At 38.5% G+C, this 72,089-nt stretch overlaps 1 protein-coding gene across 1 annotated transcript; it reads left to right on the top strand.

The window, feature by feature from the left end:
- Window positions 1-15,945: 15,945 nt before the first annotated feature.
- On the top strand, window positions 15,946-60,870 carry LOC108897341 (VPS10 domain-containing receptor SorCS1). The gene is made up of 27 exons (XM_018696918.2): window positions 15,946-16,951; window positions 31,114-31,181; window positions 32,623-32,722; window positions 32,957-33,115; window positions 34,539-34,612; window positions 38,814-38,878; window positions 39,435-39,553; window positions 39,894-39,983; window positions 40,854-41,033; window positions 42,760-42,906; window positions 44,322-44,424; window positions 44,746-44,822; window positions 45,434-45,525; window positions 45,684-45,791; window positions 46,109-46,226; window positions 46,380-46,513; window positions 47,580-47,693; window positions 47,985-48,156; window positions 48,420-48,606; window positions 49,434-49,567; window positions 49,668-49,791; window positions 50,544-50,656; window positions 51,570-51,704; window positions 55,108-55,207; window positions 55,662-55,770; window positions 56,874-57,028; window positions 58,949-60,870. Exons 1-27 carry the CDS (start codon window positions 16,259-16,261, stop codon window positions 59,005-59,007), a joined length of 3,729 nt encoding a protein of 1,242 aa, XP_018552434.1. The 5' UTR covers window positions 15,946-16,258; the 3' UTR covers window positions 59,008-60,870.
- The last annotated feature ends 11,219 nt before the right edge of the window (window positions 60,871-72,089 follow it).

Here is a 72,089-nt window from a genome sequence, read left to right as displayed (position 1 = left end):
ATGTGTCTGATTTTGAAACACTAGGCTACTACTGGTTTTGTAAAGTAGTGAATGGTTTGCAGCTAAAGTATGTTTTTGACATCCTGCTTGTTACGAAACAACTCTCGGTTCTTTTAAATTAAAGCTTAAAACTTTTGTGTTTGCCACTGCCATTAATAAAATTATATTCATTTATATCTTGCACTGCACTGTAATTTTTGCATGGCACTATGGATAGTAATATTAATCAGTCTACCATCCAGAGGATGATCCCATGACTTAAGCTCTAGAGCCATCATGAGGTTGATGTTTGTGGTTCAGAGTGAGATATCTCAACAACTAATTTGTTGATTGGTGTTACATTTGCAACAGATACTGAAGGTTTGCAGTGTATGTAGTTCTAATGACCCAAATTTTCCTCTTGCACCACCATGAGGACAAAGTTTGTTACCTATCCTTTGAAATATCCCACCATAGCCTGAATAGACAACAACAAAATATCCATGTTGCCCAGATAATATTTTCCCCACTGACTGTGGTGATCGTCAGATTTTTGATGAGATTGACATTTTGCTTTTTAATGAAATATCTTGCCAGCTATTGCTGTGAAATTTGGTGCACACAGTCCTGTGCCCCCAAGGGTGAACTGTAATTACTTTGATCCCTTAACTTTTCACCAGGAGCCATCATTGGGCCAAACTTGAATTTTGTCCAATACTACTCTTTATGACCAAACACCTGTAAAACTATTGACATTCCCATCAGCCTCAGCTGTGCTTTGTGTTCCATGCTAATTAGAAAATGTTAGCATGCTAACATGCTAAACTCACTAAAAGAAAATGGCAACATTATAAATGCTAAACTTCACCATGCTGCCATTGTAATGTGAGCAGTTAGATCATACTTTTATATTAACCCTGAATTCTTGATATTTGTTGTAATAGATACATCTCTATCATCTAATGTGTCCAATGCCTCACTGCAACGAAAACCTCCTTCAGGAAAATAACAATAAAGTTGAAAAAACAGAAGTTTTAAGACCCAGACCTCTGGTGATTTTTTTTTCTTTGATTTCTTTCAGTTGATCGGCAATGTGAGCTGTTTTTAATTGACATTTCAAAGCCTGCTTTTACAGACTGGGCTTTCATTGGTGTTGTGTGCTGCTCTGTCTGTAGTGTAGTCTTTCACTGACTCATAATGCTCGCTCCAGAAAGGTGCTGCAGAAATGAATTAAACCTTATATTTACCTCTCCTTTTGTATGTGGTCTCCCACTGCACTATCCTTTGTTTTGTACTCTGTGGAAAAAGGAAAGGTGTAAGAAAAGATTCTACAGAAACCTGAGGGGATCTTTACCCATAATTCACTATAATGATTGTAGTAGATGGAAATGAAAGCCCTTTTGGTTCATAAAATATAGCCCAGGGTTGGGTGCCATACCTGGTGCTCTTCGTCGTCATTGTCATTATCAAAGAAGAACATGGTTAAATGAAAGAATTAAGGTCATGACTTCAGTATCTTGGCTCTGATTCATGTTAGCTTGCTGTCCTGGGATTTGAACTGTGGCTCTTTGAAGACCAACTTCAATCATTTTAATGAGTTCATCATATTGCTGCTGACTGAGATGTCCCTGATGTCACTGCAGGGTCTACGCTAAATATATTCCATTGTTGTAACCATTGATTTTTTTTTTCCTCTGATACATTTGTTTTTAATGAGGTGGGTCCCCTCCTTGCTTCTCAGAGGCAATCAAAAAATGACACATACTGCAGGATCCCCATGGTGCTCAAACACCACTGAACTCTGTCGCTTAAAGGCTGGGAAAATCCCTAAAAATAGGCCAAAAGTAGAACTGTGCACTTTTCATAATGTACTCTGGTATTACCAAAATATTGCCCTGTTACTCATGGAAATAATTAATTTATGTGGAGTTTTGTTACAGGCTGCACACACTCAGCACAGTCTAAAGGCTACACATTGCGTTAACATATTACTGATTTGTTTTGTTAAATATGTTAACATATTGTAACATATTTAAGGAAGAACTATGGAAGTCATACAGTGGTTAGGTGGTTAGGCTGTATGGTGGGCGTACAGAGCAGAACACTTTGACACCAGAGACAGGGGTTTGCATCTGTAATGTGTTGTTCGACCACATCAGGAATCAAAACTTGTTATAACTGTTCCAAACAGTCATAACAGAGAAGGGCAAGACGCAGTATAGTTTGAATAAGGGAAGAACTGCACGCATTTTCAGGTACTCTCTCCTGGAAGGCATTGATAGTGTGGCACTCAATTGTTAACCTGAAAAAAGACAGAAATAGTTCTGTCAAGACTGAAAAAAAGGAGCAAGAGATAGAAAGTCAAAACCTGGCTCCTTTCTCACTTCCATACAGCTAGCCAGTCGCAGCATGAAGTGGATGTGAAGGTTGGATTGTTGGTTTTGGAAGGTTACAGAAATGGTCAGACACAACTTATGTTCGAAAGGTGTGTGTGTCTGACAAGCAATTCTGATGGAGGGTACTGGCAATGTAATATAAATATAAATATATATATATATATATAGCTCTTATATAGCTCTGTGAGGCCTGTACTGTACTGCACTGTAATGCTAACACGATAATGCTTAGCATACTAACATTTGTTAGCAATAAACACAAAGTGGAGGCTGATGTAGATGTCATTACATATTTGGTCTTTAACTAAAGTATTAGACAAATCCATATTTTGACCTGGTGATGGTGCTAGATGTAAAATCAATAAAAGGGGGTTACTACAATTCAATTCCTTAAAGGGACCTGAATATGTATACTACTCCATTCAACAGTTGTTAAGACATGGCACCAAAAACCAGAATTGTTAACCAATTGGTGGCAACCCATCTAGTTGTTGTAGTAAAAACTTAAAGTACATTTAGCTCAAAATGCATTTGTGTTGCTGTGTATCAAGATAATTTCTAGCTAAGAATATAAATTAGATAATGCTTGACAAGAAAAATGGAGGATGAATCACAATTATGTTTGAATGGAGATGATTATGAAGGTGATGCATCCATGCAGAACTCACACACAAATAGAAACTCACCTTGACTTTGTAATTTTGGTCTGAATTAGAACCATTGTTAGCCCTGTTATTGTCCGTCATAACTTATAGTGTGTGACAGCTGCTGTGACTAATATCTTTGGGAAAATTAATGGCTTACCCATTTTTCTTTATCGGAACCACCATGGGCCTGGAATCAATCAAATGAATCAATTTTGACTGCATCACAATACAATTAAACTATCATTAGGGCTCTAATTTAGAAAAATAAATATATATATATAATATAATATTCACAGATGTACATACTTTCAAAGTGACAGTGACTTTGTTTGTCTTTTTTTCTTCACAAAAGATTTATTTGAAATCACTGTAGAACAACCCAGACAGTGTTTCTTTTTTGTTGCTTAAGCATACCCATGTGAACGTCATAATTTATTTATAATGTCTGAAAAGTGTGCCACAGAGAAGGCTCGGCTTCCTACGTCAGGCTTCAAAAAACTGGATGGTGCTCATAAAAGTTTCAGCTCCTTTCAGAATGGAGAGTTCAGTCATGTTGTCTTTAATTATTTCATTTCACATTAAAAGTTTGAAAACATTCTCTCCAAATCCAAAAATGGGAATATTTCTTGGGGCATTCTGAGGGTATCCCTTTTGGACCTTCCATCTCCATTCATAAAACATACAAGAAAGGTTGGCAAGTCCCCAATAACCTTATCTGACTGGTTTTTCTTTAAGATTCAACTCTTATTTGTATCAGATTTAAGCTAAGTTATAATATGCTAACTTTTCAAACCCCACTCACAGAATATATTTACTGCAAATGGGAAAAAGACCAGTGTTTTCGTTGAAGGGGTAAATGGCTACTTCAAGATCAGACTCTGCTTCAGTTTGTGCAACCCCCTTCAGGAACTTGCAGCTAACAGGTCTCTGAAGATTCCCGTCAGGGTTGCAGATGAGATTAAAGCCCTTTGATTTAACAACCAAATGGTAACGGATACATCTTTGTGACATTATTGTTTAGAGTTACATTTAAAGATCTATTTTTATGTCACATTGGCCTCTATGTAGTTTCAGTGTTCACATATGTATGGACCATGAGATTTGCGGAAACGTAATAATTCTGAAATTCATCATTAGGAAGAGCTTGCCCCAAAATTTGTCGCTTTGATGCCAGCAATATTTCCAATGCTGTCACATCAAAAATGTTCTGAGCAGCCGCTGAACTCTGATAGTGTCCCATGTGAGATGCTTGTACCTCATTTGTGGCATGTTTCTTATTTCAGTCTTTCACAACAAAGTATAAGGAGTGAAGTTGGATAATGATGAGGTCATGCAGTTAAATTAAGTATCAGTGTCATCACCTCAACACTGAATACTGATGCTTCCATAAATAGAGAGCCTATTGACGTCACAGTTCGACTCCTCACACAGATTAATTTGAACCTACATAAGGTTTGCGAATACATTCCTGATGGCCTTGACAACTCTCTCTTCTCTCACACCTCCGATAAAACTCGACTGAGGAGTCTGCAAGCCTTTGTGTGTGCTTTTCACAGAAGCAAATCTCAGAGGAACAGCGGTACTTGTGCTATGACAGTCGAGCCTGGGACGTCGAAGTCTCGCACTTTTCTTCTCTTCTTTATCTTTCTCTTTTTTTTTTCTTTCCTTGGCTACTGAGAATAGGCTGAGTCTTCCCAATTAGCAGTTTTCTGAAGAGGTGTTGTGACAGCCAGGGAATACAATTTACAGTTGTTAAAGCTTATCTGAAGTTGCTGTCTGTGTCTAACAACGATAATATTAAGCTTGATAATAATCCAGAAAACTATAAGAAGTGAAGTATTGTGATGATTGATTGGATATGTTTGGATCAAAGGTGGTCTAATCCTTACAGCGCATCTGTCCAAGCCGCTTAAACACCCCTCCTGAAATTGCTGTCTGCTGCCAGATAATGTAGTCCAGTCACAAATCACACCTGCCTATTGTAAGCTGGTGGGAGACCTGCACAGCTTAGCAGAAAGCAGGAGGAAAGTTTACAATGGGGAGACTGAGAAAAGAAACATGAGATTGGTGCTGTTGTTTCCTAGAAGTGCTGTGGCTCCATTTATTATCAACTCACAGGAGACAGAGAGAAATGTGTGGATGAGAAATGGAATAAAGTTATTTCATAGATCTCACAAACTTGTCTTATGAGGTGTCCTCACAGAAAGTATGTTCATCATTTTTGTTTTTATTTTACTGGCTCTCTCCACCTTGATACATTGTGTTTTATTATGGGTGCAGTCTTGAGGTTAATCCTTGCACCGAACCAGTGTCTGTGAGAGTTAGTGGTATACTACAGGTGTCTTGCCTTTTCTTTTGTTTAGGAAATAAATGATGAAGGAATGCTTTATATTTAGCTATATGAGAGTGGTGTGGACCTTCTCATCTAACTCCTCCTCCACCTTCTGTCTTACTGAGGAATAGGAGGCATCATGAAGAAGTAGCCTTGGATAGCACTAACAAACTAAGTTAGCTTCCATCTAAGATTTCATTAACAAGTGAATAATATTTGCATAAAAGTCAATCTCAATTGCCTCATGGTATCTGCCATTTAGCACAGCCCAGCTCTGCATGCCATGATATTCTCACACCTACCACACTGCATCACTTCCTGGTCACACGCCTCATAATCAGCTATAAAACCCATCACATCACTGTATAACCAGATTATGGACAAAAAAACCAATGAGGTGGCACCACGGTCACATCTTGGAGAGATAATATGTTCAGCTTCAAAAGCCTCACAGGCTATTCTAACCTAAAGCTCGGTTTTAAATATCTACAAGGTCGTGCTCCCTCCCTGCTTAATGAATTTGTTTCAAGACACCAGCACTCCAGTAGTGTCAGCATATGGACCTCAATAGACGGTAACTGTCGCATTGAAATGTGCAAAACTGCCTTCCCTGGTAAAGCAATAAAACTTTGGAACTGTTTACCCACTGAGTTGAAAACACAACACAGTTTTAATATTTTCAGTAGAGGTGTTAAATCACGGCACATTGTTCTCACACCTAAAATCCATTTATAGATACACCTGTATTTTATTGTATTGTATTTTTGTACCTGTGTTATATTTTTATTTCCCTTTTTCTTTTTCTACTTAAAGCTTTAAAAGCCAGTCTGTAAACAGGTGTTGTAAATTAGCTTTTGCTACAAAGACTAAATACAATGCATCTGGTGCTTTTGCATAATTGTATGTTACTGGTTTCGATGCTACTGTTATGTCCATGTCAAATAAAATAAACTAAACTAAGCGTTAGAGAAGGGATGTGGTGATGTGGGACTGCTCTCAGACAGACAAGGTTCTGCTCCACCTCCTTTAATAAAACATGTCCGACTTTATTTTCTACTGACAAGCCTCAGAGCTTTTCAAATTGTTCATCGCTTCACTTTTGGTAGCCACAGAATCAATAAAGCAGAGTTGGCTAAGTAAGCTATGTCATGTTAAGTCGTATTATCACATGATCCTGTATAAGGTGTGACAGACTGTTATCCCACATCATTTGTTTTCTCAAAATCTCCTGGAAAAGAGAAAAAGAAAGGGGAACATCTGTGAGAATTAGCGGTATGCTACATAACTGAAAGCTGTACTCATAACTCACACAAGGTATGATGGGGCCAGGAACAAAGTGAGCAATATTCGTATTTTTTCAGTGTTCACCACAGGAAAACTATTTCTTCCATTCACACTATGTCTGAATTATGAGGGTGACCTCATCTTACCTCCTGGGCTATGGTGTGAGGCAGCCACTATCACATATTGCCAGTGGCATCGGAAGTGAAAAGACTCAAATGTATTGATTTCTAATGGTGGCTTTAATCTTAAATGACAGCTCTCTCTGAGTGCCATTATGGGAAAGCTGCCTCAGTGAGCTCCATTGATTAATTTTGTCTTTTGAAATGGTAGCTGTGGGTCCAGTAAGTATATTTCTTTTATACTGATAGAGAGAGTCAATATGTGGCCTACTACACTATTGTTCTCAGTTTTCTCAGTCAACTTTTTTTCCCACTCATAGCTCAGTGTGTCTTGGAAATGGCATAGCCGGATGAAATGGGCCTGTCAATAGAGCTAACACTGACATGTTTTCAATAGAGGCATGCCTTTTCTTCCTCTGTGGAATAGATTTATTTTATTTTCTCTCCATTCAAATGACAGTCACCTGTATGCTGCTGGTTATCTCCCGCAGATCTTTGATGCCAAAGTATTGTGGGTATGAGCACACATAGTCGCAGCTAGATTTTGCTAAAGCATGCTGCAGTGCAGACCAGCTCATGGTACCACTGAGAACTGGGGATAGCAGCGAAGGGACTGACCTATATGAAAAGTGCATTTTAGACCTTCAAGCCACTAAATTAAAACCTTCATAAGTGGAGATTGACAGCACACTTACCTTCTGTGCTTGGGGATTCTTGGGGAGGTGCTGCCAAATGCTGTACCTGCGTCCCTGAGCTGCAGTGCAGGGTCAGTGCTGGAGGTGACCACCTCAGCTGGGTGTAAAATGGCCAGTAAATCACAGGCAATACAGGACAGGACGGTGCTTGTGGGGTGGGGGTGGGGGGGTGTAGAGCATGTGTACAATATTTTACATTTCAGTGTTGTTTATCCCCAGAGCCCTATCTACACAATGCATGCATGATCAGCCAGGAGATTATGTGCCTTTCTGTAGCGGGGTACTCTTTGTGCACCGGCGAATGTTTATGTTTGCATCTATGCCAGTATTTGCATGTGCATGCAGATGCCTTTGTGTGTGTGTGTGCAGGTCACCCTGAAGTTGCCAGACCAGATGTGCAGGAGTCTGGATTGTGTGGAGTGATGAGTGGCTCCCTCGCTGACTCTGCAGACTTGGAACAATGCACACAGGTCTCTCCAACTAATGAGCTCTCTATATAGAGAGCACACAGAGAGCCTCCTCTCTGCCTACAGTTTCAATCAGGGCCTCCATATCTGGGGAGCAGAGCTTTTTATGCTCATGCTGGCGCCAGACCAAGGAACTTGATACAAAATGCAAATCAGCATCGAGTACCTGAGGTGGTTCCAGTTTGTTTGTGTCACAAGGTGGAGAGTGACAGGTTCTTTGGATCAGAATAGAGTAGGCTCAGGAATGCAGAGGCAGCGAGGCTATTTTTGCTTTAGACTTTCTATACTATACAAATTCATAAGCTTCGCTTCGGATTATGTTACAACCGCTTTTTCTATCTGCAACTGCCACCAATAACATATAAAAATACATTTTCAGTAAATTCAGAGGTATGTTGTGTGGGTACTGTATCACATTTACGCATCGCAGCACAGGGACAAAGATGAATCATCTGTTTTAACGTTGCAAGCTCGTCGTATTGGAAAGCTGTGCTCCCAGATGGGCTGTTAAAACCGACTCAAACAAATATAGGTTACAGGGGCTTAGAGAGTGACACAGCCCCCCTTGAGGCAAGTGTCCAGGCTTCTTACTGAGAAATGACTCTACATTATTCATTTCACCTCTAATGTCTTTGTTTTGTAACAGTGCAGAACAGGACAAGACCACTACCTTAACCCTGAGATGCCTAACTATCAATGGAGTGCTGCCAAAAACATTAAATAAAAGCTCACTCAGTGCATTAGAAAATAAAAATCTAAAAATAGATTTATTTTTTAATTTTTTTTTTGTCAGCTGGAAACAAAAAAAGTGCAACATCATCATTATTAGAAGCACCCACAAAGAGGGGGAAGTCTTTTTATCATCACTGTTGAGCAGCAGAATGAATCAGAGCATATGCTGAAATCTAGTCTTTCTAGTGCTAAATATGGCTCTAATGAATCAGGGCACTGTGAGCCTTTAACCCAGGGTAAATATTTTTACCTGCCTTGTGGTTTCTAACCTCAGGGGAGACAATGGATAACACCATACCACATGTTTTTGGACTGCTGGCTACATTAAGACCTATCTTAGGTTGGTAATGATGAATTTTTTGCACAAGTGGCAGTTTGGAATGCAAATCTACTCTTATGCTACCAATCATAGCCTGGTAGCAATATCATAAAATATTCATTTTCACAGGAACCCTATTCTGTGGTGGTGCAAAATCCTCTGCCTCTGATGGAGAAGTACAAAGATAGACTCACATACCCTACAGTGTTCCTCTGCCATATCGTGTACCTGTCAGGGAAATTACAAAGACTCGTGAGCTCACGTCAGATTTCAAACGCCTAACCTTTCTGTCTTAGGTTTGTGTTTCTCTGGCAGCGCTAAATATATGAGATGCCCTCTAGTATCTTACAAGCTTGCTGTTTTGATCTATGAGGTTGTGATTTAAGCTTTGGTTAATAATTGATGTCTGGAAGGATGTCTCTCTCCAGCTCCTTCATACGACTCAAAAATGACATTCCTGAAAATAAGAGGGGTCTTCTGCAGGATGAAATATTTCACTTTGTGAATTACTGATGCACTGTGTGGGAGTTCCCACCCCCTCCTGGCTCCCTTGTTATTGTGCAAAGTTCAGTGTTTTTAAGTTTGCCATGGCCTTTAGAGTGGTAAGGAAAGGCTATGCTGACCTCATTAGTGGTTACTGGCTAGCACATGAAGCTAGTGATCTGTGTTCTGAAGTTTCTATCTATATGCTAAACAACAAAAATGACCTTCTCTTTTTCTCATATGTGTCTTTCCATGACTAATTAAGTTAGGGAAAAGGGGACTAGAAGACAACTGCTTTGCAAGGAGAAACACGAGAAGAGCATGATGCTGCCAAACTTAATGCTGTTACCAAAGGATGCCCAGTTTATAAGAATAATAGGACATTTTTGGAGAAGTACACTTCACAGTTTTCTTGCTGAGAGTTAAATGAGATTATGGATACAACTCTCAGGTCTGTACTGTAAATATGTAGCTACTACCAGCAGACCGTTAGCTTAGCTTAGCATAAGAGGAAACGCTAGCTCAGCTCTGTCCAAAGCAAACAAAACTGTCCACCAGTACCACTAAAGCTGATTATTTGACACGTTATTCGTTCAATTCATGCAAAACTTAAGCATAAAAAGATATACTTGACAGGCAGGATAGCTGTTTATGTTAACATAACCATCTCTTGGCTGGTGTTAATCCTCTCATCTAACTCTCTACAAGAAAGCAAATAATCATCGACTATGTGTTGTCATATTTTGTTGTTTAATTTTGGGTGATTTTTGGTAATTTGTTTTTATTGTTATAAGCCTGCCTCTCATTAAAAATTATGATGTATTCAGCACCACACTACAGTGAACAACATATATATTGGATAGACAGATATATAGATAGATAGAACTAATGGATTTCCATTTGATGATTAGGCCACATCAAACTCATTTTTACTGTAGTAGCCTAATTAGTATTAATTCTATTCATTTTTAATCAGTGTGACCACAGAATACTGGCTTTTATGACTCTTGTCGTTTGCAAACTGAGGAAACAGTTTGAGAGGAGACATCTATAATTGATAATTACAAGTCTCTGCGTCATGGCTGTGGATCTGCAGCTGGTGGCTCATGATGAGGTATTATAACTCCTACTGTGTGGGAAACTGTTTGACTTGTCCAGCTGAAAGATACTACATTTGGGTTTATCCTCTGTATCACTCACTTTCCAAATGTTTACCCTGTTCATTTATTTTATATATATGTGTAGTTTCAAACATGTCTCTCTCCAGTTGCAAACTGCTGTAATAATCTCTAAAGTGAGTGGGTCAGAAAGAAAAAAAGACAACATTTTAATGAGTAAATCTTCCGCAGGGTGTCCAGACTACTGTCACTACCACAGAGTCTTTTAGATGGACTTCTAGAAGTTTTAATTCCAAGCTACTTCAGGAAAATTTCAGGCCCAGCATTTCAATATATCTCTCAAATATTAAAATTTACTGCCCAGGTGTCTTGAACCACTGGCTCAGGTTTATTTTTCTCCCTCCATTTTCAGGGCTTCGTCTTATCACCTGAAGACATCACTCGGGAATCAAATTTGTTAATCTAATAAAGGGATGAATCACCTCACCACCATTTCCTGAGGTGTCCATTTTTATAAAGAACAATAAGACATGGGGCCATTATCTGCAAACTTGTGTGGATTTGTTACCCTAAAATGAACTTTACCTCAGGTCTAAAGCTTACCTCTCACAAATTACTTCTTCCTAGCTTTTATCTGGGGCACAAAATAAAAATTACATTTGTTAATCTGCACCAATGTTTCATCTAACTCTAATGTACAGTTCCACAAAGAACATCATTTTAAGAATATTTTTCATTGCTAAAAACACTGATACATTTACCATTGAAACAAGCCATTAGGCTGGGCAGAACAGTGGGATTTTAGTTTAATTAATTAAATTAAATTTAATAAGATACACTGCTTTATTGTAATGGAATGGTTGTAATGGTTTTGGCTGTAGCAGTTTTATTTGTTTTAGTCAAGCCTGGTGGTCACAGGAGGTATTAACAGCTTTGAACACATTGTTTTCCAGAAAAAGCAAAAGTAATGGGATTTAGTTGTTAAATATATTCATGTTGAGACATGCAAAATTAAATTAGAAAAGTATTTTTTTCATTTAGTGGGGACTAAAAAATGTTTAATTTACTCTAGAGCACTAGTTCATTGTGCATAACAAGCTTTTAATTATGCTCTCTACATGTTGGTCACACTGAACCTTGCTTATCTAACACCATCTTGGCAGTGAAACACAAAGACAACAACCACCGTGACGTATACAATACTGTGCAACATAGTGAGTGTACATCTACAGAATGGTTTTGCCTTAAATATACAGTAGCTCTAAGTGGGTCTGAGTGAGCCGCTTGGTTATGCTGGCAGACATGAATGTAAACACATTTTCAACACTGCGAATAATGAATACAAAACAATCTGCTGTATTTGCTCCTTGGTGCTAAGTGGCTATTAGGGCCTGCATTACTGCTAACATTTGATGGTTATTCAAACTAGAATTTGTACTCCATGTTGGATACATAATGTAAAAAGTTTTACTGTGATAGAAATAGTTATGTACAAGAAAGTACAATGCAATGTTAAACAAGATAGGGAACTGTATAATCTGTAACATATGATTAACAGTTGAGAGTGCTCATTGTAAGCTACTGTAGTCTTATTAGTTCACTGTTTGTCATTAATGTGGTTGAGCTAAGGTCATGCAACATCAATGCATTTTGGCTTCTTGGCAGCAGTGAAATAAAGAAAAAATTTATGCCCTGTAGCACAAAACATTAATTTCTTAATATTTCCTCAAAAAGTGTGAATAATGTGCTCTTTAAAGTGTGGATTAATGGAACTTTGTGATCATATTAAGCTGCTGTTGTTGTCCTGAATGGCACTGAGGCAAATTCTGAACTCTGAAGGTTAAGCAAAAGAAATTAGGAAGAATGAAGATTAACATAATGGCAAAGAGTGCTTCAATGAGAAAAAACCACCTAGCTGATTACTAAATCTGTGCTGAATAAATTATGTTTTTGAAGCAAACCTCATATGCTAGAGCTGAAGGTCAGTGAATTAGAGACACATCTACCTTATAATAAAATAAGAACAATATAAATCACAGTACAGAATGACAGCAGTGGAGACTATATATACATGTGGTATATTTCTGCTAATTAGATATTAATGTGCTTCTGTACAGATGTGTTTATAACATTTCATACCTCTCTGTGAGTAGCAAAATAGCATCTCACCACTTCACTGACAACACAGCAGACTGCAAACCTTATATCACATTTTTGAAGAGTAAAGGATTCGTGGTATCAAATGGATACACCCTACAGCATTTCACCAGGGTCAGAGCACTTAACCTGCAGCCTGTATTGCATTTCACCATATCTCTCAATAATGTAATTGAAATCATTATTTGAAAAGGCGATCTTCTCTCCTGGTGCCCCAGAGGTGTGTTCAGCACTAATTGAAGTGGATGTCTCAGGTGTCCATCATTAAATTGAACCACGCTATTGCTACCTCAACACCTTCTGACTTGGCACGAGTGGTTCTGTAACATATCTGCATGGAGCCAAATTGCAAAATCTGCACAGAAGTTTCACGCTTTTTCTCATGTTTCTATTTTTAAGGAGAGGATTAGGTGCACATAATTAGCACGGTGAAAAAAGACCATCTGTTTTCTATGGCAACTGTGTGTGGCTTTTGTCATATGCACATATTACAGCTTATTCTCAATGTGAAGCTGCACTGAAGGCAGATGTTAGCCTTTTTGGTTGGAGCAGAGCGGTGACACAATGTACTATGCATGACTGATGTCCAGAGTGTCTCTGGTCCTTTTATGCAGACCAGAGTAATCAGGACAGTTGTGAAAATGTGCCAGACATCAATGTGGAAAAGGTCTAATTTCAAGAAAGGGCCATGCTGTGCTCTTTTCTTCCTGCACAGAATTCTATTTAATTAAAAACACAGAATAATACAACAACATGGATCGCCGTCACCAAGTTCCTTTGTGTGCTTTTCACACTGTCTGCTCACAAGGTCCCATCATAGAGGTATGAGCTCAGGGAGCATGATTCAGTTTGTATTCAGTCTGTGTGGCAGGCAGCAAAGCAGCAATCTTGTCTGTTGAAAGACAATGATTCCATTCAGCTGCCATGTTGTGCACACAAATGTGCTATACGGTATCAGTCCTGAAATCTGTCACCTTGCAAAGTGAAATTTAAAGTCTGTGAACAAGTCGGAAAGATCCTCTCAGGATGTTTGATTTTTAAAGCGCACTTTACACCTCCAAAAGTCTGCTTGTACTTTCAACTGGCTTTTGCTTATCCCCCCCCCCCTTTTTAAATCTAACATGATTTCTAAAGTTTTCCTTTTTTTGAAATCAATTCATTTAGGAAAGACACAAATTAACATGAATGAAGAAAATTTATTTTAATGAAGACATTGGCTGTGACAGTCAATTAAGGAGATGCATGGGTAATAGAGCCCTATGAATCGCAGCCAATCTGAGATCCCAGAGGGTGTCTTACATAGGGCCTCTACACTGGTGACAGTAAAGGGGCGAAGCTGCATAGACTGCAGTGACAGCAGAGAGAGACAACACATGTAACATGGTTTAAATGTTCTTTAGCTGAGATGATCTTGGATGATAAGACAGACTGTGCGCACAACCAGGTGAAATCATTGTTTGTGCATCTCAGTGTGATGACGAGATATGGCTGACTGACAGTTGTCTTCTTCTTGAACCTGCACCAAAAGCTTAATATGTTGATTTTACATATGACGACCTTTACTTAACTTCATCCTCCCACTGTGGCTTCAAAGAGAAACCTACATTATCAACAAAAACAGAAGTTCCATCTAGAGTTTTAATGATTTGTTAAAATGTTAACAGCAACTACTTTGATAGCCAATTAATTGCTTTTCAAATGTGACATTTTTCTGCTGTTTTCTAATCTGTATTGTTGTAAATTGAATATCTTTGGGTTCTGGCTGCTTTTCAGATAAAGCAAGTAATTTGAAAATGTCACCGCAGTCCCTGGTAAACTGTGATGGGCTTTAATCGAGAAAATAATCAGTAGATTTAACAGTAATGAAAATAATAGTTAGTTGTGTCTTTGGGAATTTTTTAAATCACAGACAGGCAAAACAAAGCAAAGTACCAAACTAGCCATACACAACCACAGCCACATGTGCACAACCATCCATGTCTAAACTAAGCAGACAGGTCAGGCAAAAATCCATTATAATCACTCCACAATGTCATTCCAGATATATCCCTGACAAAGTCACAGCCAGTAAAAAATACATGTAAAAAGTTGAATAGGTGCCACACACAGGCACTTTAAGAGGTCCGCTGCATTGTAAGAGTTGGACTGTGCTTTAGGTTTGCATTACAGTCAAGACTTGAGCTTTTTAGCCAATGTTCTCCATGATTGAAATTCTCAGTCAGCCATCAATCTGCATTATAGACTGGTTTCCCCTTGTCTGGTGGGGGCTAACTGAAACAGATTGAGACAGCTCTTGCTCACTGCATCACTAATGGCTGCCAATGAAAGACGTCTCTGTGCAGTTGACCCGTATGTGGAACAGGATCACGTCGCAGCTCCGAGTGATGGGGAGAACACAGCTCAATATAGGCAGTCTCTTCAGCATCAGTCACCAGTCAACAGCATCCTCATCCTATTGACTAAATGTTGCCCAGAAATAGAATCTAATCACAGGGTTTGGACAGACTCTAGTTCTCCTAATGGTTTACCATTAGCTGACTGGAACAAAGCCCAAAGTATAGAGAAATATAACAACATATTCCAGGGTATCTGCACTGCGTGGCAATAATGGGTTCTCGATTATTGCCATGGCACCTGCATACTGCTCTGTGCCTATATACAACAGCAACCAGAGGAGGTTGAGAGAGAGAACGATTGCTCGCTCACCTCAGGTTTGAATCTTTCTCATTATTTTCTGTCAGACAACCCACCATTAACCTGAGAAAAGGGCAGAGGGAAAAAAAGAAGCAAAAATTTGAGGAATATGCATTTTCTCCATTCATCTGTGCAGAATGGATAATACAGGAGTGCAGATTAAGTGAAACAATTTCCAGGCCATTTTGCAGAAGGGCCACAACAGAGTCATTACCTGCATGGCATAATTGACAGTGAACACAGGCAATCCTGTTAATTGATTACCTAGGCCTGCGCTAATGGAAAATGCAAAAGCTCATTGTATCTTCCATAAAGCCCCTGTCAAGAACATTTCCACACAAAGACTACCAGAGGCTGCCCCAATAATGTCTCTAGATTTTTCCCCCAGGGACCCCAACACCTGAAGACCTTTCAGGCTGTTTTAATCCAATATTTAATCACCTATAGGATGATGATCAGGTTAAATATTTCAAAGTGACATAGCATCTGGCACAGGGCTGCTCAAAAACAGAATAAAGTACTCTTTATATAACTTAATTAAGTGTACGGCCATATGCTGTGTGTTTTTTTTTTCACTCAGGTTGAGATGAAGATGTGGGGGTATGGGCCCCTCTCCCCTCTCGTGCAGGATTCAGCCTCCAGCTCCTCCTCTGATGCATCGTTTGCATCAGTACTTTGGAGCACTTGTCCGCGCGCGCTACTGCTGCTGCTGCTGCTGCTGCACCCTCCCCACAGCACATTCACGGACTCCACTTCACCAGGTGATGACAGGCAGACGCTCAAGAGTGAAAATGATATGTTTTTAACGCGCCCGAAGTGGGGGGAATTAACGTAGAATGGAGACGCGCCTCGGTCACTGCCTTTTTGTCATTTTCTCTGAGTGGATTTGGCTCTTCTCCCTAACTTCCAGTCTGGGCGGAACAAAAGGAGCGGAGGTAAGGTGCATTCCTCCGTGCCGGCTGTCGCTGATTACAGCGTTTCCTCGGGAACTCTCGGCGTTGGATTTGACTAATTCCGGCGAGACACCCGCTGAAGAATTTGTTGGCTTTTTCGAGGGGTCACCGGGCGCCGAGCCCACCGCCGGCGGGGAAGAAAAGCCCAACGTTGCGGAATTTACCGCGAGCGAAGAAACTTCGTCCAAAGTGCAGCCACGGTTGCGGGGAAATAAAACAAGTTGCCTCCAGGAGGACGCGTCAAACGGTCAACAAAAACTTTCCCACTCGAAAGAGTTCCCTGCCCCCTTACCCACAAACGTGAGGGAAAACGGCACCGGCGACGCAAAGAATAACAGCTTTTATGGAGGAAATGGGGCGCAGGTTGATGTGACGGTAAATGAGGACGAGGATGTGGCCAGTTGGAGACGAGCACGAAGGAGCGCAGAGACTTGGTCCCGATTCAGACCCGAGGGTGGGGACGAGGCTTCGTTTTCGGACCAGGAGGAGTTTCAGCTCATAAGTTCGACATTTGCACTCAGCGGGGACACGGCTCACAACCAGGCCATGGTGCACTGGTCCGGACAGAACAGCAGCGTGAGTAGTTAATGTTGCTCCAGATTTTTACGCACGGCGCTCTTTTGACGCAGTGTGGTCAGTGTCTGCTCACTCGTCTTGTGCGGTAATTTGAGAGATTTAAAGCTTTAGTTTTGACTGTGAACGACCCGAGCAGACCAGGTGTGATTATAGATTTGAACCTGCTGAGAGGCTGCAGAGTTTGAGGAGAATCAGTCTTGGGTGCGTGTTTCTTGCCCTGCCTCTCCTCCTCTCTCTCTCTCTCTCTCTCTCTCTTTCTCTCTCTCACACACACATACACACCCACCCTCTCTGTTCTATTGTTTATTGATTAGCTGATCTGGCAGGTAGTCTGAAGTTTAAAGGAAAAAGAAAAAAAAGTCAGAATGATGTAAATGTAAATTTAGTGTTCTGCATAGAGTTTAAAGGGAATTATATGTTTCTTCTGTTTTCCATTTATTCACACACACACAAAGGCACATTGTGTTGTTTTTTTGTCAAGTCACTGATTTTGGCAGTTGGCTATAGGCCTACATTTTGTGCTTAAGTGAAATCAATAAACCTACCTGTCCTCTTTGCTAGAGCTTTATACCTGCTCTGTGGGTGATGCTACAATAGGTTAATATATGGGTCACTGACTGATGCATTGTGTTCTCAAACAGAAGTTAAGCAGATCTTAAGCTATATCTGAGGTAGCCATTACACAGCACCTACATAGGTGGGAATAACAATAGTAACTTCTATAGCATTCTTCATACAAAGACTGTAACTTCAAATTCTTTACAATTGAGAGAAATGACAAGTAAAATGAAATCCAAAATGGCACCACACTGGTAAAACAATATGTACAGAGAGAGAGAGGGAGCGAGAGAAACATTCCAAGTTTAAATGACTAGTTGAAAACCATCAGAAATAGACGTGTTTTAAGCGTTTGCTTAAAAATGCTCCCTGTCTCCCTAATATTCAGGGGAATGGCACTCCACAGTCTGGGAATATGAAAATGTCTCATGTCTGTGGTTCTGAACTTGGAACAACCCACAGTGGAGGATGTGAGTGAACGTGAAGGCACTTAAGACAACAGGGGGTCTGCGATGTGAGCTCATCCATTCAGAGCTTTATATACAAGCAAAGGGACTTTAAAATCAATTCTAAAAGATACTTGGAGCCATGTCAAGTTGAGCTAAAACCACACTCTCATGCTCACAGTTTTTTTTTTGTTTGTTTTGTTTTGTTTTTGTTTTGGTCAGGAGTCAAGCAGCAGAATTTATATTATTTGTAGCCCCTAAATCAGTAACACCAGTGAAATGTGTAGTAGTCTGTCTGACTTGAGATGTAACCATGAATTAGCTTTTTGGCATCTTGCTGGCTGAACTTGCCCCCGGCAATATTTCTGAAATGAAAGAATGCTGATCATATAGTGCCAATGCTTTATTCTGGGGAGCCAGAGATCCAAGATTCTTGCATAGTGCATCTTTTTCAGCCCTGGGGCTTAGCAATAGTTTGTAGTCTTGTAGGGGTGCAACAAACCATTAATTAATAAGTGATTTATCTGCCAATTTTTATTTTTATTTTGATCAATTAATGGTTTTGTCTGCCAGAGAAGCTGAAAGAATATTTGACATTTTAGCTTAAAAATGACAAAAATTATCATTTCTGGTTTAGAAAGTTATTACTCATGTATTTATTGAGTGCAGACAGACTGTGAGTGAGTTTAAGGCATTTGCACCATTTGGTTTTACAGACAAGGATATCATAATCCATGGGCCGCATGTGGTTTTAGAAGAATATGAGATCAGTATAATTTCCCTCAACTTAACAAAAAAGAAAGGAAGTTATATTTCAAAATGACGAAATTACATCAAATTTTCTGCCTGTCATGTTTTAATGAAACCGATTATAACACATTCAGCAAGACCAGTCCATTTCACAAGGCCAGTAAAACGTACTGCAGTGAGAGAGAAGGACCAGAACTGAACCTGAAATGTTTTTCAAAAATATTCAACTTATGTAATACTGGATAAACAAATCAGATTTGACTGGTTGTTGCAAAAAAGAGAAACTGCAGAAAAGAGAAAAGAATAAAATAAACCAAAAACCTAGAGCCAGCTAGCCTGGCTCTGTCCCATTTACCACCACCTCAAAATTATACTAATTAACAGGGTTTTTTTTTTTTATCTTACTATGTTTAATCTGTGCACAAAGAAGTGGTTGTAGTGTTCCAAGTCAGTTGAATGTCAGAACCATTTCTTGGGTTCCTTAGCTGTTTCTCCCTGTTTTCATTCATTATGCTGAGCTGTAAACTAATCACCTGCTAGCTTTAGCTTCATATTTAGCATACAGATATGAGAGTGGTATCCATCTTCTCATCTAACTCTCAGCTATGAAGTGAATGAGCATATTAGCCATAGTGTCAAACTATTAAACTTTACATACATTATAGTATACTGTAAGGGTGTTAGTATCCTGTGGGGTAGTGTATAAGGATCAGCAAGTCATACAATATGAATTAAAAGTCTCATATTTGAGGAAATTTTGTTTATTCTTAGTAACAATCAGAAAACATCAAAAGCATGCATGAGTAAATACTCAGCTAAACCTGCTATTCAGATGTTTGTCTTTGATCACCAGGATTAGGCGTATAATCTTTTTCACAGTGATATGGTAAACTTTCTAGCTCTGCTTTGAGAAATCCCCCCCCCCCGATGGCACAGAGTCTCATCCCGCCTACTCACAACATTATGTGTGTGCGTGTTTCTCACTTCTGCTACATGCCGCACCCTTTATCACTGAGTAGGTGCAGGCCAGGTGGTCGCAGAGGCAGCGCACAGATTTTCCAGCTGGTGTACTTTTTAGAGTTCTATATAAAGTGGTTGTCCCTTTCAAAATTGCCCAATTTTCCTTTCACAAGTTAAATGCCTTTGTTCAGACAGTTAAGTCATAATGACTGTAATCCGTTTCCTTAAGTATGAGAAGATGGGAGGGAGGTTTAAGGTAGCCAGTCACACATCAATAGGCAACCCCGTCTTAAAGGACTGAATTAAGAGAGCGGGGCAAAATTAATAAGTAGATAAACTGGACAACAAGTAAAGAAAGGGTTTGGGTGCTGGTGAGTGTGCTCATATACCTAATATCTCCTCCGGCTTGTTAATGTGACTCAGTTTGTATAGGAAAGTGCTGCCCTGTTTTGACACTTCAGGCAGTTGTCATACATGAAATCAAGTTTTCATCCTGGCAACACTTCTCAAAACTCCAGACATTTCTTCATTATAGCTATCGTGTACCGCCTATATTTTGAAACCTGATAATTGGTTTATAGCATTTCAGGCTTTCAGAAGGTCAGCCAATTTGTACATACAGTCTGTGAAACACATTTTCTGAGCTTGTGATTGATTTGTTTTGATATATAGTTTTCATTTCCAATTTCTAGGATTTCATTTTGTCTTTAATTTACAGTTGAGTCCTATATAGTTAGTGGCTCTTACAGTTCTTTTATCATTTTGTCCAATTATCACGGTTTGAAAACAAAGCTGCGCTATGTCATTTCAGCTTTTCAATCAACATGCAATTCCAAGGAAAATGCAAGAGAGTGCTCAGTTCATGTGCTGCTGCCACACTCATTCATACGCTTATTGTCTGCAACATGAAACATTTCAATAAGAAGTGTCCAAAAATTAATTGGCACGCTTCAAGGATTTGATAACAATGAAAGATATTGTAACAAATTAATATAATTTCATTTGAGAAAGGAAGCCTGTGGTATTACTCAGAAGATCTCTTGCATTCAAACTGCCATAGCCTTGAATGGTTTACCTACATGAGCCAATAGATAGATAATTTCATTCAACTCGTGTGGCAGGGGATCTTAATCAAAGGACTGCTGGGCTTTCTTGAGCAATTAGCCGAGAGCAAAACATGTTTTGCAGCAGGAAATGTAAGGCCTTTTAAATCATCCATTCTGCACAGCCAAAATGTATGACTTCTTTGTTCACACTGTACGGATTAGTCGAAAGGTCGCGACAAAGGTGCCCACGCTGAATGTAAGCACAACCCCCCCCCTCGATTGATTTTTCACATTGACAATTCCAGCGAAGTTGTTCAAACAAGGAGCCTGCATCCTTAACAGTGTTGACAAAAAGAGAAAAAGCAGCATTACTTTGTACAACTCCACTGTACAGATGGTCCTCAGTTTTATTTGGCTCACAGCACAGTCTCAGTGAAGGCTACAGTAGCCTCAACATGTGAAACACTATTCCAGCAATATTAAAACAAGCTCACAGTTTCTAATGAGTCTTCTGACAGCAGCCATGTGGGAAATCAGACTGTGGAACTGCTCAAACTGCAAGAATTTCACCCAGTTGTCCAACAGCCAGATTGTTGATTGTTCAGAAATGAATTTCTAAAATTCAGAAAGTTCTAAAATTTGTTAAATCAGGTTTAATCCATATAGTATCTCTTGACTTTACAGTAAGTAAGTTAGACAGAGGATTAGGATCAGGAAATGACCAGAATAATGTTAATCCTATGACATATTTCAGGATTAGGCTACATGGGTTGCATTTAATTCATTTGAATGAATGACATGTTTTAATTAGTTTGAACTTTATCTTTTCAAAAAGGTGATAGCCCCTTTTTTTGATTTCCCTGTGCTTGAATGGGTTTTATTCAGGTGCTCTAGATTCCTCTCACAGTCCAAAGACATGCAAGTAAGGTGAATCAGAAAGTCTGAATCGCCTGCAGGTGTGAATGTGTTTGTCATTCTGCATTAGCCCTAGTGAGACTGTCAAACTGTCCTGCCCAGTGCATGCTGGGATAGGCTGCAACCATCCATGACCTTGAACACATCTGTCCCATTTTGTTTCCACTCGATCCAGCTGTTTTAAATGCCACCCTTATAATGTTAATCACTTAAAATTCTCCACAGAAGAGGCAACACTGTATTATTAAAGAGATATCACAGGTGATATTTTACTGAGGAAAAGAGTACTCATGTCCTAATTGTGTTCAGAAGCATGAAGAAGTTAGAGTTTGAAGTGGACACCATTTTCTCCTTCTTTTTCTTCCGTGTTGGGGCCAGGATGATGAAGATCTCTGCAGCTTCCAGGACATTTCTTGAAGTTTTTTTCATCTGCTTCATTGAGCTCTTGGTAGATTGTCTCATCTGCCTCTGCAAACTGGAGCCAGGCCAGGTATGCAGTCAGTAGTTTCATCTGAATCCTTCTTGCCTCTATGACTCACTGACTGAACGGTGGATAAAATATTGTACTCTCAGGCATTCTTCCGGTTCCACTTTAAGATTTTCCTCAATGCTTCGCTGATACTCCAGCATCGCGGGAGTATCTGTTGTTGTCTTTCTTGTTGTTGAGCTGGGTCTTACTGTCTATTAGACTTACTCGTACTGTGAGATGAACAAGCTGTCAGTGCATCTTCTGTACATTCAATGTAAACATCTACCCTATTCTGCTGAAGTGATTCTGTTTTATCCAGTGAATCTCCATTGTCCTGTGGAAAGTGAGAGGCTACCATAGTTTGACTACATATGCTTGAGAAAAAGTCCATGAAAGATAATACTTGTAGAGATGTTTAAGTTTTTGAGCACCTGTATCATTTGTCAGAGGTGAACAGGGGTAAATGATCAGTTATAGATCAGGTTGAGGGCGTTTTCAAGATTAAGAAAAAGATAAATCTAGCTCATTTCATGATGTCGGTTACAGGAATTTATTTTAACCCTGACCCTGAAAAGATGAAATTACTGTCTATATGTACATTCTGCAGTCATTGTGCAGTGTGGCTTAATGGATACCAGACACAGTAAAAGCAAGCCATATAAAGTTAACTTTAAACTAAGTGATTCGGCCAAGGTAAAATGGGTGAACTGTTACTTTGAGGCAAAATAAATAAAATCATACTATGTGAGTTATATGCAAACAGGGTTTTCAATAATGTCAAACAGAATTTGGGAAATAAAAAAAACCTATGCAAAATAGTGCTATGACATCATTATTATGGGATGTGAAATAGCCACAATAAAGGTAACACATGAAATATACTGCAAAAATATGTGTTTTGAAGAACTTGAAAGTCGCGTCTTCTCCCTTTGTGACTTGCAGGTCCCTTTTTCTTGCCAGAGATACCACTGAACAAAAAGTTCTGGAGTCACAGTGAGCATAGTACATCTGCCAAAAGTACTATTCGGCAGCAGTGCGATTGTTACTTGGAGTACAACGTTGGCCTTACTGAGAGAACAATGTTAATGAAAAATACACCTTACTTGAAAATATATGAAAAATATTAAGTAAAAGATATCATTAAATATATTTTTGATAAAATTGGTTGAAATAGCAATACAGTATACTGTGCTGAAGTCTTGGGGTACTTGCAAACTTGTGTGAATGGGCTAACAAAGCAAGCCAAAGATGAAAGAGAGACATGAGAGTGGTATTGATCTTCTTATCTAACTCTTGTTAAGAGAGCAAATAACCATAATTTCCCAAAATATCGGACTATTCCTTTATAAAGACTGGAAGCTTCTTTTGAACAATATCATTGTGGATGCAGCACACACACAACAAATATGTCCTGTGTCTCGATTTAAATAAATAAAAAAGGCAAGATTATGCACAGGTCAGAGGGCAGTAAGTAGCTCTCAAGGTTAATCAAGGGAATGCAAAAAGTAGGCCTGAGATCCATTATTGGTTTATCTATGATCTTCTATAAATGTCATAAAAACAACATAAGTTACTGTTCGGTAGCCAAATATACCAGAGCCAAGTTTGAAATCACATTTGTATGAATTAAATTTGTCTTTTTGATTGGCAGCTCTTTGGTTTGTCTGAGAGTAGCAGATTATAGCCATGTCTACTCAAATTGCATCCTTTTAGCAGTATTAGTAGCCACATTTTGGTTGATTGTGGTACTTGTAAGAGATTTCTTCTCTTTTTCTCTTCACTCTTCAAGTGTCAATCTGTCCCATCTGTCACAAATGAAATCTACAGGATATAAACATGGATGTATTTCAATATGTATCTGGTTATATACGAGGTATACTACTTTTAATGTAAATACGGTTATAGTAAAAATTGATTTCTGACTATATTTATTGCAGTATATCAATTTATCAAATTTCTTATCGGTCCAGCCCCAGCAGAAAGCAGTTTGGGATAATTACACCAGGAATTACAGCTCGCCCTACTACAGCAATATCTAATTTGGTTGACTGTTCAGGCCATCCTGACAGTTATCATACCTGTTCAGCCCTGGCTCTCCATACTGCACCTTAGGGGGAGGAAAGGGAGGTTTAATATGGTCAATAGTTAATTCAGAGTAGTTCTAAACACCTTTTCACCATGTTATTGTGCCTATCTCCCCCACCTTGATTCTGCCTCCTCAGCATACCATCGCAAACAGCCCTGTTTTGGACACTGATGCATGTAGTTCCCCTCATATAGCTGTGTTGTCATGCTCAGACAACCCTGTGGCCGATGCTGTCAGCATGGACCTCCATCAGCTCCCCTCTCTCCTGGGTGGCTGTGATGGACAGGCTGCAGAGGGGAGGTAAGGGGGTAGGGTGGGGTGGGAGTATTGCTGTGGTGTTGTTTCAGGGAGTGAACATCACACGTCCTGCTTAAGAAACATAAATAAATTCATGAAATACATAATGATAAGAATTGTATCACCACGATTCAACCCTAAGACAACTAAAGGCAAAGAATTTATTTTTCCTGACATATTTGTGAATGTGGCATTGCTTACACTGCATGGATAAACAGAGGCGCTGTTTTTTTTCTTTCTTTTTTTTTTTAAGCTCAGCATGCAGCTCTGCACAGCAACTACTGGAAGGCTGACTTTAGCTCTGCCAAGCCACCAAGCCTTCCCGTGGCGAGGTTCTCTGACGCCTTGAAATCCTGCAGTGTGTTTTTCATCGGCAAGCTGTGTTTCCCTCCTGGGCTTCCTTTCTTCTCGACCGAGTGCTGTCTAATAGAGCAGAAATTCCATACGAATCAGGCAAAGATTTTACATCAGACCAGGATAAACTTAATTTGACTGGAACAATGCTTAATGTGATCATACCTTCCTTGTGTTTGCACTTCTTTGTGTTAAATCAAACCTATGTTGTGCAGGTTCATATTTTTTTGTTATGTTTGCATTGCCTGTTCTCACTGTGGTTTCATGAACAGCTGCATTATCCTCAGAATAACTGAAGCAGCAGTTTGTAAGCAAAGAATCTGTTTTAGACTTCTTTTATGAGATAAAATCTCATAAACCAACATTAAAATGCAGCTCAGCTGGTTGGTGTGTTATATAGTCAGTGTGTCAGTGCTCCATCTATGAATTAGAAACTTTTTTTTGGCTATTGCTCAGTTGCCACCTCATTTAGTGTTTCAGAACACTTTGATTTTACAGTGGCCACCTGCATTACTCGTTCTTATGAGTTACACCAGCTGGCTGCTGCAAGAAAAGCCTCACATTCAGAACCATAACTTTGATTCACTCTCTGAAGTTTCCGTTTTTGGATTTATAGCGATGCATTTTGGCAAAAGAGGAGGTTTCAAACAGTGTTGGTGAGTCTAATAAGACATATGGATGAGAGAAATTCTTCCCTGGCATATTTATCAAATCAGCTGTTTTATTTTATTTATGTCAGAGGAAGTGCACTTTATTAAAGAGTCTGGGGAGCTTTTAGTTTGTCAACACGCAACCAATCTTTTACCATCTCACTCAGCACTTCCAAATTTCAGACAGAGAGCTGAAGATTTAAGAGGTTTTTTTTGTTTTTTTTAAGAAAAAAAAAACATAAACATCCTTGCACAGTGTGCACAACTCTTTGGTTGGGTTGAAAAACCTACCCACTTGCTGTCCAATCTTGCCTGGATTGATCAGACCCCCTACTCGTGCACGCTGATGCTTCCAAGCACAGCATGCTGCCGAAGCCTAGCTGCTGAACTTGCCTGGGCTTTCATTTTTGGTGAAGAAGCAAATGATGCGAGAGTATAAGCCCAAAGAACAGGGAAGCCGTCTCAGTTGACTTATCAATCGAGCTGCTACTTTCACACAAGGTCGTTGTCTCGACATGAGGAGTCCAATAAAGTCAGACACTTGCTGTTCTGCTTGGAAGCTGTAGCTATAACATGGAGTATCTGCTCTACTGTTTAAAATACTGGTTTGATGCACACAGATCAATGCTACTACCCCCTGTAAAAGGTAACAGAATGTTCCCACCTGTCACGTTATAGCTGAACTTCATTACCTCAAGAATTACATGTTTTAAAAACTAAGTGTCATTTTAATAGTGCTTAAAGCCATGAAATTTTATTCACAACCTTCAGAGCATTTATTCAGTGTGACTTCACTCTCTCACTTTGATTTTCACTTTTATCAGGATACTAGTAGTTTATTTTGTGCAAAGTGATATTGGGATGTTGCTCTATAATTTATGATTGCAGTGACCTGCTATCCATGGGAGAGCCAACAGCTCTGACTTCAAACAACCTAGCTTCAGCACAACATCTGGTCTATCGAGGAAATGTTGCCTTTGTTAATGAACTGATAGAAATTGATGTGGCAGACAAAAGCGTCTGTACATTACGCGTCTCACCGAGGTGGTATTGAAGTATACGGGGATGTGCTTTCCTGCAGGCTTTTGTTGCTGTGGAGTGAGGTTCAGGGCCATACACAATGTAATAGACATAGACAATCCGTTCTTTATTAAAAGTGTTAAATGATGCTGTTTAATGTGGTGGTATTATCAAGCGAAAGTTTTATACATACACATCAGTCCCTGAGGTCTTTGAATATGCTTTCTAAGCTTTGTTTTTTTTTCTTCCCTGAATCCTTTATTCAACACTGTTCACACTTCTGTGGTGTTAATATGATGTAGGCAGGTGTTCTCACCCTTCTCCTCCCAATTAGTTTGTCTTCGCTGTGACATTGTCACCAGTTCTGCAATTTGAATATCACCATTACACAAAATTTTGATTTCCTACAAAAATGTGAAGCTCAATTGTTCATAATTAAAGCTGCTGTAATTATTTTTGGTTTTTCATATTACCAATGCATCACATGACATACTTGTGTGTGAAATGTGTCGCTCATAGTAATGAACATGCAGAGAATTATCACCCAGTTCTCTACGACGAGTTTTGATGTCTTTTAGCTCATAATTTTGGGTTTTTTTACAGCCCATAACTGATGTTTTTATTTAGCCTCACCACTAAATCGCTACCATGCTATTGCTACTCTGGCAGCTGTTTTTCAGTGCAAAAGCTCTATAAACACAGTGTATTCTACCTGCCCAGTACCAAAGAGCAGACTGACACAGGTAGCAACTGTCGGGTGAACATGGCGGAGCATTTAGTAGCTAAAGAGCCAGATATTTCCCTCAGGAGTTAGTAGAGCCAAAAGTAGAGTGATATATTGAGCTTACAGTCATCAGATGGACACAAACACGACTCCAAATGAATGATAATGTTGCTCCACGTCTGCTGGATGTGTAAATAAGCAGTGTTTTGCACATTCACACATTTCGTATATATATATATATATATATATATATATATATATATATATATATATATATATATATATATATATATACTATACAGGGTGACAATATGTGAGTGTTGTTGACAGCTCATTGTGCTGCCTCCAAAGTCAGTTAATGTAGGTTTAAGGAGAACAAGGGGTGAATAAATTACCAGCTTGTTACTCTGTTGGTTTCGTTCACCTCAGTAACAACAACAACAACAAAAAAAGCTCATCCTTTCAGAAACAATATTCAAATGACTGGATTATCCACAGATGTTGACAATGAGCTTAACATTAATGATGTTGTTTTAATTGAAACAAAGAAGTGTCAATAAAAGATTGTTCACAGAGGAGTCTGTGGATTATCTAGAGTAACCAGGGCAATGCTGTATGCACCACAAAATGTCATTTGCTTCCATTGTATTAGGATGGAGTCAGAAACCTTAGAGAAACAGGGCAAATTAAACTAAATCTGAATGGCTAAACTCAAGTAAGAAAATAACTTTTTTAAAAAGTTGATTGAATCAACCATTTTACCATGTACCAAGTGTAAAGCATACTAAACCATGCAGTGGGCAAACAGCAGGGAAACATCTTAGACATGTGGCCATTTTTTGATATGTCATATTTGTCTTTATTATTAATATTCAAGTCGGTGAGTCCTGTAACAACTGCTTTTATGGAATCATCCATCTGTTTAATTGCTTTGGCTAAACGTGATGACAGTTTTATTGATGAGGCAACTTAATTTCAACAGCTGATAAGGCTGGATCAACGAGTGGGAATGAATTGTAATGCGTACTCTGTCGCTCCTTCGTCCCTCAATAACAGAACCCCCATCCCTTCTGCCTTCTTGACACCTCTACCCCACCCCTTCTCTTCATACAACACATTCACTTCACACCAGTAATCTCCTCACCTTAAGCCCTTTAAGTCACCATTAAGCCTCCATTCATTCTTACATAATGATCAAATTTATCCCAGTCCATTTACCTCCAAGGTCTAAGATTTACAAAGGATTACAGGTTGAAAAATCAATTTGCTTGCTCTTGGATGTCAAGTAATCCAGTTTAGAGATATGCTGGTGCTAATACAGTCTAATGGGCCATGTGCTACATGGTGACTGTCATTAAGTGTGACACCTTTGTTGAAATTCAAAGGGAAAGATATGCTAATACATATAGCATTATTATTTAAGTTATGCCATTATCCGGTGTGTGGTTAAAAGAAGAGCCTTTGTCCAGTGATTTCAAATAACAATTTAATGGCTTTTGTGACATGTTGAACTTCAAACACCTGTTTCACACAGAAATATCTACAAAGTGAATATTGTATCACTGTACTGGTGCATTAACCGCAGCCATGGAGCTTCACCTAACGCTTTCAGCATCCCTCAGAACACAGGAAACTTTTCAAGCCAGCAATAAGGTGGATGCAAATTACATCCGACTGTAATCCTGGATCCTTCCCAAGTAAATGCATAAAGTTAATTGCCATACAGAAGGGGGGGTATAATTTGTCCTAATTTTCAGACTGCTGCGGGTTGTTTTATTGTGTATGACAGTGTCCATGAGGGTATGACTTTTGGAAGGTATAAAGGCCATTTTATTGGGAGACCATAAATCTCTGCAACCCAGTCTAGACAGTCGGTACCATAGTTATAACAAGCTCTGTGGATTATCTCTGAACTAGCTCATATAAAAGGTTTCATACATTCAGCACAAAGTAATAGCAGAGTCAGAAGTTTCTTAGTCAGCTTATTCAAAAGGGGGCAGATAATTAGGAACCAAACCAAAACTGTCAAGTTTAAATTCATTGCATTATTAACAGCAGGAGGTTCTTCAGAGACTTTAACAGTGTGGTATATGATTTAATATCCACAATATAAATGTATATGCCTGCAGGTAAAGACACACGTGATAATAGAGAACACAAAGTGTGCAGCACACAATGCCTCTTAGCACAATGAGCAGGTAATGTTAGAGATTTAACAATTAGTTGATTAATTGATTAGTAGCTCCACAGAGAATTAATATGCAGGTGAAATATTTTCCAGTGATATAAAGAAATAAAATAGAAAATATTTTAGTCAAACTCAACAAAATAAAGAGGAAGAGTGATGGGTATTTTCCACTATAGGCCAAATTAGTTGAGGAAATAATTATTAGTTACAGGCCTAGTTAATATACAGTATATAATAAAATGTTAGCTCACATAACAACAGGAGTTTCTGTATGTAACTGCAGCAACCCTTTATTAGGTTTCATTGGCTTTGGTGATTCTGTTCAATGATAAAGGAATTAACCATATCAATTAAAAGAATCCGATAGCGAATTGCCTTTTGGATGGAGTACTTAACAACTAGTGTTTTGCCTTCAAGAATCGCAGTGTCATTGTCTTTTTAAAGTATATCATCTGACAGTTGGAATTGACTAATTTAGCTTTTAAAAATGTGATGTTTTTGCCGCTAACTGCAGGAGTCGATTGTAAATGACCTGGAAGTGCCTTGTGCGCTCACAGCTTGTGTCTGTCACAGTTCAATTTCACTGAAGCAATTAGTTTTGAGATGGGACAGGCAGGCTTTTATCCAGCAGATATGAAGAGGATTGACTTGTTTGATTTGAGCGAAAGCTTAGAAAATGACTGCTGTTTGGAATTTCTGAGCAGGGCTTTAAAAAAAAATAAGGAAAAATTTCTTGTTTACATGACGGAGTTCTTACTTAGCAAATGTTACCCCAAACACTCGTAACACTTGATAATTAGAAGATGGCTATGAAAGGCTGAACAAAATGCCCAGAGAGGCTTCCCGAGGGAGCTGTGTGATCTGCAGATTTTATGATTGCAGAGTGCAGGCAGGGCATTGCTTTAAAGATTCATTTGTGTAAAGGCTGAAGGGCACAATGTGAACAACTGTTTTTACGTAAAGGATTCTTGAAAATTTTATAAAACAAAGAGACACGACTCTTTGTTGAAAATTGCATTCTTTTGGACTAAAGTTCTTATAATATTTGCATTTCCCTTATATTATTGCCTGACAGGATTTGCATGTAAACATGGATTTATGCATCATGCATATAGAAACACACAGGCTTTGATTTAAGTTCTGATATTTGCTGAGGAGAAGAGTTTCTCTTCAGGTTAGACCCAGGCAAATGGACATGACCAAAGTAAACCATTCATTGATATCTGGAGTCATTTACAAGACATCGTGCAATCTACAGCTTTTCATGAAAGGCATGTGTATTGTAAACCACTATGACACTTTTTATGATCCCCTTTAAACAAGATGTCCATGATATTTACGAGGTCTATCTTTCTGTGCCTAGACTGAATTATAGTGTCGACTTATTTATTCATTTACTCATAGCTCACCAGTAGCTTTTGCTGATAGTCTACTGAGTCTTGCATCTATACATATGTGATCAGCTTATCCTGAGGGAATATGCCCAAGGTTTATCTTTAATATAAGCAGGGCAGCGGGTTAACGTACAATAGAGTTTTGTCTGGGTTTTAATGAAGGCGCGTGTGTCAGGGAGTTTAAAAGACGTGCATGGATGGCTCGGCTCTTTTGTTCCTGAGCATGTGACAGTATATTGCTGTTGTTTTTTAACCTAATGATGCCCTCCTTCGAAGCCAGTAATGTTTTTGATCTGTTTCTGCAGGTGATCCTCATGCTGACAAAATACTACGACTTCAACACCGGCAGAGTAACAGAGAGTTCTTTATGGAGGTAAGGTCTCCCTTACATCTATGGGAATAATGAGGCTACAGGAAAACAAATAGATGTTACAGTTGTTTAGAAATGATTTAAGAACCTTCTTTAAAAGCTCAAAAACATATCATTGTTTTATCAGCTAGATTACATTTCCTAATAATGTGAATTATGTGAATTGTTTTATTTGTACCTGAAATGACACACTGCATCTGTTTGGAGTCTTCAGAGAATTCATAAATGAGTTCGACCTCTCTAGTCACAAACGTATGTAGGATAAGCTACTGTACTGTTTGGTTGAAATAGCTGTTAAAGAGGTGTTGGTCATTTTGGAGGATTTAGTCTATGGTGCTTTTGGTCAGGTGTTCCTATTATTGTGTCCACCCCATTCAAATAAATGAGGGTCAGCTAAACAACAGACACACCTCTTTGTGTGAAGCAAGTTCAACAGTTCAACAGCACTACAAATTACAGCCTCCAAAATGATCATACAGTTGATTCAACACATCTTTAATACAGTTTTGACATAAACTCGACATTATGACCTTCGTGAAAGTAGAATTTATTGCCGGACTGTTGTATTAGACTGCATTAGAGTTAGCTAGGTGTACCTAACAAACTGACAGCTGAGTGTGTAACTATAAAACATGAAATATGTCCTTAATTGGTGTAATAACAATGTTTTATGGTCATTTCAATATGTTCTCACCTTCATCAAATGTGCAGGCCTTGTTACAACTGCAATACTTTGTTATGTATTGATTTTTAATATGGTCATAACATCACCAACATCGATATACCAAGGTTAAATAAAGAATAATGACTACATATTTCCCAAATGCTTTTAACACTTTAAAAGCAGAAAATCTTATAAAAATAAAAAACTCCAGGAATCTACAAACTTGTTTATTGTGCAGTATAAAACATTCCATTATTACTTGTTTCTGAAATGTCACCAGGCAACAGATATACTGATAACTATTTTCGTGGCACTGCATGACATCTAAAATGAAATATGAAAAGGAGTGCCAGTTTGGAGGACAATCAGTATTTTCAAGTTTATCTCTGCTTTTCAAAAAGTCTCAAAAACGCTGCCGTTGTCAAGGTTTTTTTTAGCCAGCAGGTAAATGTCCTCAAATCGTCAAATGTCCTTCCATTTGAGTTATAAAACATGAAAATCTCAAACCCCAAAGCATCAATGATAATAATAATAGTAATAGTAACAATGATAATAGCTCATCCCCTCACCATGCATGCCACACAGGATATTCTTGTTTAGTTTGATAATTAAAAAAATATTCATCCATCTAGCAAATTGCCTCATGACTTCTGCTGTTGCAATTTTCTGCTTGCCTGATGTGCTTAATGATACCATCAGCATCTTAACTAGTAGGTGTTGCTCCATTCTCCTTTACTCTGCACCACAACCTATTCACTTTATCCTCTAATTGAATTTTAGGTCAACTGATTATGGGACCACATATGAGAAACTTAATGAGAAAGTTGGACCAAAAACCATACTGAGCTACTTGTATGTGAGTCCGAACAACAAGAGGAAGGTAGGTTTCCACATGCATGCCATGAAAAGTCAAGCTTGTGCTGAATAAATCTGTCAATTATTATTACAGTGTAGCAGAGTTATTATCATTTACACTACATAGCAGCCCTGCAGGAGCCTGCACCATGTGTCTGTTCCAAGCAGAGCATTGCACAACCACACTTAAGCCCTGTGGAATGGATGCTGTCAAGGTGGGCCGCTGATTCTTCCCGTCTCCTTTCTTGTCTTGTCTCAGATCATGTTACTGACCGACCCGGAGGTGGAGAGCAGCCTGCTCATTAGCCTTGACGAGGGGGCGTCCTATCAGAAACACAGCTTATCGTTTGATATCCTCAGCCTGCTTTTTCACCCCGAGCAGGAGGACTGGATCTTGGCTTACAGCCACGACCAAAAGGTAGCGTGTAGCATGTCAGGTGGCATGAAATAGTGGGAATAAAAAAACAGAAAATGTGACATCTCGATGGAAATGAGGGTTGTTGTATATGGTTTACTTGCTCCTTATCATGCTGTTGTTAGCTTGGTGTAAGGGTTCTGCCAGATTGTTTTTCTGTTAGATTATATATCACAAGCCTGCTGGGTCACAACAAAAATAATATCTTTATAAAATGATACAAAAGATAGATTGTGGTCACAGACAAAAGCATTCATTTTGATAATAGTGTCTAGCTTTTAGAACATGGTCCTCATGAGCAGAGACATCTGCCACTTAAGCCAAGGCTGCAGTTGCCAAAACAGAGGCAGCTGATCACCTGCTCCTGTAAACAAGTCATAAGGTCTGCCTGCAGAGCCTAACATTGAATGGATGTGTCCTAGACAGCGCAGGGGAAAGTTAACAAGGGAGACACACCCAAACAATTCACAAGCCTCACACACACACACACACACACACAAACAATGACGAGCATAAACACACACCCTTCATTACTGTGTGTGAGAACCCTGCTGTCTGCTTCACTCAACACCACAGACATCAAACCTCGGCCTCCCCAGCCTGCTACTGGAAGACTTGATTTTCAGAGAGAAAAACAGTCAAGGTCTGAGAAGTGAGATAAATGGTGCAGGGAGGAAGATGAAAGCTGAGTTGTGAGCCATCGACGGGTCAAAATAAAGACGCACTAAAGAAGTTTGCCTTCAGGTCATTCTGTACGTCTGTAAAGCCACATTCCATCAGGTTTTTTTTTTTTTTTTTGCCTTTTATCACTGCTAGAATAAAATTAATCACAGCTTGGTTTCATTTTACATTTATTGATTGTCTGTCATGTCTTTTAAAAGTTGTAAGCTCTCAGATAAGTCGAAATGATGTTGCTTATCCTTGTAAAGCTCTGAGCTTAAGATGCTTGCTGCTCGATCATTATGGCAAGATGAAAGACCATCTGAATGCTTGGACACGAGTGTGATACAATGACAGTTAAATGGGTGGTTTTATAATGCCAGGCTGAAATCCTGCTGAGTTACTGTAAGGAGATACTTTGAAGGCCTGTTTGTGTCTCCTTCCTTTTCTTTTCCAAGGCATCAGAACAAATAATCTTCACTATTTTCTATTTTATTTCAAAAACCTGTCTTCAGAGTATCACCGTATTTTTATAGGAATTGATGGATTTTCTCATCAGTGATGCACTTTCACATTAAGTATGTGCTCAGTAGTGCAATATTCAAAAGAAATCAACACATTGATGCTGCAAAATCTACAACTTTGACAGCTACTTGATAATACAGCTGTACATAAATCTTGAAATAATTCCCTTGGATATTCTGACTCTGAAAATTATTCTCTCTACTGTAACTCATTTGCTTAATGCATTCCTCTCATTTTTCAGCTCTATGTCTCTGTTGAGTTTGGGAGGAGATGGCAGCTTGTACATGACGGCGTCGTCCCCAACAGATTCTACTGGTGAGATCAACAATCATTCATTTGCAGAGCGTTTGTCTTTCTGGGAGTGAAAATGCTGCAATATTTTGATATGCTTTAGAAATTAATAATAGACGGTCGACAGAATACAATTATACATCATTGCATAAAACTGTATGCACTTTTAGCACTCTGTTCACAGCAGTAGTACAGAGGGAAATACTTTCACTGTACACATTTTCATGGTCTGTAAAATGTGTTCAGATGATTTTTGCAGGAAAAGTTTTCTCAGATTCTGTACACAGATGATGATGAGTAAACCGTGACCAGGGCACTGACTCATACTGCATAAATGCATGTTTCTGATCAGTCAGCATCTCATTTACAGTAATAACATGAACACAGAAAAGAAATGTTACTGAGTCAGATTTGAACCTGTTAACAAGTCTGGCATGCAGAGTTTCAATTTTAAAAATGTGGTGAAATGTTTTTTTCTTTAAATGGTAACGTGTCAGTTACAGTCAGTGGTGGAAGGAATACTCCAATCCTTAGTATCAATACAACAATGTGAAAATACTAGTAAAAGGCCTGCATTTAAAAGTTTATTGAAGCAAAGGTACTTAAGTATTATCAGCAAAATGTACTTAAAGTATCATAATTAAAAGTACTTAACCCCTCTGACTTAGAAATGATGATATATAACATTATTGACTCATCAGTATCAATGCATCATACAGCGTTTTACTGTTGTAGCTGGTTGAGGTGGAACATTTTAACTACTTTGTGTATAGTTCGGTAGTTTAGTCCACTGCATCCCTAGAGGTTAGATCCCTATAATGGGTCACAAGATAAATCTGTATGATCGTGAGGTGATTGATGAAAAAGGAAAGCAAAAAAAGTCAGTGGTTCTTTTGAGTTATTTAAATGAAATAATTTGAGAGGTTTAGAGAGGAAATGCTAACATTTGAAGCCTGTAACGTGCAAGGAGTCCCCAATCAGACACTGTTTTTTGTATTGGCTTTTGTGTTGTATTTTATAAGCTTATCACATGTTTTTTTTTTAATGTAAAATCTTAATTAGAAATGTATCTAGTAAATAGTCATCAGATAAATGTAGTGATAAAAGGAACTTTCATTTTCTCTGATATGTAGCAAAGAAGAAGTACGAAGTAGCATAGAACTACTCAAGTAAAGGACAAATATGCCAAATAATAACTGTGCTTAAGTTCAGTACTTGAGTAAATGAAAACATCATTACACATTTAAATCCCATTGTTTTTATCACTGCATTCCAAACCAGGCTAGGTTTATGGGGAGGCAGAGCTCTTAAGGATAAATAATGTATGTTTTCTTTTGTTTTTTTATGTAATGTACTAAGCCTCTAGTTTACAGATGCAGATTAATATTTGATCTGGTGAAGGCAGTCTGCTCATGGTGAGGTAGCGTTGGGATACCACAGTGTATCAAAATGAATCATATCCAAACATTATCCATCAGTCTTTCATTTATTTTGTATGACTCCTGATGTATATTGCACAGAATCAGGACTGATAATGTAGCAGTGAGCTTCTGGGCGTCTCTTTGAGTGTTTTAGCATTATTAGCGGTTGGGTGCTGGTGCAGGGATTATGGCCCAGGATAAATCCTTAATTTCTAATGGTTTTTATAGTTGTTGGCTGCGAAATCCTTTTCACACTCTTATCAACAGAATTAAAAAACATAACCATGGATTAATCAAGGAAGTTGGAGCAACCTACAGTGGAGAGATAGGCTATGTGTGTGTTTTTGTGTTGGTCTGGGAAAACACAATGAGTCAACATGTTAATAATTTTTGTGCGAATAAAAATTACTTGAGGGAAGCGGTGAGGACTAAGGAGATATCAGACAAAAACAAAGACTATCTCTTGTTTAATGAGGCTGATATTTTTATCCTCAAAGGAATGTGGATGTATGAGGTTGAAGAATAATCATTCTTCAGTGGTGGCTTTTTTTTTTCTTCTGATTTATACAGCAAAACAGCTGTGGTAGACTTTGGGTTTAGTGTACAGTTCATGGCTGAAACATCTGCATTTAAAAAAAGGTGTGCATCACATAATTCCACAGCAGCGACTATAAATGAGTGTCTATTGGTGTGTGCTTAGTTAGGTATGTTATTTATTGCGTCATGATGCACATGCACATTTCTATCCCTCGTGGACTCCAAAAATACAGTTGCAGCAGTGAAACATTTGTCAGACAAGAGCATAAATTCTGAGATATGATATTACATTGCAAACAAAGAACTGCTGTCCCAAGCTCCACAAATAAAATATGTGACAAAAACATTCAAGGCTTTTATAATCATCCACCCAGCCAGAACTCATCAGAAATGCACAAAATTGTAGCCCTTAAATCACTGTATAATGAGCAATAAAGCACAAAATGTACTTCATCGTCAGTCTCACCTAAATCACATAACAAACAAAGCCTTTTCTCTCCTGTCTCTGTAGCTAATGGTAATGTACCCAAGCTCAACTGTGCACACAGAGATCTCTGACTCCAACTTAAATTCTGCTTCACATAAGGCTTTACACTGTAGTTGTGATTTAGGTCGTAATTTATTTTTGTGCCCAGCAGTAACAGGCCTTTCTTATCATATTTGCACAGAGCATTGTGCTTCATGATTACACTGCAACCTGTTTGACAAAATAAATTCAAAAATAAAGATTTCATCTCACGAACTCAGGGATGTCCATGCAAACATTGTCATTCAAAGATCTTTCTAGTAAACTCCTGTTCACATGTGAGGTGGATATTGTCTACATATACCATATCTTTAATATAAGTATGTATATTTCTGATTGTTATTACCATTACTGTTGGAGACAATGTGCTAAGTAAGGGCAGTGGTGTCTGAGATATCTTTAGCAGCATCATGAAATTGACATGACTTAGAAGATGATCAATCAGAAAGAGATATTTTTGATATTCAAATGTGTAAGAACTCCATTTAGTCTTCCAGGAAATAAATCAAAGAAAACATGTCGGGACAAAAAAAAAAAAAACACATCAGAGATTCACCATTCCACACATCCTGCAATGCTCATCTTATCTAAAAAATAAAAAAAAAAACAAAATCTGACAGACATGATTTACAAAAACATGTTAACATTCACCCTCGGCGGACACAGTGGTATGTGTTAGTTATGGGAGACGACAGTGTAACATTGCAGGGGTTTATTTAAGAGTAACGGCTGCTGCTCACTGATAGAATTGGATGAAGTGTTTGACAGAAAGTCCATTAAAAGAGATGGAGCTTTGAGGCAATTACAGACTGCTGAGGGAAGCAGGACGGGGAGCTTTTTATATTATAGTTCAGACACGGTATGGAAAATGAGAAGAAACCCATATTCTGTCACAACAGCTGCTATTAATACAACAAGTGGTCACTCCTGTCGCTCTGCACTTAACAACTATCATGAAGAATCTCTATTTAAAGTGAATGAAATGGCAAAGTACACCTTACCCATAAAGAGCAGCACGGGTCAAATGTCCATCAGGCCAGTTTTTATAGATAAGGTTGTTGTATTATTGCTCCAGAGAGGACAGTAAAGATCCCAGCTGCATCCCTTACACCCCATGTCCCCTTACAAATTCAAAATGAAACTCTCATGTAAACCACATATATTAGATTTATAATAATGGAAAAAGAAAAATTATTACTGTGAGCTGTGAATACTTTTCCCAATTTTGATTTTTGGTGAATGTGATCTGTAGTGTGAAGCACTTTGAGTGGTCGAAAAGACTAGAAAAGCGCTATATAAGTACAGTCCATTTACCATTTACCACCTAGTTTTTAATTTAGTGATGTTTAAATCTTTCACTTTGTAAACACTTATAACTAAGCTAAATCTGAACCTGCAAAGAGCTGGTGTAACCATCTCCTTGAGCTGGAAAGGCTTTTAGAGGCCTTCTAAAAAATAAAATACAACAATTCATATTGTAGTGAAACAATTTGAGAAGGCAAAACAGTATCTGAGAAAAAAAAAATCTTACAACTCATGCATACAAGTAAAGCTCATGTTTTGAACAGGCCAGAGGCTGTGATGAGGGGCAACAAAAAAGCATTGTTTCATTTTAAGGGGTCACAAGCCAAGAAGGTTGAGAACCACTGACTTAAATGTAGTAAAGGATGTTATGATGTACACAATGTCACTATTAATAGACATTTTAAATAGAAAGCTAATGTTTGTCATGATGTTACAGGTCCAGACTGGGTTTAGATAAAGAGCAAGGAATGATTCACCTGGAGATCAGCGTCTCTGATGGACGTGAGTAAAAAAACATACTACTAGTTAAATCACATCCCTCCACTGTATTAATGTATATTATCTCTTATTGAAATGAGACATCTTATCAAATTACATTTTTGCTTGCTTTGTCGTAACAGCTTGATCTCAAAAAAGTGGTTTAGAGATTACTGCCTTTTTCTTTTTTTTCACTGTCCGTACTTAAACTCCCTTCCTCATTTGAACTGGCTATGTGGAGACTCTTCATGTGATTAAGCTAATTCATTTTTCAAGGGCCAGGCTATGACTTGGCTCTCTTCTTGGCCACGGCGCAGTGAGGGGGGTACTTCCATAAGGCCTCGTGTGTTAATGCCCTGTCCCTGGGGAGACCGCCTCATTTGGCTGACGCTAACAGACTGGGACAGCTCTCTCTACTTTATCTATTAGTGAGAATAAGGATTGGCCTCCAAAATTTTGCCTCTGTGGCTCACTTAATACCATCAGCATAAGCAATGCTAAACCTTGATTGTGGTCTACAGAAGGTTGTTTGTTTCTCTCTTTGTCATATTTTTAGCACTCGTTTCTTGCTTACCCACAGGGTCACAGTACATAACTTGTAAACTTCAGAACTGCTCTGATGGAAACAAGGGCAAGCCTTTCCCTGGATTTATCATCCCTAATTCCCTGGTGGTTCAGGATGAATACGTTTTCATCCAGGTGGGTTTTTATTGCAAGGTCTGGCTTCATTAAAAGACAATTAAAAGCTGTAAAACCGCTGCATTCAATCGCATCTTAATGTACAGTCATGTTTTTCATTAACTAAAAGGGGCCATTATCCTGGGAAAGGATGGCATGAAATTGAAATCACGGTGTTGTGTATTATGCTAGAGCTCCACTCTGCCATAATGCACAACACCCTAATTACCACAAACCCAGAGTTTTGATAGTGGCTTAAATTGTTTGATACATGCTGCTAGCAATCAGTGTACACAGCAAGGTTTATGAGCATTCACCTCAAATGTGATGAACTGCAAATCACACTATATTGCTTTTCTAGGTGCCAATAGGTGGCCAGTCTGTCCATTATGTGTCCTATAAAAGAAACTCTTTCTACCCGATGAAGCTTCCCAAGTATACTCTGCCAAAGGTAAGACTGCTGGAGAGGGTGCTAGTGTTGAGCACATGCAGAGCAACAAGCAGCAGAACAAGTGCAGCATTAATTTTGCTGTGAAACACTCTGTTTGTTCCTTCAGGCTACTTTGTGGTGCCATGATGACTTACTGTGGGTTGATTTTTCAAATGGTTTTAAGTAGGGTTGTTCCCAGTTAGTCATAATACTCGCTGACAACTCCATTAAATTGTTTTTCCCACATTATTACCCTTTGAAAATTGATTCAGTTTTGCATAATTGTATCTTTAGATCTTGTGTTTATTTAAGGCCCACGCCTGTTTAATCTGTTGCCCTCCCGTCTGTATCAAGAGATATTTACTTAAAAAACTGATTCAGGAACTTTTTGAAGCAGAAAGTCTATTTGCATTTGCACAAAACAGTGTTCTGCACTAATTTCCATTTACTAAAGGCACAGCAGGGGGTCTTAGAGGTTTGAGAGACTGTGTCATAACAACAGGAGAGATTTAGTGCCCACAGTGTTGTTTCGATCAATCTAACCATCCATCCATCCAACCATGTATACTGTCAAAATTTCCTTGAGAAGGACACACATCCTTTTTTTCCCAGGCTCTGGAGATGGGATTCAGTCAAATTAAATGGAGCCTGTCCTCATTTTTAGTGCATGGCGTGAAACGCCTGAGGTCTAATCGCTGCTGATCCTGACCGAATGCTGTCACGAAGTGACGAATCGCTAGCTTGCTGCTCAAGCTCTGTGGCGACTATTGTACTATGGAGATTCACCCTTTTTTTGTTGAGAGAGCTCTTTTAAATCAGCTCTAAACCTTGATGGCTGGTTAGTTGTCTAATCCACACAGTTACATCTACTCATGAATTCCCCATATGTAGGACTTGCAGATAATCAGCACCGATGATAACCAGGTGGTGGCAGCGATTCAGGACTGGCACCAGAATGACTCTTACAACCTGTACATGTCTGAGTCCAGAGGCCTGTTCTTCACCCTCATGCTGGAGAATGTTGTGAGCAGCAAAGGACCCGAGGGCAACATCATGATAGACCTGTATGAGGTAGGCAGCGACAGTGCTGTTGGGGTGATGCTGTCATCTGTTTGCATGTTTTCAGGTTATTTGGATTATTCAGGCATGTCGAGCTGGAACAGCTCAAATCCCTGGCCTGGTTTTGTGACTGTTGCAGTTTGTAGGACAATGCATCATGTTCAAGTAACTAATTTGTGCAATAAATTAGTGCGATCATACACACATGCAAATTTGTTTTCTGTCATGCAAAATTCTGTACTTTTTGTGTAATTATACACTCATGCCTAAATATTCTGTGTGTTCCAGTTCTGCCCATACTAGATTTATTTTACATTTAATTAGTGCTGAAATGACAGAAATTAAAGTAGGAACAATTTGAATAATTTAGTAAACATTTAAAACCATTTTTCAAGCAAAAATGCACTTGCTGGTTCCAGCTCCACAGCTGTGAGAATTTGTCATTTTAAATCATTACAAACTGATTATCTCAGTGTCTCACCTGGAGTTGTGAAACATTGATTAACTAAATAATCAGTCAAAAAAATATTTTGATTTTTATCTCATACCTTAATCCATCAATGTGTATACAATTTTTATGCCTGCTTATCCTGTTCAGGGTGGCTTGAGCCAATCCCATGATGCATTGGTCATGTACAGACTGCAAATCACATTTCCCATTCACATACAATATAGAGTCTTCAGTTTACCTGACATCATGTCTTGAGAGGACACTGAAGGTAACATGGGGAGAACATGCAAACAATAAGACCCCATTCACTGCGTGTAGCTAAGAGCACCACACAGATTTAAATTCCTGGTTTGAGAGCTTTCTCAGACAATAAAACAGAATCTGACAGACAGCCTAAAACTTCCCTTAGAGTTCTTCTTCTTTTTTTTTTGAGTGTTTTCCTTAAATGTACCCTGCGCTCAGATGTCTCGGATGTCCTCGCCATAATGGAACAGATGTTGGTACACTGCATTTTATTCCACAGCATTTAAGTGTCTCTTTCATTGTAGCTTCCTGGCTGTTTTTATTATCTTTTCCATGTGACATTATTGTGGCAAAGTGAAAAAAAAAAAAAAAAATTAGTAAGTTCAGTCTTAAGGTGATGTATGTCTATACACAAGTAAACACTGGTGTCACTTACAGCCCAAAGTCACGGTCCAGGCGAAATAGCAGCTTTAACTTGTGCCCTGAACACGTTGTATCTGTGTTGACAGATGTACTGTGAGGTCGCAGTGACTGCCCATGTATGCATCACTCCAGATTATCCTCATCTGCAGCCAGCAGTAAAAGCATAACACTGTTAACAAACACACACCTCAGATAGCCATCAGCAGCGGTTACTCTCACTGCTCACTGACCTCCGCACACATTGAACGCTGAGAACTATTTAGCTGCAGTGACCGTCTGGCAGACGCTGCAAGACGGTCATTCCCCCCGTGACAAAGATTTGTGCTCTCCAAATGGAACTCAAGTGAGAGCTGCATGTATGAGTCTCCATCTCTGTGCACATAAATACAAAGAAGAAGAAATATCTCAGGGCTGCGCCATATGTTGTTTTGATTCTGCAGAGTCCTACAGATGGTCCAAAATAGTGCTCCCTGTCAGAAAAACTATCACTTTCAGACTTCTCTTCCTTGCCGAACTAGGCCTTCAGCTTTACTTAAGTTTGAATAATTTAGCACATTTTTTTCCTTCCTCTCTTTTTTGTTATTTTTCCCCCTACCCGCTCTGTGTCTCTCATGTTCACAGGTTGCTGGGATTAAAGGGGTGTTCCTGTCAAATAAAGTTGTTGAGAACCAAGTGAAAACTTATATCACATACAACAAGGGGAGAGACTGGCATCTTCTTCAGGCTCCAACAACCGATCTCCAGGGAAACAAGGTCTATTGTGAGCAAGTAAGTGGGCCACTGACAAGCAATAGATTTGGTTATTTGGATTTCCATCACCTGTTCGAAAAAATACTACACTGAATCACGCCATCTATCATGGTCAGAGGCTGTAAATAAATTTGTATCACATCAACACGGCTCAGAATGTGTCAGTAACTGAAGAGACCTTTTAAATAATTTAACACTGACAGTGCAAAGTTTGTGTCACTCACATTTTTTTCTATTTTGGCAAACTCCACTCGTCTATATCACACTATACACACTTTAAAAGCAACACTTAAGTTATTTCCACATAATTTTCCCTTGTGAATCTAAAAGTAGCAATTTATTAGATTAATACTTTAAAATTATTTGTATATGTAGCAGTGGTAATGGTAGTATGTCTGATTTTATCATAATATATTGTATCATACTGCATTATACATTGAACATACTGTATTATAACCACTGGAATAATTTTAGTGACCTAATAAATTAGGTCAGAAAGACAGTTATGCTACCATTCATTATTGCAAGATTGATCTGAGTTAAAAACATTCTTGAGCATGTAAGTATTTTATTTCAAAGGAAATGTTTGGTACATGGCAGCAAGTACAGCTTTACATTATCTCATTCTCACAGGAGGAGATATTACTAAAAGACATGGTGTAGGAAGTAGAAAATAAAGTAATGATAATAAATCAAAATAAATGTAAGGAGCACAAACTAAAGCACCCAGTCCATAACTGAGTAAAATAAAATGGAAAACAATCCTACGCACACACACAGGAGATTCTGAGCCATAAATGAAAGAGTCTAAAAAAGGTCTCACGAACATGCCCTTTAATCTACTGTGTATACACTGGATGCTGTTTCTGCCATTGCATCTACCAAGTCGATTTAAATCTGGATCTTTAGTGGTTTTCCACTGTCCAAAAAGTGATTCAGGAAGCTGTAACAATACCAACCATAATAATAGAAAATACACATTTTGATATATTTGGTATTTGAGTCAACATAAGTAAGTCAATAGTTCTGCACTGAAGCACAAATCATGTTTTATCGGTTTTGTTCTATGAAGACTTTGTGGTTTATAATAATATCTATCCAACAGTTTGTTTTTTGAAACTTTGCTTCTTTAATGTATTTAGTTTTCCACAAATGCTGAGGCATTTTCCATGCTCACATTCTTGTTGCAGATCTTGCTTTCACATTTTCCATTTTAAGATTTTTAAATATGTTCAAAGAAAATGTATTTATAACATTTAATAACCCTCAGCAAACACTTTATTCATGGTTAACAAAAAAATAACCTATAGCGATAGCTTCACAATTAATTCATGACAGTTTTTATGATGGCTTATATTGTACGTGACCCAGGTCTGTATCGAACCTTGCATTTTCACATTCTGACTCAAACTAATCTCCTTTCTGCTCCTCAGCCGTTCTGCTCGTTACATCTGCACCTTCACGTGTCGGAGAATCCGTACACCTCGGGAAACATTGTCAGCAAAGACTCAGCTCCAGGAATCATAATAGCATCGGGTGAGGCGATTATTTGATCTGCACTTTGATTTGCACACCCATACTGTTGTTTACTCTGAGCCCTACTACTGCTCCTCGATTATATCCCTCCAATCAAATCTGTTTCTTTGGTTCTGTTCCCAGCACTGTCTTTCTCAGCTGACAGCAGTTTACAAAATGAAATGAAATCAATCTTTCCTGCACATCTGTTTCATGTTACTTCAATTTATCTTGTATCTTGAATAAATAGTCAAATTTCAGAAAAAGCAGCTACACTGATTTGCCTGTTTTTAAGTGATGTGCTTTAAAAAATGAGGATGCTTTTCTACTTTTTGTATTTAGGTGTGGTTGGACCTGAGCTGACCACTACTAATGTCAGTATTTTCATCACATCTGACGCTGGAAACACCTGGAGAGAGGTACAGTTCAATGACTGTAACACTAACACTGGGTGTAAATGTTGTGATACTGGTACCTGCACAATATCTTGCATTTCTTCACCAATACATTACCTTGCTGAACATGATCACAGAGAAAACTACTGTGCTAACTGTTGTCTTTCCCTTAAACTTCCTCGCAATTTAATACAAAGCAAAATGAAAAAAATATGACTTTAGTCAGACGTTATCTGAACAAAGAATAAGAGAACAAAACTAGGAATCTGGTATTTAATGCCAACTTTCAGTTCATGGTGCCGCAGTCGTAGTCACAAAGAAATAAAGAACTGAGGTTTGACACTCAGCCTTGTGTGAGACATGTGCATCTCTGATCTGTTAAACAAATAAACCAAAAGGAGCATACAGATTTTTGCCATCGGCTTAACACTCCAGATATCAACAAAGACAGCGAAGCTTGCTCGATGCTTTTGTTTATTCGCACAACTGAGACTCTTGTGTAAAGAACAGTTGTGGTTTCTCTCTACTTGAGTGTGTAGGTGTAAGTATGCATGTTCCTTATGTTGCATGCTTTGTGTAGACTTGAATTTTTCTCTGGTGAGATTTAAAGCGAAGCTGACCAGTCCTGTCTGCAGGTTTTTCAGGAGGAGTACAGTGTGTTTTTCCTGAATCAAGGCGGATCTCTGGTGGCCATCCGACACACACCTCTGCCAATTAGACACATTTGGTAAGGCTCTCCAAGGATACATCACATCTTTTTTAGAGACTATACTCAATCTTCAAAAACAAAAAGTAAGACTGCTTCCCTGCTGAGGCTTTTCTAACTGAATTCAACTCTATTTGTGGCTGGTCTGTCTGTGATCCAACCATTGTTCTCTCCCTCAGGCTGAGTTTTGATGAGGGCAGAAACTGGGACAAATATAGCTTCACCTCCTCTCCGCTCTATGTTGATGGGGTGCTGGGGGAGCCCGGAGAGGACACCCTTATAATGACGTAAGATGTGAAGGAACATAAAGGGCTGATGTGTTTCTATTTTGTTAATTACTGCACTAGTTAATTATATATCACCCTGATGAAGACTTAGAAGTGTACATGAATATTCTTGAATTTATTTAATGTGGTTTTGAAAGGGTTTCATAAGTCCAAGACGTAGAGGAGTTTCTCAACCCGCAGAGGAACATTGATTAAAGTCAGTGCATTAGGATTACCCAAAGTGGAGTTACAAGGTTTATCAGACAAGTTTTTTTTTAATCCTCTCAAATCCCCATAGCCCTTTATACCAAATGTTTTTGACCTTGTTTTCTTTTCAGAATATTTGGTCATTTCAGTCATCGTTCCGAATGGCAACTTGTCAAAATCGACTTCCGGTCCGTTTTTCAACATCGCTGCACATCTGAAGATTATCTGACATGGCAGTTACACAGTGAGGTAAGAGGATCTCTGCTGCTTGACTGTTGATAGGATGAACATTCAGTCATTGATTAAACTCAAGTGAATCTCTTTGATTCAGTCACACAATAAAAGCAATATGGTAAAAAGGGGGGGGGCTCTGAAATATTTATGATGCATTATTCATCACAGGGGGAAGTGTGCATCATGGGAATGAAGAGAATCTTCCAAAAACTGAAAGCAAACGTTCGATGTGTCAAGGCCAGAGATCAGTATATTTCCCAGATGTCAGACTCTTGCCCGTGCACAGATGCAGATTTTGAGTGGTGAGTTCCCTGCTTTGCAGCTACTCTTTTCACTTCATTAAATCCAATGCACAACATTTTATCAATCTCCAGAGGCAGAGACTGTGAAGCAAACCTAAGGCACAACAAGAGGAGTGAGGAGACATATTTTATAATTCACCACTTGTTATTCTTATTTCTGTTATATTTTTGTCAACTTAGGAAATAAGTTTGTCTCCACCATTTACAAAACATGTTTTAACTCTTGGGGATGGGTAACAATTAGTCATCTTATTATAAGATTACAGGTGTAATGAATATCCCAGTATTAATAACAACATCTTCTCATTTTGATATATGAGACGTGGCTATTAAATAATAAGACTAATACTGGTTCAACTTGAATTAGCCCAGTCTCATTAAGTCTTGTAATTTACTAGCAACACCTCTTGTTATATTTAGAAAGCAGAATATGTGAAACAGTAATGATCATGTTGACACCGTTTAAAGATTACAGATAATATTGCATAATTGCTCAGCAGTCACTGGTCAACTATGCGATAGGAGTATGCTACTGCATCTCTCTACTTATATCAAGTGCACCTGAATGAGTTTGCATAATAACTAGCACTAATGGTTCACTCTACACTCTATTATAGGCTACTTCTTTATGTCTCACAAGTATCACTTCAAGTCAGAACTTCTTCTACATCACTTCACTCTGTCTCATACTTTTCTTTTATCTTTCTGTTGTTGTGCTAATTGATCAACACTGACCTGTATATTACAAGCGTAACACAGCTTTACTACTAAAAGACTCATTAAACATTCCAACTTTGGCTTCTGAGACTTACGCTGAGCATGATGAAAGACACATGACAGATCCCTCTGACTTTGCCAAGGTATAATTATAGTGTGTGTAAACACGAACAATTCTCTTTCTGCTTCAGAAGTTTGATACATAAAACATCAAATCTCAAAAACTCTGGGCTGCTGTGATTCTGTTTGAGCTCAGTAATTATATTTGATATTTTAAATAAATGATAAATTAATCTTGATAACACCCCCATGTATCTGTTTTTTGTTCTTGTTATTCCAACTGAAACAGTGACTACGGGTTTGAAAGGCAGGTTGACGGGAGCTGCACTCCGGCTTTCTGGTTCATTCCTTCAGCAACATCTAGAGACTGCATCACGGGGGAGAGCTTCCTCAACACCACAGGGTACACCTGATTCATTTGTATTGACATGAGAAAAGGGAGTAGTGGTTGCACAGTTGCCTTTGGTTACATTTAAGCTCAACTCTCTTGAAAACCTGCTATTCTCTGTGTTAAAAGGGTTGTTTGTGTACTACACACTATCCACGAATGGATGCTAAGCAGCTGAAAAATGACAACATGCACACATATAAATGTCTTCCTGTGTGTGCATCTGTTGTATTGTTACACATACAGTAGTCTGTTCATTCATGTCGTGCTCCTCTTTGTCATTTTGTGGTCTTTAATGAATTCCAGATATCGCAAGGCTTTGTCTAACAACTGCACTGATGGAGTTCTGTTGAAGTACAGCCCAAGGCGGCAAAAGTGTCCCAGTCAGGCCCCCAGGGGCCTCCAGCTCTTCACCAGTGAGGGCACACTAGTGGCAACAGTAGGAAGGAATGTCACCTTCTTGGTCTTTCTGGAAGAGGTACAGCCTTCACTTAAAGCAACAGTAGTGTGTACCAGGCTGCATGCTTTGTCTAGTGTGCTATCTGTATATCGAGATGCTGCCAGACGTAGCAGGAGGCTTGGGCACCAGCATATCAAATAAATATGCACTGACATGATTTACCACTTGACCTCGTTCTTGTAGATATTATGGAAAATGCACTCTGTTATGTGTCAGTGAGGGGCACTGACAAACAATTGCAGCTACAGCATGAGTGACAGTATTTTGTTTTGTTTTTGAAGGGTCTTGGCTCCACGACGAGTATAACAGTGGACTTTGGCGACGGGACCGCCATATCATATGTTAACATAAGCTCCATCGATGACGGGGTCAAGCATATGTACAGTAAAGTTGGCATCTACCAAGTTTCTGCTACAGCAAGCAACAGTCTGGGCTTTGACAGGGTGATACTCTACCTCCACGTCTCCTGTGAGTGGAAAAAAGCGTCACTTAAAACCTGCTGCTACAAATTGTATGATCAAAGATTTTTTTTACGTACAAATATGCGATGAGCTTTTCTTCCCTCTAAAATACATGAGTTATTGTCAGTATTATTTTGATCACTTTTTTAATACTAATTTGCCCCAAGTGTGGTTTTAGAAATAAAAGGGTTTGTGATTATCTGTATAAGTGGTGATTAACTGGTGTGACAGTGCTTATTATCTGCTGCATAAGAATCTGAACTTGTTAGAAACTAACTGTATTTTGGTTAATATCATAAAGTGACTACATCATAAGCGGTCTTCATCTTTTATCACAGTTAATAATAGACTGTGAGATTCAAAGCCTTCAAATAGGTCAAAATACTTCAACTTGTTGGCTGTTGGAAAGAAAAAGTAATACGCAACACTTGGGTAAATGCGCTCACGACTCTTCTGTAACTTCAAATTGCCTCATTAAACAGAGACTCCATTCAAATGTCACTCACCCTGTGTAGGCATAAAAGACGCATGTTGTTTCCTCATTGGCAGAGAAGAACAGTAGCGGTCAGCTTGGATTCAGCTCATTATAATGGCTTCCAATGGTGACATTTTCATGGCAACTGAAAAAGCCTCAAACTATCAGACACTTGTCAAACAACAACAACTTTGCTGCTGTCTATCTGTGTGCTTCACTGTGTTCCAGACAGTCACTGTTGTGCCAAAATATGGCTAAATACACGGCCTCTGTTGGAAGTTTGAGCATCAAAGAGACAGAATATTTAGCAATATTTATTTTAACAAAAGGTGTGAATTTCTGGTGTTCTCTCTCTAAAGGTCAACTTGAACAGGTCCTGCTCTCAGCTCCCTCAGTGGTCGTCAAGAACAAAGCAGTGAATCTCACCACAGTGTTACGCCCCAGCAATGTGGGAACAGTCATCTATTACTGGTGGTTTGATAACAAGACAGAGGTAAGCCTAAGTTTTGTTTTCTCTACAACACTGCCTGTTTACTGAGTGACGTGACAGATTCATAAGTCACAGTACATCTCTCTCTGTCTCTGCCTTTTAGCCTGTTGTGACCCTGGATGGAGCGATGTCCTTCACTTTCCCCAAGGAGGGAAGTCACCGTGTCACTGTCCAGGCTTCAGCTGGCAACACTGTCCATCAGGACCAAATGACCGTGGCAGTTTATGGTGAAACATATATTCTCATTATATTTTATTCATCTCACTTAAACAGCGTCTTAATATAATACACTGAAAAGTGTGGAGTCAATTTTCTATCTTGAGGAGTGAATTCATAAATGTTGTGGAACCTGTGAAGCTTTTTGACAGAAACAAAAACCGTATGACAGGACCACTTACTTGGTTTTTCCAGGGCTTTCAGCTCGTAACTCTCTTGTCTTCATCTGTGGTTGCAGTTTGCTCAGTTGTTTTGGAGATTTAGTTCCTTATTTAGCTTTATTCCATATTTATGTGATGATAGGTTGTATTTGGGGGTGAGAATGTAACCACCACTCTCAATTGCAAGGCCATGAGATGTGTCTGAAAGCTCAAGTAAGTGGACCTTGTAATAAAAATGTTTTGTTAAGTTGATACTTACATGGTCAAGAATGAACATTTAAGCTCAACTATGAGGCCTTTTTCTTTTTTTCATCTGTTTGTGCATTGACTGTAGTTTGTAATATCACACACAGCTATTAACTGAACATCTGCATTTATGCATAAAATCATATTCATTGAATGTATGTAAACATTTTCTTTCTTTCTTTTTAATTGTTATTCTACTTGCACAATTAAGATACAGAATTGACTTTGTGTAGGCGACCTCCATAATAAAAGTTGGGGATTATTTGATAACTAAAGTGGATTATTGTGAAGAGGTATCCTACATAATTAAGTTAGAAAGTAGAACATTAGCTGAATTTAATTTCTGACTATTTCAGATTATTTCCGGTCACATGTGTTGGCCTTTTCTTCTAATTTGGATGAGCTGAACCCCGGGGTGTCAGAGTGGAGAGAGGACATCAGCAGAGTGGTGAAGAGCTCCATGGTTCAGGTCAGTTTTCAAGCTGCGAGCTGGTTTTATAAAGACCGTAATATAATCAGAAATTAACCAAACTCCAGAGGACCTCATTCAGATTCTGCCAATTAGCAGCTTTGTGCCAGCCTGGAGAGAAGAAATCAAGTTTCTGAGTGGCGAGCTAATAACATTTCCATTCTTGGTTATGCTGCATTTGTAATGTATGCGTGTGGTCTTGTGTCAAGTGTTGCACTCCACTACATGCAGTGTCTTTAACCTCACTCGCTGTGTAATTAGTTGTTAACCTCTACACGCTGACATACCGCATCACCCAAAATCATTATTACCAGTACAGGCTTTCAGCTGAACCTGTCAAAACACTAAAGGGCAGTAAAAGCCCTGCTATGACAGTTGCCATTTGCTCTCTAAAGAAATGAATGCCATTGCCTCGAGAGAACACCAAAATCTCAAGTTAAGTGAGCCCAACTGTGGTTAAGTACGCCTGGTTTTCCCTCTCAGACACTGCAGAGATGTCAAAAAAGCAGCAGGTTATGTAAAAGACCTGGATACTGAGCTCTATATATATCCTACAGTAGCCCTCAGTATGAAACATTCACTTTGACCTTCTGTCTTGTCAGATATTACCATGGTTTACACCAGGAAACTGACAGCAGACCTCTGGTTACGGCATAAATGCACTAAAAGCCCTGGCCTTTACCAAAGACTGTCAAATTGAGCTTGCATGTTTCAGCTGATCCGTGCATTATATCTTGACAGTGACTGGTACTTAGGCAAATGATATATGAAGCAGAAAGCCGACAGTATTTACTCATTAACACAGGCAACCCCCGAGAATCATATTTCAGAGCCGAAGCATTGAATACCACCCTAAATTGTGTCAATTAAAAGCCTTTTTAATGAGGTTTTGTTGTTGCTGTTGTTATGAAAGGTCACAGGAATCGGTGAGGATCAGCTCCTGGTCACAGTGCTTCCAGGTTTACCAACCACAGCAGAGATTTTCATTGTGCCTGAGAAGAGGTCAAGAGACGGGGCCACGGATGAAAAGTGGGTGCACCTGGATCAGGTACTGTCTCGTCAAATCATTTTAATGGCCCCTGGCAGATGCTCTCTACAATGTTGTTTTCTATGATAATTAAAACCTCACAAAAGTAAACCGAGGATGGCAAGAGACTGTCTCTTGAGAGAACATCCCTGGAGAACATGTTCTTTTACTTTAGAGTGTCACACAATGCTGCTGAGTTATCACTTTAAATTCTATTGATGTGATAAAAAAGGGACATATTTTATGTTTGAACATGTCTCTCATCAGAAGGTTGCATCTTGTTTTGCAGCCTTATTATTATTTCTTTTAGCCATATTTTCAAGCTAAATGAGTGTGTTTATGCAGACGACACACTACAGAAAGAACGTTTTTCAATGGCATATGTAATAGGTTGCTTATTAAGATGAAGGTCAGTTTCACTTAACAGTTTTTTTCATTGACAGTTGCAGTCCAGTCGTCCTTTGTTGGATGGTTTGAAACCAGTTGCTTGATAGCTTTCTTGTTAGCAGTACTAAAGGATATTCATCCTGTGCCTTTGAGTATATGCAGGTCTTCACCCTGGTATAATGTAACAAGAGAGTGATGAACTTCTGTTCCAGATATTTTCATCTCTTTAGAAATCTCTTGAACAAATCCACACTGCCTCCACATCCTTGTATAAATTTTGATTTTAGTAGTTACTGTCTGGCTTTCTGGCCTATGTTAGTGCAATCATGCTCAGTTATCTCTGATTATTTCTCCAATTTCCAATTGACAGAGACAGTGGAGTTGTTGGTCAGTGTTGTATAATGTGATATTAAATGTTTGTTGTCTGTAATCTTTTGTGCTTTAGCAAATATATTACCAGACTGGGTTCACTATCTTTGGCTCACTTAGTTTCTTTACTAGATATCTCTTGATTTTTTTTTCCAAGGTTACGTGTATTCAAGAGATGTTTCAAAGAAAAGTTAACTGCGCTGTTTGTGAACAGCACAAAGTATGTATGCACTGTGATCAAAATGCAGTGAGCAGATACAGGTACTTGCACAGATATCTCTCTCTTTTATCGCTGACTACTTCAGGAGTTAGTTACCACTGTTTCTGGTTTATATATTTTCTACCTCATTTATTGTCTCTTTTTTTGAGATTTAAAAATCTCTCATACAGGAGGCTGAATGTCAAATGAAATTTGCATCATCACGGTTCACATTTAAATGTTTTACATTTAACATATATTTCCCTTTTTTCTTACCTTTCATGCAGCCACTGGTTTCCATTCATTTCATTTCATTCTGGTATGAAAATCAACTTGTAGAGTCTTAAGCTTGTTTAGGTGAGGCAATACATCACAATGAGGATCATGTCAGCATTTATTTTTGTCAAAGTTACATTATCGTTGCATGGTAACACAGTTTTAAGTGCAGCTTGATTTGGAAAGTCTGCACTCCATTGCCATGCAACAATAAGGTTAACTTTGACAAAAATAAATGCAGACATGATGCTCACTGTGATGGATTACTGAAGTCAGCCAAGTTTAAAGTCTCTGCAAATGTATTTTCATACCACAGTGAAATGGATGGACCCTGCTGGCTGCATGGTAGGTTGGAAAAGGTCAGCAATAATGAAGACTGTACATTTTTGTAGTAATTGGGGTAAAAGATGCAAAAACCTTGGTGTGGTCCATTAAGCGAACATACAGAGAACAAGAGAAATATGTTATAGCTCCACTGTTATTATCATGCAGACACATAGGATCTCATCTTATATAGCTCTGCAACAATTCCCTCTCATTTAGTCTCCAGATTCTAGAGTAAACCTCTCTGATTCCCTGTAGAGTTATTCAATCAAAGAACTGCTTATTAATTCTACTATATTCATGATTTTCTAATGGTTTAATCAGGCAATACAAACTTCAATTGTTAATTTAGGATCATTTTCTTTGCCTCCAAACAAAAAAAAAAGAAGAAAAAAACACATTTTTATTTCCCCAGATTGAACCAATTCTTCACAGAAGCTCAGTCTTTCTGAAATAAGATATTGTGTCTTTATTGCTTAAGTGCTAAATGATTTAATGTTCCCTCGCATGCACCTTGTATTTTAATCCCTCTGAAAGAGTAATGCATAATGTCAACACTAGAGGGCAATGTCTTCCCATGTAAAAGCTCTGAAACTGCATCTGTCAGAGCACTGAAACTCACAGCATTTCAGTACATGGCACCTTTCAGGAGTTCAGGTACTTGCATAAACCTTCAGATAATAATAACACCATAATCAAGCCACCATGCTTCATGGTTGTCATTCTCTTAGACTAAAGTAAGATTCCTGGATCTTCAAAATTGATCTCTTATCATGTTATAAAAAGCTGTTCAATATGTAAACAAAACAATTAAACAGGGTTGTTTTTACAGCACCGGCTAGACAAGCTCATTTATTCCTCATAATGGATAGGACCTCAATGTATCACAAGTAAACATAATTTTGCCAGCTCACAGTCAGTCTTGAACTAAGTTAATAGGTATTTAATTACATTGATGCATCATGTAATTGGCACCATTGAGAAAGAAGACAAACTGGGGCAGGCGGCCTGGATTGGGAATTAAAGAGATGTATTTATCTAAAGCCTGTCTGATTACCTGGCAGAACCTCACAGACAATAGGGTAATAAATCTTCAGTTCACTGTTCTCATCTCCTGTGACTGACTTGCAATGTGGATGCACCGAGTGAGCGTGCGCCCACACATACGCACATGCATGTGTGGTGAGTGTATGTGTGGAGCAGCTTATTAAAATGTGTAATAGATTTACTGACCCTGATATGCCACTAGAACAAAAAGTAATTATTCATACTGTGTAGAGCATTCTAATTTTAACCAGTGGAAAGATTTTAGAAAGAGCTAGATGGAATTAGTGAGGCATGGCTAAGGACTCAAATGGGCTCTGGGAAGGCATTTTGGTCTCTTGTTAAATGACTGCTTCATCTAGGTGTGAAAAGCAGGGGAACCTGAAGTACTTCGGGGAGAAAAATTAAAACAGCCATTTTATGATATTAGGACATACTTTGATTTCCAATAGCTCTGCCTCATTGAACTTTTACATTGGTTAATCACGTTGTCTTGAAAATAGGTATACCAAAGAAATTCCCTGGTGTGATAGAAATAGCAAAAGATTAATTTTTTTTAAATGTCACTGCCACACCATAAGCAGTCTGCCCTTTACCTGATAGGGTTTCCACTGCTATTAAAAGCCTGCTGGGTTTCGGTGCGGTAGGTTTGGCTTTCCGTGTGTCACATCAACATTTGCTCCTCTTTAGAAGGGAGCAAAAATTCTGATTCATAATTCAGGCAGTTGGATGAAATGACTGCGGCTGAAATATTGATGACTGTGGAATATTGCTGTGCAGCCGCTGCTAACGGTGCCTTCTCTGCTCTGTCACTCCTCCTCATAGCTTTCTCAGGTTCTGCTAAGTGCTCTGAACCAAGACCTCATCCAGTTCACACTCAAACCGGGGGTGCAGGTGAACGTGTACGCCACGCGGCTGTCTCCGGGTGAGTCTGCTGCATCTGTCGCAAACCTACCTGGATACACGGCAGTTCATTCCACTTTTGGGCAGAGAGGTGCATTTGAGGTGGTTGTCTCTTACTGGAGGCCACACTTTGTGCAATTTTCCCAGTTTGGAGATAAGAAGGAATAGTGGGTTAACAAGCAAACAAACTAGTCTTTATCCACGTTTTAATACATGTACCCAGACTCCCTAGAGAGCAGTATTGATGAGTGGGGGTGAGTGGATTATCTTGATAAAATAAACTAAACCATGAAGAAAAATATAGTGTTGATTGGACATAAGCAAATATTGTCAGCAAAACAATACAGTAGTGATTCTCCACTGTTTAGTTGTAGGAATACTATCTACTTTGTATTCATATAACATCAAATGCTGCTTTTGTTCTCATTCAGCCTGTATGTGCACTAATTTTCTCTTTCATTCTTTCTCCTTCAAAGCTCCTCTTGTGGACAGCAGTGATAGCGGCCACAGCGGCACTGCAGTCATCATGCTCGTTTCAGTCGTACTGATGGGCTTGGCCATCTTTGTAATATATAAATTTAAAAGGTACAGTATACTGGATACAATGAATTGTAATCATATATAGAGCGCTGTCAAGGGGAGTACTGGATATCTTCACATAGATAGAATATGTGAAAATGAATCCTCAGACTTTCAGCCCCACATCATTGCACATATCTGCAATAAGATAGATATTATTGTTGTTTTATTTGTGTGTGTTTGCATAATGGGCATATTTAGAGTCGGCCCCATTACCTACAAGCAAGCACCTCACTGCTGAACTCCTGAAACTTTCCAGAAGTATTCAGACTCCATATATCTCTGAGTTATGGACACCCGCAGCACAATAATAGCTTGAGGAATAAGACAATTCCCCTCTGTCTCAATCTGCAGAATATTACAGGGAATGACAGTCTAATCAATTCTCCCAAAGTGCTGAATGGGTGTCAGAGTCCTGCAGTTATCAATATTCATCTATCTGACAATGTGAGGGTTGACCTTTTGGAAATGCTAAACACAGCCATTCAAGGTGAGGCATACTCTGCAAAATGGCAGGAAAGGTTGAGGAGATAAGTCCTGAGACAACATATATTATACAGTGAGGGACATACAGTAAATAGCATCCTCTGCTGCCAGTAATCCCATGCCAATCACAGGAGAATGGTTCATTTCCTCAGTAGTTTGCAGAATTTTTCTCATTATAAAGTAAAACGTTACTTAAAACTTTAACTTTTAGGATCATAATTACTACATTAAGAAATCAACTTTGAGTTTCTAAATCTGCCTCAAATGTCAAAGCACCAGCTGCAGCACAAAATCACAAGGGGAGAATCTGAAATTAGAAATGCAAGATGTTAGTTTTAAGCAGAATTGGGGGTGTATCTGAGGGGATGAAAAATTGATTGAAAACTGAGGTGAACAATATGAAAGTGAGAGAGCAATGCCCAGTGGAATGCAAAATGCCCTACTTTCGAGCTTTCAAGCAATCCTCTCCCATCCTTAACAGTTAAAAATAGTGTGTGACACATTATGCTTAGTGAAAGCATTAGTGAAACAGACCTGATGCCAGGTTTCCATTAACTTGCCCTTTTTTTCTTCTTAAATCTTCTCCCAACCCTACCCTACCCCCCACTCTGCACAACCTACAGGAAGATCCCAGGCATCAACACATACACAGCCGAGCAGCCTGACAAAGAACAAGAGGTCATCCCGACGGTGACCTCCATAGCAGTCCCAAACCCTGAGGGGGACAAACTGACCTCACTGGATCATGTGGATGTACAGTTGGACTCGAAAAGTAGAGGTATTAGTGTGTCGAATAATGTGTCCATTTCTTCCTTAAAGCTACTGCACAATGCACAGGGTTTATTCAGGTTATTTTCAGACTCTTATGCTGGACAGTGAAAGTCTGTTGTTAATGTATTGTTGGATTGACTTTTAAAAGAGGCTGGTAAACACTACTTGCATTGAATGTATCAGTTTTCATAGCAACAAATGAGGCCAGCTTCCAAAGTGACCAAAATGTTGGTCGTAAAAACTGCAGAATCACTTAAAGGGTCAATTCAGCTCAAATGACAAAAAATCTTTTTTTAAATTACATTTAGTGGTATCTAGTAGTAGTGGTTTTGTTTGCTAGTTTTGAGATATCAGTCTCTGTGATGTCTGCTGCTACACCAACACAATGGAGCCAGATGGAATCTCATTAGCTGTTGGAAAAAAAAAATCACATTTAGAAAATTCAATATCAACATGTCTTTCCCAGAACCGTTTCCCTATTACTCTGAGTAATCCACAGAATACAATGTGAATGGTTTTTACTGGAACTATTCCTTAAGTAGAAAGTAGTTCCTCAAACTGTACATAGTGACACCTGTGAGGAGTAAAACTGCAAAAGTATGGTTGGGTGAATTTTTACTCCAGCCTCCATTCACTTAAATTGAAGTTAGTTTGCTTAAAAAATTCATGCTTCTCCTGTTTCTCTGCAAATTCCAGGCCAGCTCCAGCAGACTCTTGGGTCAGAGTTTACCTTTGTTGAACTTTTCCTTGCAAATTTGCAGAAACAGTGATGCTGTGTGTGTGTGAGAGAGAGAGTAGACTCAGATGGCTATTCACATTGCAAACATTTAAGTTAACTCGCTACTGGGTGGAGGCAGAGGAGATCAGGATAACTTTCTCCTGATACCTATTGTACAATTCGCTCAAAGTTTTGCACATAAACATACCCTCAGTTGCCAGTTTATTAGGCACACCTAATTAAAATGAATTCAGATTAACACGTGCACAGACTATATTACAGTGTGTGTTACAAGGAAATAAAAACTAGCAATGTGCCATGAACTTGTATAGCACAGTACTACACTACCAGACTACAAACTGCAGCATCACTATTATAAACCACTTACAGCTGATGATCTCTCTGCTCATATGCATTCATTACCATACCAGAATGGTGACATTCACATCCTTTTTGGGGCTGAGTGAGGAGCAGTTTGATTGAACAGAAGGCAAATGTGACTGTACCTTAACCAGAACATTGTTACTGGAAAGACATGTTGCTGTTGATTTTTTTAGATCTAGTTCTTGCACCACAAACAACATTTGGGTCAGTCTCCTTTGTGCTTGAGTTGTGGCTGTGCAGAAAAATAAAACTATCTGCATAGTCAGATACCACATTTGTGTGAACTGACCCTTTAGTACAGCAGTGAAAGTTGTGGCAAAAGCTCTGACAGTGCATTAAATACTGCACCTGCATAGAGGAACAGTGGCCATAAGTTGAAGCTGACAGGAAGTGATATCTGATATTCTGTTATTGATAAGTGCTGATGCAACTCTTCCTCCCCCTGTGTTATCATATGAGTTGCCAAGATAAGATACAGTTTTTATTACATGCCATATATTGACATATTTGCCAACCTGAGTTTGACACAGCGAGGTATTAGTATTCAAAAGTGAGTGAGGCACAATCAAGTGCACGCTAAAGTGATGAAATGTCTAGGTGAATTATTTGACCCAATAAAATAATTAGTGCTTCAGGAAAGTAGCAGAGTGGTGAAAGCATTTTCATCAAGAAATATCTATGAGGTTCCAGTTGATTTACCTCTACCCATAGCTAAACAATCGACCCATCCAAGATAAATGTGTTTGCCTGCAAAAATACAGCCGCATGCAAATAGCTACATAAAATTCCTCCTCTGTCTTTTTCCTTTCTTTCCTCCCTTGCCAGGCTACCTGCCATCTCACACAGACATCAAGCTCTCTGATGAAGCGCCCCATGTGTTTTAATGTTGAGAGTCTATGACCGACTCAAAAGCAATACATCTTCTTTGGCAGTTACTTCCAGCAAGCTATGAAACCACGGTCACAATGAATGGTCTCGAGTGTTTTGCTACCCATGCATGGATGGACCAGTTCACACTGTGCTGCCTAATCCCTCTGAGGAGACTGTACAGATTTATACTTGCGTCTTGAAAAAGGAACACTTTTTGACTGAAAATACTTGTATTTTTGCAAGGACATTGATCTTTTTATGTAAATAATGTACATCCATAATGGAAGAAGTAAAAGTTATTTGTCTCAGCTGGTTACAGCTGCGTCTGCTCAAATATGAAAATATCAAACAGCGGAACAGAAGTGATGTGTTATAATATCTCAAAATATGCTTCTATTTCTGTTCTTTGGGCTTGTGTTTGTGAAGTTTACTTTGTTTAACTATGTGGAAATAGCTTATCTGCGTAAGACAGTGAGGGAAGCAGATTCATTAAGCTCTGTACAATCAGTAAATCTTATCACCAGATTCTCATCAAATGAAAGCTTGCAATATCCAGGAGATGAAGGAGGGCTTCTAGTTCCAGATCAGTGTATTCCATCAAGTCTGTCTCTTTGCCACTCAAAATGTTATATGTGTCAAAACAAATAAGAACAGAAGATTAAAGTGGATATACCAGACAGGTATATACAGTAGATGAGAAACTGAGCAATCCCTCTTGTTAAGGAGGCTTAAATAAGTCATTTTAGAGACACTGGAATGACTGCTAGCATCATAAATGTTAAACCCTACTTTAAAACAGATTATACACAAATCTTCTCATTTAAATCATGCATATAGATTGTTATTGTTTTACAGTCAATTTGACTGTTAAACAATGCAATGACATTTATACTTGAGCTTCATATTTATTGCAGTAAAAAGTGCCACATTTGTGTTTTAACTAATTAATTATTAGTTCAAGATTTATTTGCTGCTAGATTTACAACTGCACATGTAAAAGACTCCTTGACACAGTTACAAAACATTTTCAATTAATTATGTTTTTGTTGTTTTTCTTTGAACTGATTTCACTGTGAAGGTTGTGGTGCCATCTTAAAGGTAAAGTACAACGCTGAAACTACTCCTATACCTTTTATTTATTCTTGACTGTTTATATCGACCATGATAATACCAGCATCTCCACATGGCATTTCCTCAGTTTACAGTGAAGCAAGAGGAGCCTGCAGTCTGTTCTAGGTTTGCCCCCAAGGACTCAGCGGACAAAAGGCTGCAGATTTGTTCATCTCCTTCGCTGCGAGGGACACGCAGATAGAGAAGACGTATCTCCTGTCAACAAGGCTCAGCCTACGCACAGAGCTTTGGTCAGCTGCTGTCTCTTTGGGATAAGTACTGAAGTTCTTCTTCATCAAACTTTTCTTTTTAAGTGTTGTCAGCATCATATGTCAGTAAGACAAATTGACTAGAGGCTTCTCCATACTTCTTCCCTCCAATCCTCCGATTGAGCCTGAAGCATAAATAAACTTGTACTCATCAGACGAACTCTCTCTCTCTCTCTACACCGATCATCAGAAGAGTTTTATTTTGTGCTTGGTATTTATTTAACCAAATTTTCTGTTGTCCCACTAATCAACCTGTGAATACAATTGTGAACATATTTGCATGATGTTTTTTTCCTCTTTCAAGGTACTTAAAATATGTCTTAATTAGGAGAAAATGAAATGTGAAATGTGAACTGCAGTATTTTCTGTTTCTCAAAAGGCTAGGCAACTCATTCATTACAAGTGACGTGATTATTCAGTGGGTTGTTACTGTGTTTTTTCCATTTGATCTTGCAGAAGTAACCATGGTTGCGGAATAAAGCAGAAACACAACATTAATGCAGTGTGGCTGGTTGTTAAACTCATTTTTAAAAGCAGAAATAGCTTGTTTTTGCTGTCTTTGATCTGTTACAATCCATGTAGGGGCAAAACTACTGTATGTGCTCCACCTCAGCTCACTGTGAGTCTGTCACAAATTGGGAGTTTTGATCGACGAGCACTCTCACTTTGTCAAATTTCCTGCTTTTTCTGCTTTGTCTCTAACAAGTGTTGTTTAGCATGCCCAAAGTTTCAGTGCAGCCATTTGCATGATACAATGGGGCTGAGCAGGAGGACAGCAAAAAGCACCAAGTAGCCTGGAGTGATTCTAATGGGCTAGTTCCTTGGCTCTCCCACTGTGCTACAAATTAATTATCTCCTCTCCAGGAAATCGACACACATGCGCACACGCACACACAATCAAGGAAGATTTTCCCAGTCTGGGTAGCACCTTGAATGAAAAATGTCCCTCAACAATAACCCACAGCAATATTGTGTTAGCCACAGTGTGAAATTGATGAGCATGTTTCCTTTCATTGAGTGCTACATTACAGTGTCTGGCTGCCAGCGAATCATCCATTAGTGATTGTCACCGTTCAATTTGATTGTGCGCCGCTGAACATCCCAGGGCAGTTAGAGAAAGGCCTTGGTGTTAATTCAGACTGAGAGCAGGAGCGAGAATAAGACTCTCGGGGCGCTGATGGCTGTTGGAGTGATGAAGATTGGTGCGTGATATGAAGCTGTTGAAGTGGCAAACAAAATGCAAAACAGAGGAACAAGGGCCTTGTTGCTGTGGTTTTGTGTGTGAAGAGTTATTTCAGCCAATCAGCCACACCGTTCTGTCCTCAAACCTCAGTGTCTCTGCCATTTTAATGTGCAAGACTTTAAAAAAAAAACCTGAGGATGGAGAAGGAGTAATACTAATGCCAATAGTTCTTCTTTACAAAATCACCTGTTTCTCATCACTTGACTACAGCCTCAGTAATTGTTCCCATTAAACAGGAACCATCTGTAAATGACAGCTTGAGTGATAGAGTGATGGAGGGTAAAATGAAGCTCAGTCTAAGTGTCAGATAACACATGGGTGTTATCACACTTCTTCCCATTAAAGCCGACTTCAGAGTTTCTTTGGGATCATTAAAAGCGGTATGCTGAGACTGATGCACTGTCTGCTACAAGACACCTGTGTTTCAGATAAGACTGTGGCAGTGTTGTAAAAACAAAGCCTCATGAGCCCATTTTTTTTTCAGGTTTATAGTCATGACAATACAGTCATTTCTCATTCACTGGCAGCCAAACGATCTGTCTTTTTCTGGGGGGAAAAAGTCTCAACACATTACACAAACACAAACAGAAGGGCAGGACAACTATTCTTGTTTGTTACTGGACAGACCACAGGTCAATAATTTGTTTGCGTATGGCGTCATCAAAATGAAGCTGGAAGGCATTAAGTTATTTACATGAGAGGGCTACTACAGGGTCTCAGTAATGCCTAGGGTTTGCCTTGTTTATTGTTGCTTAAATCGATCAAACCAAGAAATCACAAGCAGCTTCTATTGAGTGACAAAAGTTGTTATATTATTGTTTATGAGGAGGAAAAAGCAAGAAATTGAAAAACGGTTGGAGTGAGTGGGGTCGGATAGGCCTAAAGTTCATCTGTGCAGTGACCACCTCGTCAAAGGTAACATGACTTATGTGGCTATGTTTATGTAGTTAACTGTTTCCTTATTGGTACAAATGTTTAACTTCAGTTTTGTTGTTTTCTTTAGGCTGCCCGAGTGCTTTAAACAACATTGTGTCTGCTGCTAGTGAACTACGGTTATCAGAGAGTTGAGCCCACATTGGATGCACTGACGGCGTATACGAGAGTAGAGGATTAAGTCCAGAGACGATCAACAAAGACACACAAATGGCGAGGAGGCCTTGCTGGACCTCCATGAGTCAGCTGAGAATCCAGGGCCAGATGACATCACTGAGATGTTACATGATCGACAAGGTAAATTAATTATATTAAAAAGTGTAGCTACTAGTCAGTATCTTATATTATTGTTGGATAATGTGATTCTGACAACAAATAATGTATGTAAACTTTTAATTAAGTTCTTGGCAGCAGTGGAAGAAGTATTCAGTTCACTAAAGGTATCAATACAGCAATGTAAAAACAATCCATTTCAAGTAGAAGTCCTACTTCAGTAAAAGTACATAAGTATTAGCAGCAACGTAATTAAAGTATTAAAGTAAAATTACTAGTTTGGTCCCTCTGACTAATATATTTTTATATATGAGATCAATAGATGATTAATATTGAAGCATCAGTTTATAAGCAGCATGTTACTGTTGTAGCTGCTGGAGGTGGAGCTGGTTTGAACAATAATCCAAGGGGTTGTGAGATGATTTATTGGAGAGAAATCACAAATCTGTTTTCAGTTTTTAGACCTTTTCTCAATTATTCATTTGTGAGATATTGGATTATTTGAACACTTTTTGAAATGAAATTGTGTGAGAAATTTGGAGTGGAAAATCATTATGTTGTGAAGCTTTTAACAAAAATGTCAGACATTCGAAATGTGACCCCGACTACGCACTGCTTTTGTGAGACGTAAGAGACCCAAAAGTTTGAAAACCACTGGTTTAATCTTTAACAGTGTGTTGTATTTAAATCAAACTAACTCATTGAGGCAGTGGTATTCCCACAACTCCCTTGTTCTGCTGGGTAGAATTACTATTTTTGTCAATGGAGTCTGGTAGCAATATATACAGTGATGGATACTATATAAAAATACATAGTGATGATTCTGGTTAATCAAAAAAGATCTTATTCTTAAATAAAAAGTCTATCTCTGTAGGAATTCTACCCACAGTGCTGTCAGACATAATCTGAATTTGTCAGTGGCAAGAACAAACATTTTAGTGGTCTTATTTTGACACAGACAAATGCATTGTTTGTTTTGCATTGCAGCAGCTGTTTGCAGTTACCAGGTATACAATTCATGCTCACTTTGGCACTGATTTTGTCCCTTTCAATCATTTCAACACAAATACACAGGAATATAAGTTTCAAAAATACCAGGTTCACCACAGTCGAGACAAGGCATTTAAGGTTTAAATTAGGATATAGGTATAGGCATAAGTTAAGGGTTAAGCATAGGGGTTAAATTAATAGTCGAAATTTAAACCATTGAACCATAATAATATTGCCTACAATACTGACCCATTCCATAGGTTCTCAATTCAGCATTAAATATTTAATTAACCATTCATTTTTGCTTGTTGTTTCTGTGCACCGTTTACAGTTACTGATGCTGTGTCTCTATGTGTGTGTGTGTATGTAAAGCATGTGTATCTGTATAGCGTCACAGGAAATTCTGCCGTTGTTGGCTTCCTGTCGCCATTGTCGATGAAGCGCAGAGAGGTGGAGAAATGAAGTCGGAAAACAGATTTAAATCAGCGTTTGAACCGTTGTCCCGGTTTGTCAGTACTGTGAGAACACGTAATTACCGAAGAAGCGTGGATGGTAAAACAAGCTTTGAAGCTAATTTTTGTCGGACATGAGTGAGGCTGGATGCTGAACACACGCGAAGGTAAGGCTAAGGAGCTAACTAGCTAGCGGCTAGCGTTAGCGGCGAATGTTAACATTAGTCTTCTTTTTTTAAAGTTTTTATCGCGTGGGTAAGAGTCATAGACTGTATATAAAGATGAGGTAAGAGTGTGTTTGTGTTTCCATGACTGAGGCATCCCTGACATGAGTTGTGGACCCCAACGTGAACGGGTGAAAATCCAAGGGGCTCTTGATAGTCTGTTTAAATCCCCGTTGTAATTGTTAAGTCACTTTACCGACATATTGCATCTCTTTGTAATTTTGTGTTCCATCCTGGTCATTTTAACTCAGTTTATAGCAGTCTTTCGTGTCGTTGTCATCGTTTTGTGTCTATTTGTAGTTATTTTGTGTTATATTGCGTTTGTACCTGGCTGCTTTATACCTGCATGTCAGCGTTAACAGCAGCAAATTTGAGGTGATGCCACGGCTGCACCCTTTGACGAGAACCCAAGCTTTTGGCAGCTGTTAATCACAAAGGCGTTAACAGTATACTGACTGAGTTTGAAGTTGATATGATTAAATCTCTAGGAGGAGTTCGCTCAAATATAATGTCCCCAAATGGCGAAAATTTAGCCAAATGTGTGTATTCAAGTGAAAATGGCCGACTACCTGTTGGTTTGAGGTCATGACAGCCGGAGACTCTTTGTACATCTGGGCATATGTGGTCCAAATTTCGGCCACGTATGACAAACTAAGCCCGATGCAGGATCACCCTTGAATGTTGCCTTTGCAGGCTTCGTTCTCAGGCCCTAATAATCTGAGCAATTCCATAAGAAAAGTAATATATAATAATAAAGGTAATCTAATATTAGAGGTAACAGCAAAAGTAATCTGTAATGTAAAAGCAATGCAGAAGTAATAGTGATCCAAAATACAAGGAAAAATGTCATGTTATCGTAAGACATCAAAAATGTCATAGTATAGTAAAGCATCAAATGTCAAAAAATGCCATAGTATAGTAAAGCATAAAATGTTTTGTTAAATGCTCTATTTCAGCTGTAATGTTTAATATTTTTCTGTGTTTTCATGGTTAAACTGTTGATGAGGAATAGGTAGTAGTGTATTGATCATTTTCCTTCATATTTTTCTCTTTAATCTCCTCCAGGTGTCACCACTTTATCCAGGACATCGTCCACAATCGCAGAGACATGGTCCATGATCGGAGAGACATTGTTGAGGATGAGGGAGACATCGTCCACGATCAGAGACATTGTCTATGATCGCAGAGACCTTGTCAAAGATGAGAGAGACGTTGTCCGTGATCAGAGACATTGTCCATGCTTCGTAGAGACCTTGCGATAGAATCGGCGGAGACGGGGGTCACCGATTTGACGGCATTGCCCGCGATCAGGGACATTGTCAATGACCACAGAGACACCGTCTATGATCTCAGAGACATCGTCCACGATCACAAAGACATAGTCCACGATCGCAGAGACATTGTCCATAATCTCAGAGACATTGTCCGCGATCACAGAGACGTAGTCCACGATCACAGAGATGTAGTCCAAGATCACAGAGAGTCTTCGTACAATGAAGAAGTTTTTTCAGACCAAAACAGAGGCCTACAGGTAATTCACAAACAGCTTTACATCAACTGTCCAACACAGAGCACTGTTTAGTAAGGCATCAAAAATGGTCAAAAAATGTCAGAGTATATTAAGGCATCAAAAACTGTCATAGTATAGTAAGGCATCAAAAACAGCCAAAAGTGTCATAGTATCATAAGAGGTCAAAGAAGGCCAAAAAATGTCATAGTATAGGGAGGCATCCAAAACCCTTAAAAAATGGTCAATAAATGTCATAGTATAGTAAGGAGTCAAAAACCACCAAAAAATGCCATAGTATAGTGAAGCATAAAATGTTTTGTTAAATGCTCTATTTCAGCTGTAATGTTTAATATTTTTCTGTGTTTTCATGGTTAAACTGTTGATGAGGAATAGGTAGTAGTGTATTGATCATTTTCCTTCATATTTTTCTCTTTAATCTCCTCCAGGTGTCACCACTTTGTCCAGGACATCGTCCACAATCGCAGAGACATGGTCCATGATCGGAGAGACATTGTTGAGGATGAGGGAGACATCGTCCACGATCAGAGACATTGTCTATGATCGCAGAGACCTTGTCAAAGATGAGAGAGACGTTGTCCGTGATCAGAGACATTGTCCATGCTTCGTAGAGACCTTGCGATAGAATCGGCGGAGACGGGGGTCACCGATTTGACGGCATTGCCCGCGATCAGGGACATTGTCAATGACCACAGAGACACCGTCTATGATCTCAGAGACATCGTCCACGATCACAAAGACATAGTCCACGATCGCAGAGACATTGTCCATAATCTCAGAGGCATTGTCCGCGATCCCAGAGACGTAGTCCACGATCACAGAGATGTAGTCCAAGATCACAGAGAGTCTTCATACAATGAAGAAGTTCTTTCAGCCCAAGACAGAGGCCTACAGGTAATTCACAAACAGCTTTACATCAACTGTCCAACACAGAGCACTGTTTAGTAAGGCATCAAAAATGGTCAAAAAATGTCAAAGTATATTAAGGCGTCAAAAACTGTCATAGTATAGTAAGGCATCAAAAACAGCCAGCCAGTGTCATAGTATTATAAGGGGTCAAAGAAGGCCAAAAAATGTCATAGTATAAGGAGGAATCCAAAACCCTTAAAAAATGTCATAGTATAGTAATGCATGAAGACTGGTCAAAAAATGTAAGGGGTCCAAAATGGTCAAAAAATATCATAGTACAGTAATGAGTCAAAAAACACCAAAAAATGTCATAGTATAGTCAGGTATCAAAAACTGTCATAGCATAGTAAGGCATTAAAAAATGTCATAGAATAGGAAGGCGTCAAAAAATGTCATAGTATAGCAAGGCATCAAAAACTGTCAAAAAATGTCATAGTATAGTAAAGCATCAAAAAATGTCATAGTATATTAAGGCATCAAAAACTGTCATAGAATAGGAAGGTGTCAAAAAATGTCATAGAATAGGAAGGTGTCAAAAAATGTCATAGTATAGCAAGGCATCAAGAAATGTCATAGAATAGGAAGGTGTCAAAAAATGTCATAGTATAGCAAGGCATCAAAAACTGTCAAAAAATGTCATAGTATAGTAAGGCGTCAAAAAATGTCAAAAAAATATCATGGTATATTAAGGCATCAAAAACTGTCATAGTATAGTAAGGCATCAAAAACAGCCAAAGGTGTCATAGAATCATAAGAGGTCAAAGAAGGCCAAAAAATGTCATAGTTAGGGAGGCATCCAAAACCATTAAAAAATGTCATAGTATAATAAGGCATGAAAAATGGTCAATAAATGTCATAGTATAGGAAGGGGTCAAAAACCACCAAAAAATGCCATAGTATAGTAAAGCATAAAATGTTTTGTTAAATGCTCTATTTCAGCTGTAATGTTTAATATTTTTCTGTGTTTTCATGGTTAAACTGTTGATGAGGAATAGGTAGTAGTGTATTGATCATTGTCCTTCATATTTTTCTCTTTGATCTCCTCCAGGTGTCACCACTTTGTCCAGAGCATCATCCACAATCGCAGAGACATGGTCCATGATCGGAGAGACATTGTTGAGGATGAGGGAGACATCGTCCACGATCAGAGACATTGTCTATGATCGCAGAGACCTTGTCAAAGATGAGAGAGACGTTGTCCGTGATCAGAGACATTGTCCATGCTTCGTAGAGACCTTGCGATAGAATCGGCGGAGACGGGGGTCACCGATTTGACGGCATTGCCCGCGATCAGGGACATTGTCAATGACCACAGAGACACCGTCTATGATCTCAGAGACATCGTCCACGATCACAAAGACATAGTCCATGATCGCAGAGACATTGTCCATAATCTCAGAGACATTGTCCGCGATCACAGAGACACTGTCCGCGATCTCAGAGACGTAGTCCACGATCACAGAGAGTCTTCGTACAATGAAGAAGTTTTTTCAGACCAAGACAGAGGCCTCCAGGTAATTCACAAACAGCTTTACATCAACTGTCCAACACAGAGCACTGTTTAGTAAGGCATCAAAAATGGTCAAAAAATGTCAAAGTATATTAAGGCGTCAAAAACTGTCATAGTATAGTAAGGCATCAAAAACAGCCAGCCAGTGTCATAGTATCATAAAGGGTCAAAGAAGGCGAAAAAATGTCATAGTATAAGGAGGAATCCAAAACCATTAAAAAATGTCATAGTATAGTAAGGAATGAAGAATGGTCAAAAAATGTAAGGGGTCAAAAAATATCATAGTATAGTAATGAGTCAAAAAACACCAAAAAATGTCATAGTATAGTCAGGCATCAAAAAATGTCACAGTATAGTCAGGCATCAAAAAATGTCATAGTATATTAAGGCATCAAAAAATATAGAATAGGAAGGTGTCAAAAAATGTCATAGCATAGTAAGGCATTAAAAAATGTCATAGAATAGGAAGGTGTCAAAAAATGTCATAGCATAGTAAGGCATTAAAAAATGTCATAGAATAGGAAGGCGTCAAAAAATGTCATAGTATGGCAAGGCATCAAAAACTGTCAAAAAATGTCATAGTATAGTAAGGCATCAAAAAATGTCATAGTATAGTAAGGCATCAAAAAATGTCATAGTATAGTAAGGCGTCAAAAAATGTCAAAAAATATCATGGTATAGGAAGGTGTCAAAAATAAGCTGTTAAAAACTGTCAAAAAACGTCATAGTATAGGAAAGCGTCAAAGAATGTCATAGTATAGGGGTGCCCTCATAGCCGAATGGTTAGGGCGTGTACCATGTGGGCCCTAGTGGTCTAAGCAGGCGGACCCTGGTTCGACTTGTGATCCGGCCTGACCTTTACTGCATGTCATTCCCCCACTCTCTCCCTGTTTCCTGTCTTTCTCCCTGTCCTATAAATAAAGGCAAAAAAGCCCCAAAAAATACTAAAAAAAATTTGTCATAGTATAGTAAAGCATCAAAAAATGTCATAGTATAGTAAGGCATTGAAAACTGTCAAAAAATGTCACAGTATAGTAAGGCATCAAAAACTGACAAAAAATATCATACTATAGTAAGGCATCGAAAAATGTCATAGTATAGCATGGTGTCAAAAAATGTCATAGTATAGTAAGGCGTCAAAAACTTTCATAGTATAGGAAGGTGTCAAAAAATATCATTGTATTGTAAGCTGTTAAAAACTGTCAAAAAATGTTGTAGTATAGCAAGGCATCAAAAAATGTCACAGTATATTAAGGCATCAAAAAATGTCAGAATAGGAAGGCGTCAAAAACTGTCAAAAAATGTCATAGTATAGTAAGGAGTCAAAAAATAACAGTATAGGAAGGTGTCAAAAAATATCATAGTATTGTAAGCTGTTAAAAACTGTCAAAAAATGTCATAGTATAGGAAGGCGTCAAAAACTGTCAAAAAATGTCACAGTATAGTAAGGCATCGAAAAATGTCAAAAAATATCATAGTATAGCAAGGCATCAAAAAATGTCATAGTATAGTAAGGCATTGAAAACTGTCAAAAAATGTCAAAAAATATCATAGTATAGGAAGGTGTCAAAAAATATCATTGTATTGTAAGCTGTTAAAAACTGTCAAAAAATGTTGTAGTATAGCAAGGCATCAAAAACTGACAAAAAATATCATACTATAGTAAGGCATCAAAAAATGTCATAGTATAGTCAGGCGTCAAAAACTTTCATAGTATAGAAAGGCATCAAAAAATGTCATAGAATAGCAAGGCATAAAAAAAATGTCATAGTATAGTAAGGAGTCAAAAACCACCAAAAAATGTCATAGTATAGCAAGGCGTCAAAAAATGTCATAGTATAGCAAGGCATCAAGAACTGTCAAAAAATGTCATAGTATAGTAAGGTGTCAAAAACTGACAAAAAATATCATACTATAGTAAGGCATCGAAAAATGTCATAGTATAGCATGGTGTCAAAAAATGTCATAGTATAGTAAGGTGTCAAAAAATAACAGTATAGGAAGGTGTCAAAAAATATAGTATTGTAAGCTGTTAAAAACTGTCAAAAAATGTCATAGTATAGGAAGGCATCAAAAACTGACAAAAAATATCATACTATAGTAAGGCATCGAAAAATGTCATAGTATAGTCAGGCGTCAAAAACTTTCATAGTATAGAAATGTATCAAAAAACGTCACAGTATATTAAGGCATCAAAAAATGTCATAGAATAGGAAGGCGTCAAAAAATGTCATAGTATAGTAAGGAGTCAAAAACCATCAAAAAATGTCATAGTATTGTAAGCTGTTAAAAACTGTCAAAAAATGTAGTATAGCAAGGCATCAAAAACTGACAAAAAATGTCATAGTATAGCAAGGTGTCAAAAAATAACAGTATAGGAAGGTGTCAAAAAATATCATAGTATTGTAAGCTGTTAAAAACTGTCAAAAAATGTCATAGTATAGGAAGGCGTCAAAAACTGTCAAAAAATGTCACAGTATAGTAAGGCATCAAAAACTGACAAAAAATATCATACTATAGTAAGGCATCGAAAAATGTCATAGTATAGCATGGTGTCAAAAAATGTCATAGTATAGTAAGGCGTCAAAAAATATCATAGTATAGGAAGGTGTCAAAAAATGTAGTATAGCAAGGCATCAAAAAATGTCACATTATAGTAAGGCATCAAAAAATGTCATAGAATAGCAAGGCATCAAAAAATGTCATAGTATAGTAAGGAGTCAAAAACCACCAAAAAATGTCATAGTATAGCAAGGTGTCAAAAACTGTCATAGTATAGTAAGGCGTCAAAAAATGTCATAGTATAGCAAGGCATCAAGAACTGTCAAAAAATGTCATAGTATAGTAAGGTGTCAAAAAATAACAGTATAGGAAGGTGTCAAAAAATATCATAGTATTGTAAGCTGTTAAAAACTGTCAAAAAATGTCATAGTATAGGAAGGCGTCAAAAACTGTCAAAAAATGTCACAGTATAGTAAGGCATCAAAAACTGACAAAAAATATCATACTATAGTAAGGCATCGAAAAATGTCATAGTATAGTCAGGCGTCAAAAACTTTCATAGTATAGAAATGTATCAAAAAACGTCACAGTATATTAAGGCATCAAAAAATGTCATAGAATAGGAAGGCGTCAAAAAATGTCATAGTATAGTAAGGAGTCAAAAACCATCAAAAAATGTCATAGTATTGTAAGCTGTTAAAAACTGTCAAAAAATGTAGTATAGCAAGGCATCAAAAACTGACAAAAAATGTCATAGTATAGCAAGGTGTCAAAAAATAACAGTATAGGAAGGTGTCAAAAAATATCATAGTATTGTAAGCTGTTAAAAACTGTCAAAAAATGTCATAGTATAGGAAGGCGTCAAAAACTGTCAAAAAATGTCACAGTATAGTAAGGCATCAAAAACTGACAAAAAATATCATACTATAGTAAGGCATCGAAAAATGTCATAGTATAGCATGGTGTCAAAAAATGTCATAGTATAGTAAGGCGTCAAAAAATATCATAGTATAGGAAGGTGTCAAAAAATGTAGTATAGCAAGGCATCAAAAAATGTCACATTATAGTAAGGCATCAAAAAATGTCATAGAATAGCAAGGCATCAAAAAATGTCATAGTATAGTAAGGAGTCAAAAACCACCAAAAAATGTCA

This window comes from Lates calcarifer, linkage group LG16_LG22 (genome assembly GCF_001640805.2).
Source record: "Lates calcarifer isolate ASB-BC8 linkage group LG16_LG22, TLL_Latcal_v3, whole genome shotgun sequence".
NCBI classification, from domain to species: Eukaryota; Metazoa; Chordata; class Actinopteri; family Centropomidae; genus Lates; species Lates calcarifer.
This window is presented reverse-complemented; position numbering and strand designations above follow the sequence as displayed.

Excerpts from the sequence above, each read along its gene's own strand:
- LOC108897341 (XM_018696918.2), top strand. The coding sequence starts at position 16,259 with ATGGAGACGCGCCTCGGTCACTGCCTTTTTGTCATTTTCTCTGAGTGG. Across the intron at positions 49,568-49,667 it reads GGTTTGATAACAAGACAGAG|CCTGTTGTGACCCTGGATGG; the intron begins GTAAGCCTAAGT and ends TCTGCCTTTTAG. Across the intron at positions 55,208-55,661 it reads CGCCACGCGGCTGTCTCCGG|CTCCTCTTGTGGACAGCAGT; the intron begins GTGAGTCTGCTG and ends TCTCCTTCAAAG.